We start from the raw sequence: 69,617 nt of genomic DNA on the forward strand, positions 1-69,617 counted from the left end.
TGGGGTGATCATGTGAAAAACCCGATTTATGTAATGGCCCTGGAAAGAAACTTGCTCACTGAGTTAGATGAACAGATGCAGTAAATACCATATGGCCAGGCAAGAGAATAAGTTCCTCTGAACATACAACCTATTATTTTTAGCACTGTAAGTGGAAATGGCACTGAATCAAAGAACAAGTAAGTCACAGATCACCTCAAATCTCTACTGCTCAGCTATATCTTAGACAATCACAGGAAATTTCTCATAGGGAAAATTAGTAGATCTCAGCCCAAAGCAGCTTCTCTCACAAGGTGAGCAACAAAGGTGGCTCCAAAGAGGTGGCCTTGATCATGAAGTAAGAACTAAAACTGGAGAAACATCAGCCTGGCAGGGATGAGACTTCAGCTGAACGTCGTGCTGGGCTGAGCAGTGGGTGCTGCCATGGAGCACCTCCAGCAGGCCTCACCTGGGGGCCAGCTGCATCAGAGCATCTGCAAGGGGAATTCTGCTCCTGTTGCCTTTTATAATCTCCCCGCCTGGGTAAAGTATGCCTTTGTGATGCCTTAAGCAGGGCCGGGCAGAGTGCAGATCTGAAACGGAGGGGGAGGTGGAAGATGACTGTGCAAGTGTGGCTTCTTCACCACTTCATGGGTGAAGTGGATGATGCCCCTGTGCCAGTGGAGGGGAGCGTGTGGCTGTGACTGTGTGCGGGTGGGGTGTTCACAGACTGCTTTGCCCCCACGGTAGGTTCCAGCCTCGCTTGGTGTCATCTAGCATTGTGAATACTTCGGTCTGTAAGAAAAGCCTATAAAACAGATTCTGTGTTTCAGAATTTATGGGTCTGCTAATGCATAATATGGCAATTATATTAATTGTGCTATGTAGTTACAACTTAATGGAGAGAACACGACCCTAAGTGTATCAGGTAATTACAGTCACAACACCAAATACCTCAGGACACATTTCTGTAGGCTGAAGCTGACATCTCAAAGGCCTAAGCCTGCAAAATACACCCAGATCTGCTGGATGTACAGCACTTTCCTTGACCCAGCGATCCTTGCATTTGGAATATCAGAAATCTGGCAAACATCACACAACCCGTCACTCCTTGGTGCCATTTGGCAAAGCCACCAAAGCCCATCTAAAGTTTGTGCGGCTACGAAGCAGGCAGCCTTGGCACCTCCCCAGCTCGCTGCAGGGACCAGCCATCCTCGGGGCAGCACCAGTGCTTGTGTAGGTGGCTGTGAGGTGCTGATCTGACTGGGAAAAAACCCACCACAATGACAGCACTTCCAGCCTACTGGTAGCTTTCTCCAGCATCCATGAGGCCACCGAGGTGGGTCAGCAGAATTCCCCAGAATGAAATTGGGGTGAGAGTGGGGCCACCCGCCTTAGCCACAGCCGCAGCTCTGGTAGGCTCGGGCTGGCCATCACAGGATGGCTGCACAGCCCCTCAGCACCCCAAACAGCGAGGGCTTGGGGCAGCCTGTGCATAACCACCCAGCAGCCGGATCTCTATCTGCAATTCTTCCACCTTGACTCAGTCAGCTGTGGAGTAGAAAATAATTTTACAGATGACCTCTGTTGATGTAATTTTGCTCAGTTAAACAACTCTTATATCAGCCCCCCAAAGCGCAGAAGCTGGTGTTGGTGTCCCTGACTGTCCTGCCTGCCTTAGAGCCCTGATGCGAGGTGGTCCCTCCGTTGGCGCTGGCTACTCTCATGCTGCCGTCTGCATGATGCAAGAGGGGCAGCAGCATTGCACTGCAGGCCAGTTGCATCAGACACAGACTGGTATGAGGCAAACTGCCGCATGTGAAAGATGAAGTCATCCTTATCCCCCCACAGAACAATTCCTATTGGGCTTTTTTTGCCTGTGGAGATTGCATCATTAACCTGGCTGAAGCACCGAGTTGTGAAAAATCAGAAGACTTAGTGAGAAAACAGTGAGACAGTTGACATTAATTGAATTTCCTACGAAAACCTTCCAGTTATTCCAATCTGAGAGTCTAGCTTCTCTAAGAGCCTTTTGATGGCAGGGAACTTACAGGACTTCTCAAAAGCATTTGCTGGGGAGAGATTGCTTGACTTCAGAAAGAAATTGAGACAAAGTCCAAAAACAATAGGTTTAAAACCAAACACGATTCAGGTACACATCCTCATGTAACAACTCTCACTGAGAGCTACTGCCCAAGGCACCGAAATGAGCAGCACTCACTGCCCACCCTCCGCCTCCTCAAGCCCGGGAAGGCGGGAAGGTTTTGCAGTGGGCCTGGCAGGTCGCAGCTGAGGGGCTAAGCAGTTTGGAGACACAATGAACTGAAGAGAGAGTGCCAAGAGCAGCACTACAGGAAAATAAATTCCCTCCCACACAGGAACATTAGATTCCACAGGGCAATTTGGTACATGCTGTGGTGGAGTATGACTTGTGCACAATAATCCTGGGACACTTCCAGGATGACTCCCCCAAACCACCCGAAGGACTGAAGCGGTGAGTCACACCAAAAGCACTGTCAGGAGTTTAATTCTGAGCGCGAGAAAAGCCCCTGGCCATGGCAGTCCTGCGCTGCCCCCCGCCACGGTGACGCTGCACTGCCCCGGTGCCGGCCCACGCAGCAGGTGTGTCTGGCGGGCACAGGCACAGCGCCACAGGGCACGCTGGCTCTCGGCGAGGGACAGCCGGGCAGGGGCGCTCCCAGAGGCCCAGACCCTCCAGCTGAGGGACCAAGCCAGCCCAGGTCCCCGGGGCCGCAGCATGAGGCTCCGGGCAGCGGGCCCCCTCCCGCCGCTCCTCCGCGCCGCCGCCGGGGGCTGCTCAGCCCCCAGGACACCAGTGGCCCGGGGCTTCGGTTTTACCACATCGCGGTCAGTAACACCGGGACGCCCCCTCGTTACTCTGCCCCTACGCCGTATAGCACAGCGCGGCTCCCCGGTCCTGGCCCGGGGTGGCCCCGGTCCTGGCCCCAGTCCTGCCACTGCCGGTCCCCACCCCGTACCGGTGCTCGGCGCTGCAGATCTGAGCCGCTCCCGAACGCTCCTGCAGGGGGCCTTCATTTGCATATCCCCGCCCAGGCGGCAGCGCCCGCCAATGGGAGGTTGGGGAGGCGGGCCGGGGGCGGGGCGCCGGACTTTCGCCGCTGCCTGGGACGCGCTGTGCTCCACGCGGGGTCCCGCGGAGCCCGGTCGGCCTCGGTACGCTCCGTCCTGCCGGTGCCGCCGCGCTGCGTCCTGCCCGCGCTGCCGCTCCCGGTGCGCTCCGTCCTGCCGGCACCGGGACGCAGGTAAGCTGCGGGGTCCGCGCACCTGCCCGCCCGCCCGCGGGGGCGGCTGTCCCGACCCTCCTGGTGCCGGTGTCACCGCCGGGCGGGGGCGGTGGAGGTGGCGGGGGGTCGGGATGGACTGCGGCGGGTCCCGCACCCGGGATACACGTGGGCTGCAGCCGGCTGCGGCGGGCACCCCCGAGGGGCACGGGGGGCCGGGGGCGGCGGAGACCGGGGCGGAGGGGTGCCGGGCAGAGGGCTGCAGGGCGGACGGGCCGCCGGGGGGCCGTGGAGCCCCTGGCCGAGACGTGCCCGGGCATATCCCGGCGCGCTGCCCGCCCTCCCGCGGCCGGGCGGCGGGGGGCGCCGTCGGGGCCGTGCGGCTCTCCGCAGCCGGTCCCGCGTGGCCTGGGCCGCGGCCGGGCTGGGCGCACGGGGCTGGTGGGCGGCGGGCGAGCCGGGGCCTGCCGGGGTGGGGGGGAGGCGGGCGGGGGCTCGGGCGGCAGCCGCTGCAGGCGTGGGGGCCGCTGCCACCGCCCCCGGGCGCGCCGGGCCGGCGCGGGGGCGCCCTCGCAGGGAGCTGCTCGCCGGGCCGGCTGCGGGACCCGCGCAGTGCGCGCCCCGTGGAAGCGTTCAGGGGTTTGGCCTGCGGACGGGTGCCAGAACCGTTCCAGGGGCACGTCTCGTTAGTGCGGGTAAGCACTCGTTGCGGTTGTGTTTGTGACGGTGGCCACTCAGATTACGCGATGCTTTTCACAGTGTAATCTCCGTGATGGTGTTTATGATGGTGTTGAAAACTGCAGAAGAAAACCCCAAAACTTTAACCCAGGCAGTCCAGACAGACTGAGTTGTTGTTGCAAGCAAGACCGTGACAGTTACTAAGAGGTAGATGTGGGGCAAAAGCCAGGTGGGAAGAAATCCAGAGTTTTCTGAAAACGGGTAGGAGTTCTGGAAGTCTTTCTTGGGATGTCTGGTAAGGCAGAGAGTGTGGATGCCTATGGTGGACAGCCAGAACTTGACAAAAGTCAGTAGGTATGGTCCCAGGCGATAATTACTTACCTCTATGTGGTCAATATAGGCATAGAGCCTTGTGGCTTTAACTCTGGGGCCCTGGGACTGAAGTCATTGGTGTCCTGCAGGGATGTTGTGGTCCTCCAGAACCCTGGATTCTCCCTTCTCAAGCCTCAGTTGTCCACCGTGGTTTGTAGCCTGGCTCCCCAGCTCTCTCCGAGGGCACGCAGCACCATCATTTAGGCCAGGATAAACCTGTGCCTGGGCAGATGCCTTGTGGGACTCCACGAAGCTGAATGGGAATAGCAGCAAAGCCAGGAGGGTTGTGCTCTGCCCTGTACTGGGGGAGCTGATGTTGTTTCTGATGCCCCTGGCTGCAGCTGGCATCGGCAAGCAGGAGCCAGAAGTGAGCGTTGCAACCTGGGGGCTCTTGCCATGTGATAAAGGGAGATGAGACCAGCTTGGGGTGCTTTCACCTTAAGCAAACAGAAGTTCCCAGCCTCTCCAAATTAAACAATTAGTGCACAATCTGCTGAGTAGGATTTCAAAGTATATTGAAGAACCTGCTGATTTCCAAGCCATGTGGAAAGATTCAGCCTTTCCCCACCCCCTATTTTTTACTTCTCTGAGCAGTCCTTTGTCTGCAAGGCATCTTCCAGGGTGGCAGAGTCACTCCCAGCATGGTTTATAGCATGGGGAGGTGCAGATAGATGCTGTCCAGACAAAATGAGTGCGGGCTAATGAGCAGGAGCAGAGGAATGACTGAGCAAGAGACTGGGACTAGACACTGCCAAATGCAAGGCATGCAGTAATATTTTCCAGATAACATTTCATTTTTCCCCCCTCCTTCCCACTTGCAGTACTTATTTAGGATTTCAACGCTCTAGTTTTATGTTCCAATGTATACAAGTCTCTCATCTGAGATGCGGTTACTGCCTGGCTGTGCTGGTCTGTGGTACCACAGAGCAGAAACCTGCTGTGATGGTGACGTGGAAGAGCTGCTGCCAGTGTGCAGGTGCCAGAGCCCCTGAAGGTGGGTCTCGGCACCCCCCTCCCTGTCCCCAGCGAGCAGAGACCCACAGCTCAAGGGGACAGGTCCCACGCCTGGGGCAGTGAGCAGCCCAGTCCATCTCCTGCTGCAGGTCCCATGCCACCCTGCCTGCCCCTGGGTACCTGCTGGCCTGTAGTCAGACAGGGAGAAACAGAAGTGCTAACACTTCCACTGATGATGCTTTTTGTATGCTTTTGATTTGAAGAATCACTTTACCAATATACGAGTGAGCGGAGGTTATCTTTATTCAGCAGCACTAGGTGCATGGGGGATCACTCCACCAAAGTCATGCACACCTAGGGGACTTTTCAGTCTCTTCTTTATACAAGTCACTCATGTCTATTCATTAACTTTCTGGGAAATCGTTTACATATTCATTACAATTCTGGGAACTCATTTACATATCTCACACCTGCACAATATCCTTGTGGAGTGGTCTTCTGGGGGTCTTCAGGATGAAGATTGTGAGTCTTCCTCCAGTGAACTTTTTACCTCTTTGTCTCTGCACAGACTCTGTTCCTCACTAAACTAGTGACCATGATTTCAAGTCCTTGTCTTTGCCACCTTGCATAGACAACAAGAACTTAGGACCAAAGGACCTTCTTAAAGATAACAAAAATCCAAGGGATTAGCAATTAGTACATCCTTTATGTCAACAATAAGGGTCTTTGGACATTTCCCAACTTTCAGATAAACATCTTCAGGTAAGTGGCACATCTTTCATCATTCACTTTCACTTACTGATTTCCTTGCCCTCTTTCTCCTACCAGAATCCATTACTGGACACAAAAGAAATAGTTTAGATTCCCATATAGTCTAATTTTTTTGAAAGTTGCGTTAATGGAGCTCCAGAACTGTCATGGAAGTGAATGAACTGCAACTTGCATTGTAGCTTTGTTGAAATGCTTTTTATCTCATGCAGTGAAACTCATTCAGCAACTCATGTTTTTGCTGCCTTGAACAACAACACAGCGGGTAACATGTTCTGCTTGCCTTGCTCAGACAAGATGTCTCTTTAAGACAATAAAAGAGTCCTTTAAGAAACAACAATGTCTTTAAGTTAGAAGATTTCATGCATCTTGAAACGATGGCAGTACGTTTTGCTTCCCTCCAACCTAGAAGCGCATTGATACTGTGTCATGTTTATGTTCCTCGCTTGCAAATAAAATCTGTTGCTCTGGCAGTCACCTTGGGATCCCGTGCAGTTTCCAAAGGGTTGGGTGGGTTTTGTTGTTTGTTTTTGCTTTTTACTTTTGGCTAATTAGGACCAGTTGTTTCAGTTGCTTATTAGACTATCAGAAATCGCTGCTTTACCAGAGCAGTGCTGTGTGGTTTGGACGTATGCTCCACTTAACAAATTAAATGTCTTGGTTCTGGTATTGTTAAAATAAGAAGTATAAAAATCCCACAGCTTTGAATTTCATGCCAGATATTCAACAAAGTGTTCATTCCATCTATCATTATATTGTGGCTTGAGAAACAGCAAGACTGCTCTACGCATAATGGTTCTGCTGGCATGGTTGCGGTCCCCCCCTGTCCCGGAGCGATACAGTCATGCTGGCAGATGGCCTTGCGCATGGAGCTGTACCGGCATGGGATACACTGTGTAACTTTCTGTATTGGGAGAAACTGGTTTAAGCTGTGCTCTTCCAGGGAGACAGTCTGCAAGGGGTGTACCCTTAGCCACAGGCCCTGCTGAAGTGCAGAAAAGTCTGTAAATGTATGGGAGAAAGTGGTTGTGTTGTGTTCGCAGGACAGTTTCACCGAAGAGACTGCTGGTTTGGGATTGTTTTTACTTCTTTATTGTGTTATAGCAGCACTTTGGAGAGCTGGTGAAAATTGGTCCCCTTGTTCTCCAGACTCTGGTGTCTTGGCTCATTTTCTGTTGCCTGCAGTCCTGTTTCACATGTCTTGTGCTCTTGGAACGAGTGAAAAGCCTAAATCAAGCTCCGTGCTCCGAGCCAGTGCATCAGCGGTGCTGAGCCCACTGCATGGGGCAGGGGTGAGCCAGGCTGTGACACTGAGCTCCCTGGGAGGGTGGGTTCAGGCTGGCAGCATGCTAGCCCTCCGAAGCAGTTGTCACCCATTTGGGACCTGTCTCCCCCCTTATTATTTTTCCTACTGGATTCAGCCTGTAGCCGAATGCCAGCGCTAAACCCTGTGCTTCTCCCAGGGCACTGGCACCGAGCTCCCTCCTCACCACCTTCTGAGATGGTGACGAATCTCCTTTATTTATTCAGTAGTGTCGGTAACCTTTACGCTATTTATAGGCTGTGACTGTGCCCCTCCCAAGATGTTTGCAAGATAAATTTAGCTCCCTTTAGCTTCTCATCGCCGGTCCTCACTGGCTTGCTCTGCCTTCCCTTGTATCGGCTGATGAGACCTGGCCGTGTACAGGAGCTACACTGAGGGGTGACTCACTTTCTATGCTCGTCCAGGGCAGGCTTCATCTCGAATGAATCTCAGTCGTTCAGAGCCTGGGGAGCCTGTCCAAGTGTCCACTTCCAAAAGGCAGCTGGGAGTGGTGGGAGATTAAGCTGAGGAGTGCAGAAAAAGCCTGCAGAGGAATGCTGCCATGGGATGTTGTGTTTGGTGCCTGGGAGGGGAAGGGGGCTGTGGCAGGAGGGGGTGCTCGGGGGCCTGCAGTCCGCTCCCCTCTCTGCTGCTAGAGCCTTGCAGGGGACGGGCATCCCGGCCAAGCCCTTCCTCCTCCCGAGGCTGCGGAGCAGGACAGCTCTGGTTGACATGCCAGGTTTGCCCAGGTGGTTCAGGGTGGTGATCTTCAAAAGAGCATTTTCAGGTGGTCCCTGTTCTTGGGGGGTGTTTAGAAGTTAACGAGTCTTGCTCCCCAGGCTGGTTGAACACTGTTTCTGTCCTGATTTGCTGCACGAGGTTATGAGGAAAGCAAAATGAAGATTGGTCTAGTGGGGGTGGATTTTATTTCATTTCTGTCATTGTGGAAGAACCCACCTGGAATATGCAGAAAGGAAGAGACAGCCCCAAAACTCCAAATAAATTGCTGGGGTTTGTCGCTTCAGTCAGAGTTGCTTGCTCTCGGCGAGGTGCCTGTCCCGTGTTCCCCTGTGAGCCGCCCTTGCTGATGGTGCACACTGCAGCTGGGGCGGTTCTGCCATTAGCTTCAGCTAAGCCACTGTTTCACCTTGGGAAGGCTCTGGTTGATGTTTTTGTGGGCAGGGGGTGCCTCTGTTCTGCTGGTCTTCAGAGATCTCTGCAAGCAAGCCCACACTGAGCTGCAAGTGGGCTTGCAGAGCAAGACCCTGAGCAGCCCACACAGCCCCAGGCCAGCACAGCAGGGCTGCAGGTATGTGTCCTGTTCTGCTGGGGATGCAGCTGGCCACCAGCATTTGGTCGTGTCAGACCAAATGCTGGATCCAAAAGCTGGTACTTTGCTGGGACTGAGCTCTCCTGATAATCTGGGATACCCAGACCTACAGCCAGGGCTGGCAAAGTCCACTGGCAAATCAGTGACCTGAGCAGTTGGTGCATCTACCTTAATACTGGAAGTTAAATTTAATTTGCTCCATTGTGAAGGCTGCAACGTGATAGCAGAAGCAGGTGGTTCATCACCAGCCTTGCTGGGAAGCCCTCCCTGAGCTGCTGGAGCTGCCTTCCATGCAGTGGGAACAGGCAGCCCCCTCCTGCCAGTGATGTCCGTGATGCACAAGAAATGCAGGCTGCCATCCCACCTGCCAGAGTGGAAACTTCTGCCCGGTGAAGGGCATGCTGCTGGTCTGAAAAGTGCTGGGGCTGGCTGTGACCTCTGTCTTCTCCTCTTCTCAGGCTCCCTGCCCCTCTCCAGCCCGGATGGACTGCCAAGAGAGCGAGTACCTGGATGAGCATAGGAAATGCATCCCCTGCAGAAAATGCATGCCCGGGCAGGAGCTTTCCAAGGTAAATCGGCTGCTCTGGAAGGACTGGGCATCATCTAGCACCAAGGCTTTCACAGTGCTAGGTGAATCCTCTGCCAGTCTTCCTTTGGAGGGGTAATGCTAGGTCCTGGCATGCTGGGAAGAGCTGGGACTTGGTGGGAAGGGACAGTGAATGGTCTCACCCTGGACGGAAGGGTGAGATGATGCAAGTAGGAGATGGGAAGGGATTTTGGGTTGCTGCTGCAGTTGCCTTCTTTTCTTTTGCTGATGGAAATCTGAATATCTGAAATCCCAGTCACAGCCCCAAGTGAAGTTGCGCTGCCCAGCCAGGCTGCACAGTGGATGGTCACGAGCAGGGCGCTTCTGCTGGGGGTTTGACCCAGCCTCGGAGGTGGGAGTTGCGGTTCCTACCCCAGGGCCCAGGGGTCCCCCCCGCTTCCAGCGCTGCTGGAGCTTTCCTCTTCCCTAAACACAGCTGGGGGAGCATGGCAGGGCAGCAGCTTCCCAGCATGTTTCCGTCAGAGCTGCTCTTTTGGCATCTGCTCTTGGCTGGGTTCTGAGGACCCTTTGCATGAGCAGTAACCCCTCCACCCTTTGCCCCCAAAGAAGGGGTGCTGTTTCCATCGGTACCACTTTGGGACCTGAAGTGGCTTCTCACTGCAGCTGTGCACCCAACCTTGTGTCTTGCAGGACTGTGCCGACAGCGGCGGGGGGGATGTGCAGTGTGTTGCCTGCCCTCCCAGGAAGTTTAAGGACAGCTGGGGGCATCACGGCTGCAAGCCATGCCTGTCCTGCGCCCTCATCAACCGCATCCAGAAATCCAACTGCACATCAACGACCAACGCGGTCTGTGGGGAGTGCCTGCCGGGGTGAGCGGAGCCTGGCTCCAGCAGAGCCGCAATGATCTCACCTGGGAGCATGCAAGGAGGGGATGGACAGAGGGGGCTTTATCTGAGGCCACCCAGAACATGGGACATAAGAGGAGCCCTGGTGAGCCAGGCCTGCCTCTTTGAGGACACTGCTAATGACATGCAGGTCAGACCCATCTGATGGCCCCCTTGTAGCTCCATAGAAGGGAACCTGAAGGCTCCCGTGAATGAGCAGTGGAAGAAAACTTCCAGGCCTGAGTTGTTCCTGTGGACACCAGAGTGGTTAAGCCCTGGAAGATGAATGGCTGTAGACCATTACAGTGGGTGGTTACCAAAGAGGACAGACCATGCCTTGGGTGGTGAGTGTAAGGGGTTGCTGAAATGAAGGCTGCTGCATACAACCAGTCTGAAATGCTGGAGGGCTGTGGACCACATGCCGGCACGCTGTGGGGCTTGGGACAGAGGAACAAGTCGGTGCTCTGGTTTATGAGACTCTCTCCCAGATGCGTTTGTAGGCTGGGGTGTTCCTGTGCCTTCATGGAGGTATCGTGCATTTTGACAGACCAGGACAGGGGTAGGCTGTTCAAGTGATGTCGCTCCTTGGCAAAAATGGCTGGCCATGAAAAAGTGGCTGCGGGTACGGCTTCAGCCAGCGATGGAGAGACCTGCTGCCTTGGATTGTCCCAGTGTGCCAGGGCAGGAGTGTGGGGGGTTGCTCACCATGGGGCCTGCACTGCTGAGACCCTCTGCTCTGTTGGCAGGTTTTACCGCAAGGCACGGATCAGTGGGCAGCTGGACTGGGAGTGCATCCCTTGCACCAAGCAGACACCCTCCTCCGAGCCCCAGTGTACGTGCCGTCCCTCACTGGTGGCGGGCAAGCTGCTGGGGTAGGGTGGGCACTGTGGGCGCGGTGGGGCAGGCTCATGGTGCACACAAAGTCCCTGTGACTGTGCCAAAGGTGTGCACTCGGATGTGCACCATCCTTTCACTGATCCTGCTGGCTGCTGCTGTCCTGCAGACCTGCTGGAGGAGGTGCAGTCATTGTGGGTGGAGAGGGATGGGCAGGGAGGGGTGGCCCAAGCCTTGGGATTAGGCTCCAGCATTGTGTGGCTGGTGTGTTTGCAGGTCGGTCCAGAACAAACCTGGTGAAGGTAGCTGTCCCCACCGTACCGCCGCAGGACACAGCCCTTCTTGCACTGACCAGCAGTGCCCTGGTCATCATCGTACTGGTGCTTCTGGCACTCTCCATCATCTACTGCAAACGGTTTTGGAAGAGCCAGTGCCAGCGAGGTGAGTCAGTGCCTGCAGCGCTTCCCCTTTGCTATTCACACGCGCTCGTGGCCCCCTCCCCACTCTCCAGAGCAGTGCCCCCAGCATTGCTGCTCGTGCAGCGACCCAAGCGTTCCTGTGCTCAGACAGGATAAACACCTCATCCTGTTTTTTACATCTGCAGGACCTCTCTTGTGCTTTGCCTGCTGAAAGATGCAGAGGAACCTCCCTCACCATTAGTACCATAATTAGGAAGAGAAAGCCCTTTGTCAGAACAGGCGATCCTCTCTTCCTGGGGTTTCTCGGGGGTGGGCTGAGGTTGAGTGACTCTTGGCAGGGCTGGAGGACTGGTAAGGGAAGGGGGCGGTGGGTTTGGTGGCTGGGGTTGGGGCAAGTTGGCATCCAGCAGCATGCCAGGCAGCTCCCAGCTCCTCACTGGCAGACATACCACACGGCTGAGGAGGTGCTGGGGAAGCAGGCCAAGCCTTTGCTCAGACTGGTTCTCCTGTATCCTCCAAGTCTTCCTCAGGACTCAGAACTTCTCAGGCCAGCGAGCAATGTTCCCGACCATGGCACAACCCAGCAGATTCCTGTGTGAGGAGCAGATGTCTGGTCCCTGCTGCCTGGGTGTGAAGAACCTGAGCCCCTGCTACAGGCAGGCAGAAGGTACCTGCTCCTGCTGCCGTCCCCTTCCTCTGGGGAGGGAGGGTGGTGCGGGGCTCCAGCTCCTGCAGTCCTAGGACTTACTGAGATGCCCTTAGGCAAGAAGGATGGAGCCAGATGATGTCTTGAGTCCCACCAACATGAAATCTGGGGCCTTTCTTAAAAAACGCTTGCAGACCTTGGAGCAGAAACAGTCCTGCACAGCCCTTGTGGCTCATGATCCTCTCAGCCCAGTTCCCGTGCAACTGGGGGAGGGATAGACCCCAGGCAAAACTTTGCAGAAGGGCGCAAAAGTGGGTTTGCTCAGTGGTGGTGCAGGGGATGAGGCTCTGACCCCTGACAGGGTGCTCCTGGCACTGCCCGCAGGCCCTGGGCCAGTGGGTTTAGCAGCAGGGCTGGCAGACCCCCTGTGGGGGCCAGGGCAGATCCCGGGCTGTGCTGAGCCACGCTGGTTTCTGCTTTCAGGCCCCGTGGAAGCAGTGCAGTTCATCTCAGATGGGGAAGCCGTGGGGCTCCAGCTCCCCTCTCTCCAGCTGGAGATGGACTTGCCGTTGGGTGTCACGGTCAGCGCTGCCTCCAAAGCCCAGCTGGGCAGGGGCCTCCTGGAAAGCCAGCCCCTCATTCGGGCCTCAGGCTGTGGCGACTGCCTGGCTGGGGTTCTGCTGCCCTCCGACCCCAGGCAGGGCCAGCTGGGCATGGCGGAGGCCCTGGCCCCCCTCTCCTCCTGTGCCTCTGAGATGCAGCACAAGTGGCCACACGCCCCAGTGGAGTGCACCGAGCTGGACCTCCAGAAGTTCTCCAGCCAGGCAGAGTTTGCAGGCAGCGAGCGGCCGGAGGAGGCAGCAAGCCAGGCAGCACAGAGGGTCCCGGCAGAGAGCAGTGGCGTGGGGCAGCAGGGGGCCCGGTGCCCACCCTCCACCTTTGCAAATCCCACCGCTGAAAGCGGGGAGCAGCCGGTAAGTTCCTCCAGCCTCATCGCTCCTCTAAACAGCTGCCAGAGACCCGGGCTGGGGCACAGCAGGTTAGGGATGTAGACTAAGGCTCATTAATATCTGGCACTAACCAGCACTTACAAAAAAGCAATTTGCCAGATGTTTAGTGCTGTGTCACTCAACAGGCCATCAGCCATGGAGTTGTGACCTGCGGGGGTGGTTTCGAACACCCAAAAGACCAGAGTCAATTTATTGAATGTACAAGCATATCTTTAATTGATGTGCTCTTGTGTGGCTCCTGTCCTCTTGCTCTCCAGAAAACTGACCTGGTACCAGGGGGGCTGGTTCCACCTCCTTCTCTGGTGAGCTCCTAATGAACCTGGTGACTAACATCTTTGAGGCTCAGAAAACGTCTGGCAGAGAGCTGCGTTTTACAGCCTAGCTCCAGGTGACCGTTTATGGAAGCAGTGTGCTGGGAGGCCCTGCAGCATCCCAAGGAGGTCATTGGCTCCGTGGGATGGTAGTGCTGGAAGGAGAAGTGCTGGTCTGAGCCTCAGGGATGCCCCTGTGATGGCCCTGGAGCAGTGGCTGGCAATGCTGTTCTCACCAGGCTGCCACCAACTCTGGGGTCTTTGTCTTGCCAGGTGGATGATGCCCAGAGCCTCGTGACCCAGATCAGCAGCACAGCAAAGGGTAAGTGTCTTTCCAGCCTCATCTTTGTTACTGGTGTAGTGGGGAGAGGCAAATCCTTGGAAGGAAGCTCCTCCAGAAGCCCACCATGGCTGTGTGGAGGTGCCAGTCATGACTGGGACTTGACTTGACTTTCATGGCCTTTGGTACTAGTTCACAGGGTAGGTTTTTTGTGATACTGCCTGAATGGTCTGTGTGTGGGTGGCAGATGGATGCCCAGTTGTTACCAGTTACCAGCCTCCCCAGGACTAAGCAAACTGAAGGTGATGCTGGAGGAGGTACCTGCCCTGGCAGGGTGGCATTTCACCTGTTCGGTAGGGACAGGGACTGGAGTCTGGCTGCTCAGTTTATCCTTATCCTAGCTGGATAGGTTGGTTTCTACCCCCACTTTGCTGTGTTGCTGTCCCCAGGTCTCCTGGTAGCAGAGCTGCCCCATTCTTTGGTGCAGTCACTTGCCTTCTTGTTGGACCCTTCCTTGAACAGCGTGAAGAACTTCAGCCACGTGGCGCTGGAGCTAGGGGTCGCACCCCAGTTGCTGGGGCGGATACCTGGATTTGAGCAGCTCGTCGCTCACTTTGCTTACTCGGGAGATGCAGTCACCATCCCACTCCTGGCCCAAGCTCTGCAGCGGCTCCAGCGGTTCGACGCCCTGCTCCTGCTCTGTGACCACTTCGTGCTCAGCCAGGCTCAGGGCCACCAGTGCTAGAGAGGACAGAGAAGGGACGAGGAAGCTCCAGGCACTGTGTGTACTGGTATGGGAGAGGATTTGGTAGCCCTGCGGACACATCATCTCTGGTGTGCACGTGGGGAGTACGTGGAGATGGTCTTTGCATTGGGGAACAGAAGGATGCGACGGGGAGCACCCCTCCTCGGGGTTGTGCTGGGAAGCTGCAGCCGTGCCTTCTCCCAGGCTCTGTGTGAGAGGGTTTGCTTGGGCCTCTCTGGAGCCCATTTTTCTCCAGCTGTTGACACCCTTGTCCAGCAGCAGAGTGCTGCCCGTTGCTGTGCCCTGGTGCTCTCACTCTGCAGCAAGCCCCATGCTGCTCCGCTGTTGGTGTGGGGTCCCTTGGCCATGGGGCTAAGGTCTTTGCAGGCAGCCATGCTCCTATGGGCACAGCCATTGCCTCTCCCATTCCAGCTTTCCTGTCCTTCATCTGGCCCATGCTCTGCTTTCCCAGGTGCTGGTCGCCACTTTCCCTGTTTACTTTTTCACTTGCTCCTCTCCTGTGTGCTGGAGACTGCCCTCACAGGGGACCTGGCTGTGGCTGCTGTGCAGGGCTCCAGCCTTTGGTCTCCCCGTGCCGCCCTGGCACCTTCCCCTTGGTGAAGCGGTGCAGATTCTGTGATTCTAAGTCTCTTACTGATCTCTGGGTTGGGCTGACATTTGTCCTTGTTACAGTGCTGTGGCTGCTAGCCTGGGGAGGGTGCTGGCCCACTCCCCTGGCTCCTGCCGTGCACCCCAGCCCCACAGACCTCTGCTGAGCACCGAGGCTTGGCAAACACCCCTGTGGTGGCATGGGTGGCTGGGGCAGGGCTGCTTCGGGGCCGGGTCCCGGGCAGAGCCAGTGCTGTGCCCGTGCTGGGCAGCAGCTGAAGCCATGACCGTGGCTGCACCACACTCAGTGGTGATGTCCCCATGCCAGTCATCACAGAGCTGGCTTGTTTTGAAATATTTTTTCCTCTTTTTGTTTGGTTTTTTTTTTTTCTTTTTCCCTGCCTAAAAATGGCCTGATTTTCTCATTTCTGGGAGTAGCTTCCAGGGAGGGGAGCACCCTTCTGCTTTTAACTTCTTCCTGGAGGACCTGTCAGGGCTTGAAGCAGTCCCGCCTGCGTCGGGCACCCCTGATTTCGGGTGCTGTGTCCCGGGGCTGGTGGCTGCAGGCATAGCCAGGCTGTTCTGAATCTGCCTCCAGCCCCTGAGACGCTCCACAGGATTTTGCTGGCGGCCCGACAGACGGGGCTGGGGGATGCAGTGGGATCCCGCCTGGCGTGTGCGCGGGGGTGAGGCGGGGGCGGCCAGGCACGCGGGAGCTGCCCGGGGCGGGGGCAGCGCGTTGCTGCCAGCCCGGCCGCGGATGCCGATCCCGTTGAGCTCATGGGTTGCGGCGGGCGCCCTTGGCCCGAAGCTCCCTGCGACCCGCGGATCTACGCTGGGCACCTTTAGGTGGCGGATGCCAAGCGCCGCCCTGGGTTGTCCTGGGGCCCCGGGTGGCATCGCCGGGGCCGAGCCAGCGGTGCTCGCTCCGCGCTTTGTTCCTCAGCGCCACGGCTGGCGCCGGCCTTCTGCCATCCCCCGTTCCGGGTCCCGGCCGAGCAGAGTTTGCCAGCAAGCGGCACTGTTACCCTTGCCGCCCGCCCGGGCACCCGCCAGCCTTCCCGCCGAGCTCTCAAGTTTTGCCTTTTATCTGACCACGGTGCTTGGAAAAAAGCAGGCGACCTTCTGGGAAGGCAGCCCTTCCCTCAGAGCTGGCCCGACGCGGGTATTAATAGCTGCTGGTTGGTTTTTTTTTTCTTTTCCCCGTTCAATGCTGTTAAGACTTGAACACACTCAGGATGCGGTTAGATAAGGAGAGGCATGGCCAGTTTCAGCTGGATATGACACTTTCTCTCCCCTGCTGTTTGTTGCTTCCAAGGTCAAGGTCATTTTATTGCTCTCTGCTCTGCAAGACCCAAAAGTATTAGACCTTGTACCTGTTTTAGGCTAGGGTTAGCCAGGCTCTTGTTACATGCTTGGTCTGTTACGGAGCAGTCAGGAAAAGTATTGCTAAAGCAAACACAGCCTGGGGTCAGGGTATTTTCATTTGAGGTTTATCTGCAGCAGGGAGAGAGTGTTTGGATTAATCATGTAACAAAATCAAATAAATATTTAATCCCTCTGTGGACACGCTTAGTCACTTCCAGCGGGAATTAAGATAAATTTACCTACAGCTGCCTGAGTAAGCATTCCTGTAGCTCAACTCACCAGCTCTGGCTTTGAAGTTGAAACTAGTCAGGGTGGCTTGTCCTGCGTGTCCCTGTGTGGGTGTCACTGGTGCCACCAGTGGGTTGTCCCTTGGGGTGCCCAGAGCTGTGGCCATGGGGCAGGGCGGCAGAGCTGGGCTGCCTCCTGTCCCACCACAGCCTCAGGAGCAAGGGATGGGTGGGAGTGGGTGTTAAATTAAAAACGGTGAATAACGAGGACATCGTCACACATGTGTGCTGCAGGTCCTCACGTTCATCCCTCCCATGCGTGCTGAGCAGTTCTGCTGGCATGCCAGAGGGTGGGCTCTGGACCCATTGGATGGATTACTTCTCAAATTACTATTTTTTTCCTCCCTTTAAAGAAATCAGCCTCACTCCCTTTGTAGTTTTTAAGGTAAACTATTTTTCAACTGTTTGATGTCTAAGCAATATTATTCACGGCCAAAACTTAACCTCTGCCTTGAGGCTGATGTGGCAGCGTGTAGGGTGGGTTTGCACCGTGCTGTATACAATGTGTAGGGCAGGTTTGTGCCATGCTGTACACGGTGCATGGGGTGGGTTTGTGCTGTGCTGCAGCTCCTGCCCTGCCAGGCGATGCTGGGTGCGCTGCCTGCGGTGCTGGGCTGGCAGCACGAGGCAGGGGTGCTTTTAAGTGTGTTTTAAGTGTTTTCAGCCCTACCCAGAGCCCCCACACTTGGTGTGAGTTGCTGTGGTTGGTGCTCCAGGGAGGCTTGACCCTGCACAAGGGCATTTTGGGGGGGTGCTTTTCAGCCATTCAGCCCCTCCAGCTCCTGCCAGCTCACTGGTGTTTGTGGTGGGCACCCTCCTTCCAGCTGTGGTGGCAAAATCAGCTGTGTTTACAGGGGCAGAATTACTACAGGTGGCCTTTAACGCACCCCCGTGGGGGGACCCCTTTGGCCAGACTGCCAGGAGCCCAGCCGAAGCCCTCAGGAGACTGGAACTACCAGAGCCTGAAAAGCAGGACATAACACTGTGAGGTGGACATGGAAAGAGCGACTGTCCCTGGGTGATGAATTTCTTTAGCTGGGAGCCAATGGACTTGACACTTGACTCTTGCTTTTTAATAGTATTTTCAGCACAATACATGGAATGTAAGCAAAGGAAATTCCCATAGCGCTGAATCTCACGTTGCAGCGTCAGGAAGCTGTTTGTGCCAAGCTGGCATGACTCAACAAGAGCTGAAAGGAATCAAATAGTTCAGCATATGTGCAAAATTTGGCTAGGGCTGAACGTTGGAAATACTCTCGTGTGGCAGGATTATTTTATTTTTTTTTACAAGCGATTGTTTTTGACACCACTCTTGTCTGGAAGTCTGATTTGCAGAGGAATTTATATGATAATTTTAAATCCAGCCCTGTTGTGGAAAGCTCTTAAGCATAGACTTAAACTAAGCACATGTTTAAATCCTGTTAAAGTGGTCATTAAAACAAACAAATAGTACATCCTTGGGTGCTTTTCTCAATCAGGGTTCTTTTAAGAATTGTACCTTGAATATATTTTTACAGAAGCAGGCAATACTGAAGAAAACTTGGTTTTAATGATCTGGGCACACTTCCTAGAAAAGTCTGCAAGTGGTAGGGGGAAATGCCCCATTTGTTTTGGATTACTTAATAATGCAGACTCTGGTGCTTTTCTTATTAAAAAAAAATATAAAAATTGAATAAATTTCTGTAGCCATAGCTTACCTGGGGCAATACACGGTGTGTTTTATGGTGGATGTTACTTTTCTTTAAGGTTACAAATAGGTTATTTATATTTTTGTAAATTCTGTGTAATTACCATTGTAATTTTGAAGTAGTTGTTCCTGTTGTTTTCTGGGGTGATGTTTGTATTCAAATAAAGCAGAAGCCGAGGCTCCTGCCCTTTTTGTTAAACAAGGGGTGTGTGCGTGCCCCACATTCCTCCCAGACCCGGTGCTCTCAAATGCTGTGTGTTTGTGGTTAAATAAATTTTGGAGCTGGAGGTGGTGATGCTCAGAGTTTTGATTCTTCTCCTCTCCAGCCTGTGGGTCTGTGTTGGGCAGCAGCATACAGGCAAGGGTGACTGCGAGCCCCCTGCCTGCCCACGGATCTGACAGAGGGGGACGTCTGGGAGGGGCAGGCATCTCGGAGAGAGATGCTGTTGCAGCTGAGTCAGTCAGCCTCATGGCACTGGTGTGGGAACGGGGCAGCAAAGGCTTAATCGGGTGCTGCTAGAGAGGAGCGGCCGTGGCCTGTGACCCCTTCCCCACAAGCTGCCTATTTCTTCTGCAGGCTTAATCTTCAGAAGGGTCAAATCCCAGGGTGGGGGGTTGTTGCGTGGTCTGGGTAGGAGGCAGAGACCCCGTAAATGGTGCCCAGGGACCTCCGGTTCCTGGAGCTTTGCTGTGGAACAGTTGTTGAAGCTTGGTAATTATAGTGCTTATTAAGTCTGTTCATGCCCTTACATTTGGTCTGTTCTTTAAAATAATTATTAGAATGAAGGATGTGATGATTATTTTTTTTTTCTAATTAAAGTTGTTATACTTGTCCAAACTCTTGCAGGCTTTATAGGTGCTTGTAGTGCTATAGCTCGTTGCTAGTGTGAAGAACACCCACACGTGATGCTGTTGCGGGCAGTCCTGCATCGCTCGCTAGCTGTGCCTCCTGCTAAGGCAATACAATAGGTATGCATAAAGAAGCCTCTGAAATAAAGCCCAGAAGAACCAGACATTCATCACTGAATGCAAAACCATAGTATCCGTCAAGGTGCTGAGTATGCATGGTTTCCAAAGAAGACTTTTCCATGGAGCTCCTTGGGTGCATGAAGCCTCTGTTTCCACAGATGCTAGAAATAAAGCACTCCAGGTTAATAGTGCAATGAACTTGCTGCTGTACCAAGGGCAACCAGCCTTACTGAAGGTCTGCAAGGGGGAAGTGATCCTGATGCCTCTGCCTGTACCAAGCCCCAAATGAAACCACAGGTGGATGGTGCAGGCAGAGGTGCTGGAGGCTGGGGAGCACCCCAGCCCTCCCGCAGGCGAGGCTGGGCCTGGGGCTGTGAGCCCAGCCCATGCCCAGCAGCTTGCCTGAGGCTGCTGGCAGGCTGCAGGAAGGCTGCCTTTGGGTGAGAGTACTGGAGGCATCTTTGTTGGGAGAGCAGCCTCTCGCGTGCTGTTGGGATGGGAATTTGGAGTATGCCTTGCCTTATCTTCCAGTGACTACTGGTTATAGGGCTGTAAGCATCTAGGACTTTGCGTTCTCTGGTGTCTGAGGGCTGGACACACTGCAGTAGGTAAGGTGTGGGTGGGTTTGGCCCTACCTCAAGGGTTTGCTCTTCTGGAGAAGTCCTTGGGGTGACCACTCCCATGCAAAGCAGATGCTTCCACCCAAACCAGGAGCTCCCTGTGAACAAGAGGTTTACACCCTGCACTGCTCCTTGCCTCAGAGCATTTGTGTTGTCTGGTCTCGCCTCAGTTTTGGCTGATGCACGAGGAGAGATGACAAACCGTGTTCCCCTCAAAGTACTTGCGACTGCTGTTCCTAGCGCTGTGATAAGAGGCAGACGTATGTGGGCAGAGCTGGCAGAAGGAACGTGTGTGCTCCATGCAAGTAGAGAAGTGTGGGGTTGAAACGAGCTGCCAGGCGCTCAGAGCAAGGCTGACTCCTGCCTCTCCAGCTCCTGGTGCCTCAGTAGCCACAGCCTGCAGAGGATGGCAGCGTGTTAAGATGCTGGGGTATACATGGTCCTCACCTCAACTGCCTCCGGGAGGAACGTCTCCAGCTGGGATGCAAAGCTGTACAAAGGCATGCAGAGCACACGGGCCGACTGCCTGACAAGCCTCCGGTTCCAGAGGAGGATGCCAGTAAATGCTGTTTGGCCCACATGAGGCACATGCACTGGGTGTTCTTAGGAGCTGGTCTCTGGAGCAGGAATGCAGATGTCTGTCCTGCCGTTCCCAGCAGCCACAGCTTGTAGCCAGTGGTCCTGCCAAGCCAGATATCCCTGACCAATGGGTTTTTGCTTTAAAGAACTTGGCTGAAACAGGGCAGGTGTTGAGATACATCACTTGCATCCCCTGATGAAGTAACTGCAAAGGTGGAGACCAGTGACCCTGTGTCCTTGTGCAGACCAGTAAACCCTGAGCAGACCTTAAGTCCTGCTGAGGTGCTATTGCAAGTCAAGTGGGCTCTTTGCATCCTTCTCATCAGGAGCTGCCATCTGAGGGCACATCCTTTGGCCTGGTGAGCACTGCGTCGCTAAGGGGAGCTGGTGGGGGGGTCTGGCCAGGCTGAAGGAGATGTTCCCACTAATGAAATGCTCTGGGTCGGATCCCGCTTGGCAGCCTACAGCAAGCACCAGGCTAATTAATGAGCCCTGCACTAACAAGGACTGTGTGATCTGTGAACAGTTATGTCAGACAAGCTTTCTAAGGTTTCCCTTGTGCAGATTCTGGAGGCACAGAGCAAGTGCTTTCACAGACCTTTTTCCTGAAACCCTGTGTTTGTTTGTCCGTCTTTGGTCTGGGTGGGGTGATCTGGATTAAAAACAATGTGGTGTTAAAATACAGACCAAAAAATTCCACTTACAGGGCAGGAAGAGGCCCCATATGAGCAGAGGAAGGCTGCTCATTCCTCTGCAGGAAAGGGTCAGAAGAGGGGAGGTTGTGCTCCTCGGGGGAAGTTGGCTGAGCTGCCAAGCTGGGGTCAGCACATGGCAGAAGTGAAAGGTGCTCAGTGACACCTTGGGAAGGGCAGCTTTCCTGCTCTTGCATTTCGTTTTCTTCCATACCCTATAGAAAGCTATGATGTTTAAACGTAGGCCAACAGGCTCTGAGGAAAGGTGATCCACCACAAATACGAGAGGCAGCAAACCCACTGGCAGCAAGCGGAGCGAACCCTGCGGAGGTTTAACCTGGCACAGCTGCTTCGTTAGCACACACAGATGCCTGATTGCATTCCATTACGTGACACAAGACTCTCACTAACGTTCGGAGTGCATTTCAGGTGGGTTGAAAACCATTCCATCAATTTTTTGTCAGTAGAAGGTACCTTAAGCCAGGTCATTAACATCTGCTTGCCCAGCATGAATAGTCTGGCAGAATTTAGGTGGGCAGCCGGGCACCAAACCACATCTGGACTTAGAGGCTCACCAGCAAGGAAACTACATTCCTCCAAGGTTTTCCTTCAAACACCTGTGACAGGCTGTCCTTGGACGCAAGCGTGGGACAGCCATGGAGAAGGGGAAGGAGAGGAGGAAGGTACTGCTGGTCCCTCCTCTCAGCCTGGTGCCCCATCATGCCAGGTTGTTGCAGCCGTGCAGACCCTGGCCGGGGGAGCAGAGCCAGGGCTGTGCTGAGAGCATCGCCCGTGTCTCTGCACACAGCAGCGGTGGCAGCCAGCTGCTGCAGTGGCTTTTAGGTAAGGGGTGGCAGTGGCAATGCAGCAGCTGCTCGCAGTGGAGAGTCCAGCTCTGCTCTCCAGCCTCCCCATGCACATCTGCTACAAGGAAGAAAGAGGAGAAACCTCAGGGGAACAATGTCAGGGAGAGAAGGGGATTCACAGGAGTGAACTCAAGGAGAAAGCGGGTAATTAAGTTTCAGCTCATTTTCACATCATTAGGGACAGGCCCAGGTGATGCCCAGCTCCCCTGTGCTCTGCTGCTGTTCCTCACATGGGCATTACTCATCCCTGTAGGCATCGGCACTTAGTGCCGTAATAAACCACTTCTACCGCTTGGCTCGTCTTGCTCAGCCGCACCTCCGTGCTCTCTTTGACAGAGTAATTGCAGCACTGAACCTTTAAATCCACTCTGCACAAATTTCTGTGTGCTCCTGTCTCCTCTGCATAAGCAGCTAGAGGGTAGTTAATTAAATTTTGGTTGTTAAAACTGAAGACTTAAATCCATTTCAGAGAACTGTCTTTCCAGTCCCAAATTTCTTTCCTTCTCCACTTTCCTCTTCTTCTCCACACATGACTTTTTTTATGGTTTGTTCTCTGCTTTTCACATTTTGTATTTTCCACAAGCTTTCCCCTGCATGCACAGTTCTTGTATTGCTGCTTCTCTGCAGGACACAAGGGCAATTAAAGTGAATGAAAACACATTTTACAGCATGTTATTGAATTATTGAATGTGTTTGCCAGGAGACAGAAATTTCTTTTTCTTCTACCTTCCAAACTCACCTTTCAAACCGGTGGGCTGACCCACAGGGACTCTTCAAAAAGCAGCTAAAAAGCTCCATGGTGCATGTATCCGGGGCATCAGCATCTCTGGTGGCTTTCCATCACCTGCGCAGCATGGGCAAACATCACCCCACGGCTTTGCTGGGCAGACGAAGCAGCACCCGCGCCCTGGGTCTGCCTCTGCTGTCACCTGCCCGCCCAGCCCGAAGGAGTCGACCCCCGCCTCAGGTCACGCTGCCCTGGCTGCGTGGGTGGTGGGCTGGGAAACTGGGCATTGTGTTTAGAGGATTAGGAGGATATTAATGGCAGCAAATGCTCTTAACTGGAACTGAACTGGAAGCAACAAGCAGAAGTTCATTTTTTAAGGCAAAACTTTGCAGCTCCAATCATAAAGCCTTGCTGATGAAAACAAGCACTCACTCTGTCTTCAGGGACAGTCTGATGCCAATAACTATTATTATCCATGAAAAATACATTATTATCCCAGTGAAATTCCTGTATTCCTTCCCTGACTCTTGGTGGTAAATGAGGCTTTTTGAGACTGGCCAGCCCATTTCTGTGTGACAATTATTATGCTAACAGGTAATGGGCTGATTTTGGATTCAAATGTAGCTGCGCTGGGGAACAGAGTTTTAGCAAAAGAATAAAGTGTTTTTGCAACCCATTCAATACCTCTTCAAACTCCGCCTCACATACTCCTTTGAACTGGTTTTAAGGAGTTATTGGATTACAAATAAATGCCTCAATCAAATCCAACAACAATAGGGCCAGTTTTCATCATTTCTTGCTGCCTACAGTTAATTTAACACAAGTAGGAGCAACAAGCACACGATGCCTTGGGATATTTGCCCCAGCCACCTCCAAAGGCTGGACGAGTCGGACACAACCCCGAGCCGGGGGGCTCTGTCCTGCGTCGCCCTGATGCTGCTTGGTGGGTGCCACAGGACCCGGGGCACGCAGCAAGGACCATGGTGGGGGCTGCTCCACCGGCAGAGCTCCACCGGGGGTAGGGCTGGTCGTGAGCTGCTCTGTGTCCTCGATGAGTTCTCACCCTGGTTGTGTCCAAGAGGGTCCTCCCAAAGCATGTGGCCCCTTACCCCAGGCACTAACGGGGGTGCACTCCTGTCCCACGTGCCACAGAAGGGTATCTGAGATTGCACCCTAGCACCCGCAGTGTGTGTATGTATACATACATACATATATATAAACATAACTTAAATGAAGTGGAGGAAAGGCTCATAACCTCCACTTTGTATAGGGAGGGAGAGAATATATTAGCAATGCTTAAAACAACAAATAGGAAAATACTGCAGTTCCTCCCACCTTCACCCTCACTCTCTCCTTCCTTTGCAATGACCAGGAGAAATGCAAAAGCGAAACAAAAAATTCTGACAACCCAGCTTTGGAAAGGGTAGGTAAATTGGTTCAGGCTTGGCCACTAGGCTGTTACTAGCCCGGCATAAGCCGAGCCCAGCTCAGGCAGACAGCAGTGGCTGCCTGACCGAGCTGAGCAGGGAGAAGAGGCTGAGGGAGGTAGGATGCAGGACAGGCAAAATGGGGTGCAAAGCTCACGTTGCCAGTGGGACTGCAAGGGGAGAAAGCAGGAGGCATCTGTGGGAGAGCAGTGAGCACTGTGGGTCCACACCGTCCTTTGACCATCACCCACCATTGCTCCAGCCAGCGCTGCAAGCACTGCATTCCAGCAAAGAGCTCTGGTTTTCGTGGTGGTTAACTTTGCCTCATGGAAGTAACTTCCATGGATTTTTACCACACTCTGACTGCCTCACCCACATCAAGTTCTTATTGGAAAACTCCAAATGGAAGAATTATGCTTTCCCCAAGAATGAGGTTAGTGGAAAACGTGTTTCATACACATATAAGATCTCATTAATCTGGCTGACATTTAGCTGAAAATGGCAATACCTGTAACAGAACGCATAGGCACAAGAATGCCAGTTTTCATGGGAAGCTTTAATTTCCTGCTTTTTTACTGTTTGATTCTCCCACACTCATGTCCTTTACAGCTGTCTTGTGAAGGTTTTGGAGTAGAATATGTTGGTCAAACCCGACATAACATCCCCAAACACTTTGCTGTCGCTTGCTGGCCAAGGCAGATGCAGGCTCTCACCTCCTGGCAGCAGGTTCCCCGGAGGTACCAGCAGCCCGTGCCGGTGAGCACACAACCTGCAGCAACGATTGCTCCATTTTTGCTGGTATGAGACACTGTGTCCACACCGCACACACACACTGTGCACCTCCCTGCCCACCACCACCCCCACCCACACCACCACCACCCCCCACACACAGAGGAGCTCTAAGAAGATCTCAGCATCTTTCACAAGCAGGCACCAGGCTGCCATTAAATGGTGTGACCGTTGTAGTTTCCACACGCTTGGTGCCAAACCTGGAGTCACCATGGAGGGGCCGGCACAAGATGATGAACAAAATGCTGCCAGGGCTACCTTTGCCTCTGGCGAAAGCAGCTGCCTGCACAGATGAACAGGTCTCTGTTGGGGTCCAGCTGCCCACACAATGTGCTCCTGTGAATGACACCTTAGTATAAAGCCTCCCTTCCCTCTCCCTTCCCTCCTTTTAGCTCCCCAGCTTGTTTTTTATTTCCTATTCTATTCATTTGCTGTCATGCCAACATCCTAAGATAATGAAAAGACAATCGGTGCTCTTCACTTACCAGACATTGTGCCTTGCCATGGTAAGTGCTCAAAGGAACAACCAGATAAAAGCTTGTAAATCAGAACTCTTAAAGTTTCCAAAAGAGCTTTAGTGTTTCCAAGAATATGTAGAATAAAAATCATGGAAAACTACACGATATTTGGGCTTTCTGTGCTATTTTAAGCTTCTGTAACAAGGGGTATTAGGCAGGCTGGTGTTGCCAGTGTCGTCCCTTTGCGCTTTTTTTTTTTTTTTCTTACCCTTTTTATACCAGTCTGCAAGTGCCCAGCTGTTCTGTGGGCCAGACCCTTTCTGGGCACATGTGACATGGTGCCTCTCCCAAAGGCATGCTCTGAGTGCATGTCCCCGTTGATGAGGACACTCCCTATAATTGTCCCTTATGGTGTTCCATAAAGCAGTTGGTTTTGTCATTAGCAGACAAATTAGATGGTCCATCAATCTGATTTTATAAAGCAATTTGTCTGTTCTTATCTGTCAAGGCAAGGAGATTTTTATCAGGTCTGACATGGAAAAGTCTCTTCAAGTAACAGACTTGTGCTGTAAAAGCAGACACATGGCTTCTGCTGGACTCAGCCTGTTGTTTTGGGAGGGGGGTTTATTACTATTTTTTTTTCCTCTCTCTTCTGATAAGTGACAGCTGATCTTAATTGCCAGCTCATTGCAGAGGGCAGCATCCTCATGTGATTTGGCATTGCTGAACAAGGCATTATTAGCCAGTATGGGCTCATGGGAGAACAAAACCTTGTTACAAGTGCCAAATGTGTTACTTCAACCCTTATTACTGGGGCAAAGTTAAAAATAGGGGGCAAGGGGGTAGCCAGGCAAGCAGTGCTCTTGCTTTGCTGTCTGGGGAGACTTCCAGCAGCCTCCTAAGGAAGGTTTGCTCTCTTGCAGCACACCAGACACAGCTGACTGCAGACCTCCCTGCTCCGGCAGTGCCGCCTGGCTCCTCTCCTCGCCACTGTTACCTGGCCTCTCCAGCACAACCCAGAGCATCGCTCAGGCCCTCACCAGAGCTGCAGCAGTGTTTGGCAAGCTGCTCCTATGCTCCTGCCTCGTGCCATCAGCCAGTGACCCAAATGGCTTCAGTCCTGTTCCAACATAGACATCCGAAACGCGGCATTGCCAACACATCCTGGCAATGAGTTTGCCACTGGCATGCCTGCTCGGCACTGAGCTGAGTGGTGCAGGCATCCGTTGAAAAGGTATGTGCACTGGCAGTGCTCAGGCATCAAGCTCAGGGGAGCAGTTTAGGAATATATACTGGAATTTGGGTAGGGATTACTGCTGAGCACTGGTGGGACAGGGCAGCTTGGTGAGAAGCTCTGAAACCTTACACTGAGCTGACTCCAGCATTGTGCTTGGTGCAACAAACCTGCCTGTGCGCTGTCAGTACTCCTGCTTGGGCTTCATCCAAAGTCTGGGGAGATCAGAAGCATTTTTCTCCCTACCGCAGTGCAGGAGTGATAGCTCGAGGGAGGCAGGCATGTTTGCTCCTCAGTCGGTGAGAGGGTAGAGCCATCTGCCCTGACTTGAGAGAGCAGCTCTCCTTTGCTGCCCATGGCAGAGGGTGTCTGCTCATCATCTTCCAAGTGTTAATTCTGGGTGTGCCCTTTGCATCCAAGCCTCCTGGGAGAGGTTCAGGCTTTTTCCTCCCTGGTCTGGGAGTGACCCAATCTACTGAGTTATATCTCAGCGCAAGAGGATGGTCTCTGACACAGACCCACCTATATTCCCCCTTACCAGGGCTTGATCTGCATTTCAATGAGGACATTTATTCCTTCAGCATGCTTTGGACAACCCCTCAGTACTGTTTTCCACTTGAAGAGCTAACTGATGATAATTGTATACTGTTTCTTCTTCCTGAGCTAATTTTCTGACTCATTGTGGGTATTTTTCTGCTTGCTTTTTGTTAATCTAGTTGGCATTTTGTGGTTTCTTTGTTCATTATGTGATGGGGCTATATAAGGGGATTTGTCTCTGGAATTCAGGTATCCCCTGCGCTGTGTTCTCTGTTATCGTCTTCATCAGCAGCTATGCTGAAGGCAGTTAGATGCATTTGGCATGAGCTAACCTTAATAAATCTGAGCTGTTAATCACTGAGACATGTCTCTGTTGAATCTTCACATACTGATTTGTGTGTGCTGAAATAGTTTGGAGTAGACTTCTGGTAACTCAGTGTTTTAATAATCTGCCCCCCAAATTCACCCTCGGGGTCTTGCCTCCTGGGGCTTTGCCTGCCTGGGACAGATCCAAGTCATCTGCCTGCCAGGGAGAGCCGTGCCGCAGCTGCCAAAGACAGGGGGTAACGGCTCGGTCTGCAGCACGGGAGCAGGACCAGGGCTCTCTGGATGGCACCGGCTTCCAGGGGGACTCTTTCACCCCACGCTTCTGTCCAGCCCTCCAGCCTCAGGACTGCCATGCCATGGGGCTGCCATGCCATGGGGCTGCAGAGAGCCGAGCATGCTGTTTCTGCTGCCCACACACCGCTGCCTGCTGCCCTGGCCAGGGCAGGACTCTGGGCACAAAACCCGCAGCAGCCCATGGGCACAGCCCCTGGGAACAGGGAGGAAAACACCCACTGGGAAGCAGTGGTCCCATTTTTGGAAGCTCTCCCTTGGTCTCATTGGTCTTGGTCACTGGGCTGCCTCTGGCACCACTCAGGAAGCCATTCCCACAAGTGAGCAGCATGTCTGAAGACAAATTAATGAATGTTTAAGAATCTGTTTACCTGCTGAGCTGGCTCAGGCCTTGGCCAGTTTCAGCAAAAGCAGACTTTCTTAGGTTCTCTGTTCCCAACCTCGGCTGGCTAAGCCCATTGGCTGCGGCAGCAAGCCTTGCGCCTGCAGTTCAGCAGAGGTGCAATCCCTTGCCCCTCAGTCACTGTGCCTTGCTCAAATCAAACAACATAGCTCAGTTTATTATTTTTTTTTTTTCTTCATGCTGTACATCCTATAGTTTGCCTGAGTGCCACTGTGTTAGTCAGGGCATCCTCAAGTGATACAAGAGCCTCGAGGCAATGGGCAAAGCGTGCAAGGCTTTCAGGCTCATCCAGGCATTGATAATTACCAGCCTAGATAGCTAAGCCATTACGAAGATGCAATACAGTCAGCTCTTACATCATGCCCATTTAGGGGAGAAAAATTTAGCAATGAGGAGATGTTACAATTGACAGATCCAAAGAAAACCAGCTAGGTTATTCTTCACAGCAAGATACAGCTAATGACATAGATCAGCAGAAGATCAAGGGGTATGGAGAGAGACCCACTTCTTTGGAATGAGGTCTTTGATTCCTCCAAAAAAAGATTATGAAGCCGTTGAAAGAAAGAAAGAAAGAAAGAAAGAAAGAAAGAAAGAAAGAAAGAAAGAAAGAAAGAAAGAAAGAAAGAAAGAAAGAAAGGGAAAAAGACCAACCTAAGAGGTATTAAAGATGGACTCAACACAAGGTTAAGAGACTTCTACCCCACCCATAGCCATTAGATGTGATGGGGGCTCCCAGAACAGCTCTCCTGTTGAAGGGATGATGGGCAGGTATGACCCCAAGGTTTGCTGGTTGCTCCCCACAAATTTGGCTGTTTCTGAGGAAACTAGCAACCAGTGTGTACCAGTATTCTTGGAGAAACACCTCAAGAAACTACTGAAAATTTCTGTCTATCCATCTTGCACTGTAAACCAGCCCTGGGGATGGGAATATAATCCCTGGCTTGGCTCATCGCCCAGAATTTGCCAACGGTGAGGTAGATTTCATTTCAGAATCACAGTGAGAGCCATAGCTTTGTATTTCTTGTGGAAGATAGCAGTGTTAGTGTTGTTGCTATGGTTATTTCATAGAAGCCCAAGACATAATATGTACATTGAAATAAAACATAGGAACAGCTCTTTAGAAACTGTGTGAGTTTTGTGTGCCCAGTGCACCATGCACCTGTGGACAGGCACACAGGGAGCACTGTGGGGCTGTGCCTGGGGCTGTGCGTCTGTGCCAGCGATGCTGCTTGGCTCTGGCCTCACGCACAGCTACCTGAGCCATTGCAGAGAGCTCAGCAGGGGCATGATGCCATCTTCCATCTTCTCTTGTTTCTCTGTGAAGTGTTTGCTTTGTGGGTGTTCGTCAAATAGCCCTGGAAAATTTTGTCCGGGGCAATAAAACATGGCAAATAAAGAATATGCTCGTCCAGGATGAAATTTCAGGTGAGTGTTTTTGTTAAACTCTGCATGGTTTTCGGGTGACACCAGTGGTGTTTATCATAAGTATCTGTCTGAATCAGTTGAATAACTGTGAACAGCAAATAAGCCCATGAATCACAGCTAGCCAAGCTCTGCGTCTGCCTTATTAATTGATGGATGATTTGGATTCTCATACTCAAATAATTGTTTGTTTCCAAGCGAAGTGCCCCAGGGATCACATATTCACCCACTGCTGCTGCCACTCATGGTGCTCTGCTGTCTTTTCATGCAGATGGTGCAACATACACCCAAGGTGCAGGGGTGCGGTGGAGTGGGGTCAAGCGGCCTGGAAGTGAGGACCTCCCCACCTTTCTCTCCTGTTCCTTCTCACTGTGCAAATGGGGGAGGGAAGGGGGCTGGTGAAATCAATGCTTAGTTTCCCTTCTTTGGTCTGTCTTATCCTCCCCCAGGAAGCTGGTGGGAGCATGTCCTTGTCCCCACCAGCAACCCAAGTGGCCCCCACTTCTGTCCAGGCAGAAGCTCAGTCCAGGGTAGACCCAGAGCATCCCTGACCCTAAGCAGCCATGCTACCTTTAAATGCTGAAAACCATCACTTGGTTTGCACCAATTTGACAGGCTCAAAGCCCTCAGCTGCTCCTCACAGGACATGCCTTCCAACCCTGCCACCAGCTCAGTTGCTCTCCTCTGGACACATTCAAAGGCCTTCACATCCTTCTTAAATGGTGGGGCCAGCACTATGCACAGCACTCAAGGTGAGGCTGCATCAACGCTGGTTATTTTTTTATTCCAAGCAGTTTGTTTGGGGTTTTTTTTGCTATGAGTACAGTGTTTCCCTAGGACTTTCAGGTCTGAAGAACAGAGAAGAACCCCCTTGGCTGGTCTGTACCAGAGCCCCTCTGTCACCACCGCAGCACATACTAGTCGCCAGCACCAAGCATTGAAGGATCACCCAGGAGTGGTCAGGACTCAAAACACACGTAGCTTTATTCCTGCAAAAGACTTACGACTACTCAACCCAAAGCCTGGATGGGTAAGTAAGTAATAAATATTTTCCTGTCTTTTGTGTGTCTTCTCCAAGTAACAGAAGTCCCCTGCTCAGTCTCAGCCAGGGAAGCTGTTAGGCGAAGTCTGGCTTCTCTGGTCTTGGTGCTAATTTTAAGAGGGACGGTATGATGGAGAGAAAGGGACACGCCAGGCCAGGAGGTCCTTCCGGTGCCTGCCCCCCAGTGCCCAGCCACTGCTCCACACTACTTGTGAAATCACGTAGCAATTCTGGTTTCTTTCTGCCTTTAATCTCTCTTTTCCTTGTCTTTCCCCACATACCGCCCCCCCTTCTCTCTCATGTGCTAAATCTTTCCTTTGTTCTGCACCCCTTTTTTCACCTGCCTCCTAAGCATTGCTAAATTAAATGGTATTTTTCCCAGAACCACAAACAAAGCTTTCCCTCTTGAAATCAATTCTGTTGTTGACCTGAAAGTCTTTTACAGCAATTAGTAATTATGCACAGTGATTTCATTCTTCAGTTAGTGAATGCTACAGCCCTGATGAAATATTTTGTGGCCTTTTGTTTAGTGCCGGTATAGGTTTATTTCCTGAATTAATATATTTATAATAAAACTCCAAAGAAAATCTCCGTGGACTAAACTGGCCTGCCTGTGTGCTGTCTGAGGCTGCTGCAGCTGCTGCCCCGCACGCAGCCATGCTTGCCCCCCGGCCGGGGCTGGCTGGCTGCTGGCAGAGGTGGGGCAGAGCTGGGGCAGAAGGGACGGCACAAGCTGTGATGGAGAGATGGGTCCCACAGCCTCTGACAGCAGTAAGATGGGAAACTCTGAAGGCAAATCAACCCATCTGTGGGCCTCGAGTCTCCTGCATATATAGCTGCCCCTTGGGTCAGGGCGGCTGTGAGCTGTCAGGGAGGGTGCCGGAGAGGCTGTGCCCACTGCATTCCATAAAGGGGGTGCTGCTATGACACAAGTCAAAAATCGGTAGTAGAACACCAGAGCAGCAACATTCAGTTCCTGAGGGTAAGTGGGGAGGTGCCCTTTGATGCCCACTGCATCCAGCCCACCCGCCTCGGCCCTGCGGCTCACAGCTCTGTGCTGGCTGTCTGGGCGTTCCTGGTGGAGCATAGGGTCTGCGAGGCAGGTCCCTTCCTGTGCCTGGCCTGCTCCATCCATGCCTCGTGGCAGGACGTGACTGCAGGCGGCAGCACATCATCCTGAGCCCGGGGCATCCTCTGGCACATGCAGAGCAGCGCCCTGAGCTCCGAGCGGAAGCTCTCGTTCAGCCAGCAGTAGATGAAAGGGTTGTAGCAGGTGCTGCTCATGGCGAACCAGTGCAGGGCAAAATAGAGGGAGTTCTTTGTCTTGATGCCGAGACTGGAGATGAGCACCACGTAGCAGTTGAGGGGGAACCAGCAGACAGCAAAGACCACCACCACCAGCATCAGCATCTTGATGCTCTTCTTCTTGTTCTTGTGGTGGGTGATATACTGCTGCATGGTGATATCTCCAATGGCATTGCGGAGCCACAGCTTCTTGGCCAGGCGTGTGTACGTGACAGTGATGATTAGCAGAGGCAGGAGGTAAAGAAGGAGAAAGGTAGACAGGTCCAGATACTTCCAGACCAGCTCTGCAGGCTCAGGAAAATCAGGGAGGCACAAACTCCGGACAGTAGCTTCCCTTGAAAACAAAGAAACACATACATGGCATGTGGCCACTGCCGTGCAAACGGGTGCTGCCAGTTTGGCAAACCACAGGGGAGCTTCCACACCACCCACAATCACCTCCTCAGATGTGTTGTACAGGCAGAGGGAGGCAGATAATGCCCAGCTCAACAAAACAAAGCTCAGTCAAACCGCTGCTTCCCAGAGAGTGGTCTGACGATCTTCTCTGTGTCGGTCTCACCGAGGATAGGACTGGCCACTGTGTATTGTTATCTCTTTTTCCTTAGACTGTTGTGTTGTCTGATAGAAGAATTCCTTAGAAAGACAAACTGAAGTTTCCTCTTAGAAACTGCAGCAGATTTTAACCGAATGAGTCCCTCGTGTCCCCTTAATGTGGCAAAAGTCACCTCTGATGGCCCACTCTTACAAAAAGGGCCACTGTGAAAGCAGCACTGACCCGGCTGCATCTGCCCCTTCCCTGAGCACATGGGCACAGCAGTGGCAGCCTTCTCCTCCCCAGAACAACCCCCGTGCACAGACAGCACTTCTTCCTCCCCATACCGACCATCCCGTGTCCGTCAGCTTTTCAGGAGAGCGGCTGTTAAAACCTTATTGCCACCTCTTATAACAGGCGTGATTATTAGAAAACCTGGTGCTTAACTCAAGTTTAACTTAAGCCTGACAGTTTAACTGTTGATGGCAAATTAACAAAAGAATGGAGTTTAACTACATGTGATAACTTATTTTAACAGCACGTCTGAAGTCCATTATGTTCAACCCAGTGGATCCAGGCTCTGTTCACACTTTCTGGCCAGCAGCAGCTCTCAGCTGATGCAGCCCAGCACCCTCCACAAAACACCCTCCGTCCCCTCTGCATCCTGCAGCAAGTGACTGGAAGTGATGAAACATTAGGAGAAAGCAGCACTCATACATTTATTTCCAGTGGAAGTTTTCTCCTTTTCTTTCCTTTTTCTACCTCTTACACCACTTTGCCCTTCTCTCTTCAACCCTTGCCTTCCGCTTACTTGTATTCAGCACAGACTTTAGTCCTCATCCAGCTGCGTTATTCATTGCAGTATTGATTAATATCTTTAATATCCTGTTTCCAACCTCTGGAGCTGGCTTTTCTGCCACAGATAGAAGAGTGCCTGCAGACAGATGGCTGTGAGCAGGGCCTGAATGCGCTGCTGGAGGGATGACAACAAGCACGGGAGCAAGGTTCTGCTGAGCACTGCCATGGAGGTCCCTGGAGACACTGTTCAAGAGGGGAACTGACACAGAAGGGAAAAAAATCATCTTTTCTGAACTGAGCTCCTGATCTTTTCCTCCCCAGGACCTGGCTCACTGCTGGCATGGGTGAAGCCAGCCCCTGCCTGCAGGCAGCTCTGCCCGTCTGCCAGCTCTGCCCGTCTGCCTGCCAAAGGGCACCTGCCAAAGCAGCCGCAGATCTGGCAGGGGAAGGAAGCGCCATGCCCAAGGTGACACCACAGTGTGGGGTCGAACCTGCCACAGATGAAGAGCAAAGCCATAGGTAAAGAGCAGAAGTGCCGGGGTGAGAGTAGGGTGGACATCCCTCACCACCCCGAATTGGCTGTTTGGGGAATGCCTGGATGGTGTCTGGGCTGTGGCCATTGGTGCTGGAGTGCAGCTGAGACCTAGAGTGATGCTTTGGTGCTTGCGGAGCTTAAAAACATATTTGAACAGAGCAGGCAGTAGCGTGAGCCCGCAGGTAATCACAACCCATCTGCTGCCCTCACTGCCCCCTGTCCTCCCACCCACTAAAGAGAGGGGCACAGAGCTGTAGAAGAGGCTTATGATTATTTCAGGGAAGAGGCTGGTTGAGAGCAAAACCAGGCAGGATGCTGTGTTTTGGTAAGCTGTGGTAGGGCCATGGACTTGGCTGCACTGCTGTGCCCTGCAGGCAGGGCGGTTTGGTGCTGGTGGAGCCCATGTCCTCCCATCCCCAGAACTCCAACAGCTCCCTGGTGGGACTGCTGCAAGCACTGGGGCAGGCTGACCAGGGATGGGGTGGAATTGCCATCCCTGGAGGCGTTTAAAAAACATACAGATGAGATGCTTAGGGACAAGGTTTAGTGATGCATTTGGCAGTGCTGGGTTAATGTCTGGACCTGATGATCTCAAAGGCCTTTTCCAACTTAAATGATTCTGTGATTTGATTCTATGCTCAGGAGCCCCTGGCCCTACAAGAGCTATTACAAGCCATATTACAACTACAATTTTTATTCAATGGAAAGCAGGGATGAGAATAGCATGTCCTGGAAGTCCTTATATTGCTGAGCTGCCTCATGCCGATGTGAGGCTCGGTTTCCTCCGGCCATGCTAAAGGATGAACAGAGACAGATGCCGTGAAACAGATAGTGGTGTTTGTTCATTCATAAGCAATTTGTTCAATAATACCCCGAACACAGCTGCAAAGCAATGCAAGTAGAGGAGTAATCCAGCACTTTGTTTACAAAGTCTAAGCAGTTGAAGATGTTATATCCCCCCCAGAGGCATCTCTCAGTCAAATCAATCACAAGCACAAGGAAAAGCTGCAAAGCCCCAGACTGCACTCCAGATTAGTGTAACCCCTTGCACACAAACAGCGATAAAAAAGCCTGTGCAGGCAGTCACACGCTCCCCTGGCCATGCTGATGGGAGGGAAGTGGCTGTGCTGTAGGAGCAAAGGTGTTTGTCCTCAATACAGAAGCTCAATATCTACAACAGGAATTTTTCTCCTGCTGCCTATGGCTGCCTCCTTACCCTGCTCCCTGGGACGCTGCTCGCCAGCTGAAAACACGGTTCACTGTAAGATTATCCTTTCAGCATCGAGCTCGGCATTCCTGTGAAATGCAGGCATCAGCGGTGTAACACACCACCACAAAAAGCACTGGTTTGTGTAGCATGGGCTGTTTTCTAGCCAGGAGAAGTCACAGCAGTCCACAGGCTGGTGGGGACAAGGGGACCAGAACAGGCCGGAGGAACAGAAGACTGCAAGGGTAAACCAACCCAAACCTTCTGCTTCTTTATTTCTCCCTGGTAGAGAGGGTGACTTCCCAGCAATGAATGCCATCATTAGATCAGCTGGAAGTGGGGGAGATAGTCTTTTTCTTTTTTTTCCCCTTTTCTTTTTTTCCCCTCTAGATCAGAACCTTTGCTTCCTTCTGATACTTCAGCAGTCTTCCCATGGATGTGAAATTGCACTTCATCTCCGTTTAATAGCTTCTGTTGTGCTCAGCCAAGCAAAGAGCTCCTGTCCCTGCCGGGCATGGCAAGGAGGCACACTGAGATGGCTTCGTTTCCCTGCCAAAGCACTGCTCCTCTCACCAGCCCTTTGCTGCAGAGGAAGAGGCGGAGGTTTCCATTTTGCTTTTCTTGGTTTTGAGGCAGAGGAGCCTCAAGCTTTAAGGAAGGCTGATCCTGTTTTGTAAATCCAGATGGATGAAATGCAAGGAAGGTAAAATGGATGAACCAGTGTATGAAGCCTTGGAGTCCTGGGGTACACAGCCCTGCTGACTCACAAAGGCAGCCCTCTCCTCCCTGTTCTTTCTGTACGGTCTTGCTAATGTCAGTACCAGATGTTTACACTATGAGTTTTATTTTCTTCCTTTTTCAAACTTCAGCTTTGGCTCTCTCCTTCCTCCTTGTCTGAGCAAGCTGGCTAGATGTGGTCTTCTCAAGTGTAAGGAGCTGAGTGAGCACGAGGAGGGAAGAGGAAATTGCCTCTTGGCCCTCAGGAGAAAACAGACTTTTGGGGAGAAAGCCCCTCCTGATGGTACCGTGACACCGGCGGTCGGTCCCTCGGCCCTGCCATGCCCCAGCCCGAAGCCTGTCACTGGCGTGTGGCTGGGCGCAGAGACTCACCCCCTCGGCTGGCCGCTGGGGAGGTGGCACAAGCAAACCCATGTCCTGAGGACGTGCATGCCCTGCAGTGAGCCAGGCAGCTCCGCCAGCTGGCCACGCCTCTGCTGCGGGAAGATGAGGTTTCACCCAGGCACAAACTCCCACCGACCCCATGAAGTCCCTCCCCAAGCCTGGGAGCTCTTCCAGCAGCTCTCACCATGACAGCCATGGCTGCAGAGGGCTGCCGCACTGCCTCATGCTCACTTGGAGGGGGAAATAACTCACCTGTAGTTGTACTGGAAAAGCTTTTGATAGATGGCGTGGGGTAGGGAGAAACACGTTGCCATCAGCCAGATAACGGAGATGCTCAGTGCTCCCTTCGTTAGTGACATCCTCTGCTTCAGCGGGTTCAGGATGACCTGCAACAGAGACTTCAGCATGACTCCTACGCGTGGGAAAGCAAAGTCCCTCACTAATGCACACAGCAGAGGCATTTTTTGACATAGTTTAATGCTGTTAAGAAAATGACAGTCATGATTAGGAAAATGTCCTGCTTATTAGAGTGAAATTGGGAACGCTGAACTTTTCAGTCTGCTCAGAAGTGCTTTCACATAAACTTTTTCCTCTATTTTGTTCTGCGAGGACCGTTTTCCTTAAATTGTGGGTTACATTAGATAGGAATAAAAGAAGATACCTAACACAAGTCTCTTCACTTACAGGTATGTTTGTTTAATCTATATGAATTATGTAAAGAAATGTCTCATGTTCTAGCTGAACCTATGAAGCTGACCCCTTCTCCCCTCTTTTGAGGCATTAACTCACCTGTTACAAAATTTTCTTTGTTGGATGAAAAGGTGAAGAGCCTATAAAACCTGAGAGTCTGGAAGACAATATCGGACTGACTGCTAGAGATCAGCGCGTGGCCTGGGCCGCCTGCTCTCTCCTGTACGGGCAGTGCAGGGTGCGTCCATGGCAGCAGGCAGCTGAGGCAGCCTGGCTGTGGGCAGATGGTGGGTACAGGCTGAAATCTCCTCCCAACAGAGATTTCCCACTCTGCCGCCCTGCTTTATGCTGGTCCAGCACTGGTCCCATAGTTACACCATGGGACATTAGTCTCAGAATTTCTTTTTACTCCAGCTGTCCTGCAACTTGACGATACAGCAAATGCCCAATGGGAAAATAAATGCAAAAAGAACAAACAGGCAACTAAATTAGAACTTAAGCTGAAGACGCTACAGGCTAGTGTTCTATGGGGTTTGGGTATCAAAGTCAAAGCCTGGAAAAGTTCCCTGTACAGCTGAAGCAAAACTTTGCGCTCAGCGTCGGCTCTGCTGTCTTTCAAGATGCTCCATGTTAAACAAAGCCTCTTGAGCCAACATGCCCTGCCGCACCCACCAGCTCGGTTGGGCCTGGCTCTTTTCAAACTGCATGAAGGAGGCATCCTCATGCTTTTCACTGAAAGTCTGGAGTGTCCTGTGAAACCTGCGATGCCACTCGGTTCTTCCCTCCCTGCCCTGTACCTGGGAGCCTACAGGAGTCCATCAAGCCTTCCTACCCCAGACACGAGGGGCGTCCTTGAATTTAGCTCTGGAGCATTCTCACTGGATGTGGGTTTAATCCCCAAGATTCAGCCTCCCTGAACCCACGGCTCGCCAGAGACTGACAAGGGCTTGGGGAGAGCCATGCAAGGGACCGGCGGATGGGCAGCATTTCACCTGGTGCCTGTCCAGGGCGATGGCTGTCAGGGTCAGCGTGGAGACGTGGAGGGAGCAGTACTGCACGAAGCGGCTAATGTGGCACATGGCCTTTCCAAAGATCCACGTGCTGTTCACAAACCGAACCTGAGAGGAAAACAACAGGTCAACAGCCAGCAAGTGTACTGAAAACAAATCCATGGGGAAACTGTTTGGGTTGCACCTGAGCTGGCACTTGGCTGGGCAGCTCCACCTGAAACCCAAAGAAAGATTACCCATGCTGGATTTTGAAAAACCATTACATAAGAGTTTACAAGCTCAAAACCCACAGATTAAACAGCGGTGCTGTCACGGCCCTCCTGGTCTATTCATATAAACACCATTTGTGAACAGCGGTAATAACTTTCTGATTATACCAACTACTACATTTCGAAAAACTGGACCATGGTTTGGCCACAAAATCCCCCTTCAGGTCCAGAGAGCTTTCACTGAAGACCTTACTAAGTCTTAAGTGTGACTCTCTAGTCCTTTCCTGCATGTACATTAAAAGTACATGCTCAACCAGGCACTTAATTCTGCATTCCCCAGGAATCTCTTGCTGGGGTTTGGTGGCATGCCTGGAGAGACTTTAGAGCCTTTCAGGAGACACAGTCCGACAGAGCAAAGGGAGCCCACAGGCTGCTGAACGGTGTTTTACTTGCCTGGCAGAGCTGTCTATTAGACTTGGTTGTGTTGGGTTCACACCTCAGCCCTAGAAGAGTGTGCACCGAGGGCGTGACCACCCAGCAGAGCGCTCTTGTGAGAGACTCCCCTGAAAGCTGAAGGGACAGCACAGCCGGCCACTTACCAGGGTAAAAGGCGTGTTGAGCAGCGTGATCATAATGTCAGACACTGCCAGGTTGACAATGAAAAGGCTAGTGGCTGAGTGCATCCTCTTGTTCTTCAGCACCACATGGCACACCAGCATGTTCCCAAAGAGAGACATGATGATAATGACTGAGTACGCCACAATCAGGAGAGCTTTCACTATTGGTTTCTGGGATTCTGGCTCGTATTTAGCCAGCTCAGCAAATTTCTCCCACTCAATAATGCTGCTGTCTGTCCAGTTGAAGGTGGTCTTGTTGGTTGCTTGGGAGATTGACATGAGTTTGGCCAAGGAAGAGTAATGGTCAGACTCCTCAAGAAACCCCATCATCTGTGACCTGTATGACTGAAGCAGCAAGCGAGGCATGGCGGGTTAACCTGAGTCTTCACCCAGCTCGAGGCTGCTAGGATCACAGCTCCAGCTGATGTAGCAAGTGATCCATCACCTCCAGCTACTTGACTTTCTAGGAAGCTGGTGAAGGCACAGCTGCCATTACAAACACCACGTTAAAGCAGAAACCTGGAGGGAGCTTGGAAGGTGTGATGGGTTCCCCAGGGGCAAAGGCGTCACTGGGGAGCAGATCCAACCGGCACCTTGGAAACGGGCTGGTCTGGGACTGCATGGCTCTCAACTCCTTCGTAGATCAAGAAGGGCAATAGCTCCACAGGCAGGCTGGAAAGAAGAACTAGTTATTACATGTAGCAAACGTAGGAAAACCTCAGGCAGGATCTGAAGTTGTTTTAATTCCACATCAGCTTTTTCTTCTTTGTTCTCACCATTTTTCCTCCAAGTTCCACAGGAGGCTGCGCTGTTGGTGCTTCCATCCTTTGCTTCAAAACACCCAGTTCTTTTCTGTTGAAAGGTAAAGGCAGAGCCATTTAGGGGATCATTTTTAAGAGGAGAGGTAGAATTTGTCTGCATATAACCCGTGCAATTATCCTAAAGCAATTCAGAACCTGGAAATCACATCAGAAGTTGACGTTAGTCTATCTCATAGTTTCTTCTCCATATAACAACTGAATTCTGCTTCCAGTGTTTCAGTTTCAGCGAGAGAACAGTCTTCCCTGCAAAAGGTGAGACTTAGCAGCAGGGACATGCAGCTCACAGAGGAGCCACTTACACCCTATACAAACAAACCAACACACAGCAGTAGATACACAAAACAACTCCCTAGAGACAAAATCTCTGCTTCCTCACCTTTACTGACATCCATTTTTAGATACTTCTGCTGAGTTTAGATTGCATTGATCTACTGCTGTTAGGTGGAACCTATTAACTAGGCATGCCGGCATTTACAGATATGCTACGCAAGGCAGGAGAAAGTCATTTAGAAGCTCTGTTGGTTCTCGAGAGGGTGGCTTTTTGTTTGGCGCATGCCATTGCCATCAAGCCCCAAGGCCATGTGCACAAATCAATGGGCTTCGAACAGCATAAAGGATTAATTAGTGGAGCTTTCAGAGTGCTAAAAGGCCCCCCCATACCCTCCCACACAGCAGACCAGCAGGCTGCCCAGGGCAGCCACCTCTCCTCGTGGCAGGCAGTGGCCCAAAGCAGACCACCAGCAGACCCCAAACCAACCCACCACTCAGTCATGCTGGCAGTGCAAACACCAAGAGTCAGAGATCAGCTGTCCTCTGACCAAAATAAGATGCAGGGGACCGTTTTTACCCACACGTTTTGGCTTGCCTGCTTCCTCTGGGGAGTGTCGCAAGTACCAGAAGCCCTGCAAGAGAGTGTCTCCTAAAGCAAGTGGATGTTAAAGCAGCTGGGTGGGGTGGAAGGAAGAGGGAATCATTCAGGAGACGGAGAGAAGAACCAGTCTTGCAAAGAGGCTACGGCTGTTTTCTGGGGAATTTTATGAGTGAAAGAAGCCTAGGTAGGACAGTGTGACAAATGGTCATGGATGCTGTTAGAGCAAAGCAGCTGCAATGCAGCAGGCAGTTGACCTTCTTGTTGTCCCAACGCTGGTGGCGTGGGGAGCACCAGGACCAGCCCCAGTCCCAGTGTGACTCATAATCCTTACCCCGGGGAGCTGCCATGAAACTGGGAGCAGAACTGAAATCAGGGAAAGAGATGAACATTTGTTTGAAAAAGGCGGTTGGCACACAGGACTCATTGTAGCAAAACATCTCTGAGAACAGGAGCTCGGCACAAGTCAGAAAGGAGTTAATGCTTACACAGGTAATGAGAGAATCCAGAACTACATCCCTCTGGACTTGTGGTGCAGGAGAGCAGAGGGGCTCTCCATCACACTGAGGGCCTAAGGAGACCTGCGAGGTTTATCCCATACCTGGGTATGGCACACAGGGCTCCACACCTCTTTATTGTCCACTGTGGTATATACCAAGGATGTGGTTCTTTACAGTGCATGACAGCTCACAGTGGGCAGTGAGAGGAGCCTAAGGGTCACGCAGCATGTGTGTAACAAAAAAGTGTTATTTTAGTCAGCTCCAGCTGAGCGGTTTTGATCTTTCAATAGGCACAGCTGGGATGTTCATGCTACACTGAAATGCCATCACTGAGCTTGAGAGAGGATGCTGCAGAGTGACAGGTGAAACCACCTATTCCCTTCCCTGCATCAATTTACATTAGGTTCTCATGTGGAAACTTGTCTTTGCTGGCATGAGATCAGGCCGAGTTTCAAGAAACCGCTATAATGCATGGGTCAAATCAGATTTACAGTCCGTATGCTTCAGACTGGTGGACAGCAAGAAGAAACCTTGTACAGATTATTCAATTTTAAAAAGCCAAACAGGTTTTCTTAAGTGCCTGTGTGCTTGAGAAGCCCACTTCTCAAGGACTACCTGTAGGACCTGCACTCCCGAGTGGCTCACAGTGACCAGGGCACCATGGCCTTCAGTGTGGATGATGAATAGGGATGTTCCTTCCTACATATAGTCACTTCTCTTGTGCCTATGTCCAGGTCCCTGTACAACTAAATAAAAATTCTGATCCATCTGAAAATTAAATAAACATTGTTTTCAGCTGGATTGGTCTGCTCTCCTGACCTGACCCATGGCACAGCTGAATCTTGTCCTTTCCAGGTAAGGAACAAGGAGCAAATGCCTGAGGAGGATGGAAGACCTTGACATGATGGAGCTGAAACCTGATTTTCTAACACAGAATTTCTCCTCAGGTCTTTCTATACCCAGTAAAACATCACTTTCAGTAGCTGGTGAGGTTCTTGGTATTGGCTGTTGCCCTGGGTGAGACCACACGCACAGCAGAGACAACTCCCCTGGTTTCCTGAGGAAGCGTGTGCTTAAACGCGGGTTACCGCGACGGCCGCTCACCAGGGTCCCGCGGTGCAGGACAGCCTGCCTGGCGGGCCCCATATCGCGACATGGCCTGAAGGGCTGCAGGGGCAAAGGCTGCCCCGGTGCAACTTCCCCGGCTACCGGCGCCTGGGTCAGAGACTGCCTGCGGGCCCCCGCCGCTGCACCCATCACCTCTTCCCGACGCAGACACGCAAACCCTCCGCTCCCGCAAACCCAAAGTAACGACCTGCGCACCCCGGCAGCCGCCCACCGGGCGCCCCGTCCCCGGGCGCCCCCGCACCCTGCACCGCGCTCCCCGCACCGCTCACCCCGCCGCTGCCGCCGGCCCCGCCGCTGCTGCGCCCGCCCCGCGCCGCACGTGCTGCAGGGCGGGGCCGGGGCGGGGCCGCTGCTCCATTCATGAAAAGGCCCCGGGCACACACCCCCCACCCCCCTTTCCCTTAGGGGAGTCGCAGCCCGCGGGAACACGCGTGGGGCGCCGCTCCACGCGCGACAGTGCGGCTCCGCGGCCGCTGTGCCCCTGCGGGCAGCGCTGGGGCCGCCCCGCTGCCTCCGCCCGTCCCGCCGAGGAGCGCGGTCCGGCTCCAGGCGCGTGCGCCAGGTCACTGGAAAGCAGCACCGTGCGCTGCTGGCCGTGGCTCGACCTCTTGCTGTGCCGCGGGTTTGCATATGCTTTGCAGTACATTTGCATACGCTACAAGAGAGTCTGCACAAAGCAGTTCGCAGCGTGGAGAACTCTGCAGGAATCCTGACTTGTGTGTTCCTCTGTGGCATTTAGCAAAGAGCTGCTTACAAGTTGCATGTTACTCTCTTTTTAAAAGTATAGGAAACAGCAGATAGGGTGCTCGATGCGTGTAGTGGAAATTGTCACTGTTCCTTTTGAAGTCGAGTTGCTCTTAAGGTCTTGTGAAAGGGAACAAGATTCTTTTCTTCTAAGAGATTTGGCTGGTCTCAAAAGCCATTAACGGCAGTTAGAGTAATGCCTCAGTTTTTTCTTCTGTCTGGGTCACCAGAACACATACATGCTGATGCTGAGGATGAAAGTCTGATCTCCTCCCCGTGTTAATTCTCAGGCCAGCTGGTACAGAAAGTTAGTGCCTGTGCCACCTTTCTGAAACGGGATTCTTCAAAAGCCCGATTTGAAGCCTGCTGAGCCCAATGGAGGTCTTTGCACTGACCCTCTGGGCTCCGATCGAGCCCTCGGGCAGGGGTGGCCAGAGCTGCAGTGCCCGTGGCCGCCTGGTGGGGATGCAGCGACGGCCCAAGAGCAGAGCCTGCTGCAGGCACAAACCTGGGCTGGGTGGGCTTCAAGCGTGGGTCCTGCAACACCTGATCTGGTACGGAGCATCTGTGCATGCAGAGACACTGGCAGCTTAAGTAATGGGAGAAAGGGGGGGGGACGGGGACGGGGGTGGGGAATCTGCACAAAACTCTCCAAGCCTGAATTTCTGAGATGAGGCCCTTAGTAGATTTTCAGCCTTGATGGATTGTTCTCAGATAAGTGTTTTTCCCATATCTAGATTCCTCTTGACAGATGCTGACACAAAAATGTGAGAAAAAAGACAGTTTGGGTTTCAGACAAAGATTTTAAACAACATATTTTTAAACTAGATATTATTGTCTTTCTTATCTTGTACGCTGTGTGTGTTAACCACATCTTATTGAAAAAGCAAGAAAGAAGGTTTTGTTTTCTGCTTCCTTCCAGTCACCTGTGAGATCTGCTGAGGCCCATGGCTCTCCATGCCCATAGCACCTCTCCCAGTGTCCGTTTCTTGCTGGCAGCACCACAGCCATGTCACGCCAAGTTGAAGGCTGGGCTGGCTCCTGGAGCACATGTCGTCAGCAGGGGAGCAGCTGTGGGATGGGGAGCACACAGGAGGGACATGGGACACAGAGAACATCCCTCCTGCTAGACTGAGAATTCTGTTTACAGGTTGAAAGGTCACACACTGATGTGTGGAACCAATATTTCAAATTTATCATGAGTCTAAGGTTTGAACAGTCCAGTCCAATTCAACAAGAAGATGTTGGCAGTCCCGTTTGTTACAGCGATAACAACACTTTTCCAAATGATCTACTTATTGCTAATTCCAATTAATAATGCATTTAAAATTGCTATACACAAGCTTCCTAACATCTGTCCTGTTCTCTGGCAGGAAGGTTGCCTTTTCTGCCTGCTGTGAGAGTGAGCAGTTGGTGTCCTCAGTTCTTCTCTAGAAAGATGGACTAGTCTCCAGTAGCTGTTGCTACCAAGAAATTAAAAACCAGTAATCCAGAAGCATCCTCAGCCTCAGTTTCATGATCCTGGAAAGCTGAGGTGGTGCTGGCAAGAGGTAGCTCAGTGCATGCCCTCCCCTGTGCTGCCCAAAGCTGGAGCTGCTGGCGGCTGTGGAGCCATGAGCAATTGGTCCGTGTGCTCCTGGCTGCTTGCTGAGCTTTGCTGGGATCATTTGTCCCGGCTCTAGCACACACCCTAGTCTCCAGCCACACTTGCAACCTCTGTCAAGGCAAGTAAACAGTCACGACAATTTCAAGATTTTTTTTTTTCCTCCAGATTGGGTATATGTTTGCTGTGAAGCAGACTGAGCATCCCAGCTTGCACCACAACAGCTAGAGGCTTTTTGAGAAAGCAGTGAAGATCTTCCTAGTAAATAGGAGAAAAAACAGAGCCTAATAGAGATAGGAATTCCTTCTGTGGGAGAAAAAATAATATGTATTTGATATGTGTTTGTTTCCAGTAAACCAGTTCTTTGCTCAGAATTTTGTATTTATTGCTTCCCAGGGTCTCAAAGCTGCTTCAGTTCAAGGCTGTGGCAAAACTCCAATTGCTTTCAGCAGAAGCAGAATGAAGTCTTGTATTTACTATATGGAGTTCCTTGCTCCAGGGCTGTAGGAAGGACACGCTGTATGCTTATTATCACTACAACAAGATGATCTGGTAGGCTTCTGCTTTTTCCCCCCCTGAAGTCATTCTCGTCATGACTGTGAGATTCCTATGCATCTAAAGAGTCATTTCATTATCATCTCATGTTTTTCTTGCCTGGCACATATTATTACTGGCTTTATAACTGCAAGCATGTTCAAAGAGGAAAGCTACAAATTAAGTCTAATCAAATTTCCAGCAAAATCCCAGACACGTTATATTTCTCCAGGTGCAAGTTACTCAATTACAGATATGTGCTAGAACCTCTTGAAACACTCAAGCACTCATTGGTTGAAGAATGAAGACTTGATTCATTACAATTGCTGCACCTAGCCTTCCTTTGTACAACAAGAATCCTTATTAACCCTCCTAACGGGGGACAGAGACTCTTCCCTTTGCAGCTGGTCCCACTACTGCCCACTTACGCCTTATTGCTTGCTTGGTTCCCAGATTGAGGATAGGTGAGGAGTCATATGCCTGCTACCGCTCCTGGCTTTTCCTCTTGTCCCAGGTTACAGCCCCCCTGCTTGGTGCAAGGGGAAGAGGAAGGGACTGACCAGGAGCTGCTCCCCTTACCCACCCCACTGGCTCTGTCCACTTCTGTGATGGCCAGCACTGACCTGTGCCCAGCTGGCCTGCTCCCAGCCCCAGCAGGTCCCCCAGCACGCGTGGGGGGATTCAGCAGAGCACCATACATGGCCCGGTGCTGAGGCAGCTGGATCAGCTGCTGCACTCATGTCCACACGTGTGCCTCCATGTCTGGGTGAGCTGAACATCTCAGAGGATAGCCTGCAACCTGAAACCCAAGCAGGGACTGGAATCATTGTCAGCCACGTTCCCAAAGGCATGGTTCAAAGCGTTCGATTGAAATCAAGCTATTTTAAAAGTACTCACAGCAATGAAATAAATGAGTCTTCCCTTGCTTTAAGGCTCCTCTGACACTGACACTGTGCACTTGTGCCTTTGCTCCACGCCAGCCACCTCCTGTCCCACGAATGCTCAATGGAGCTGCCAGTCCTTTGTTTTCCATGTCATTAGACAAGTGTCTGACTCCTGACTGCGTTTTTACCTATCAGAAAATATTTCAGAAGCAGGAATTGTGAAATAAAATGGCTTAGACTTTTTTGCCTGTTTTCTTGGGCAAAATTCAAGCTACCTGCCTGTCTCTGCAGAGACTTTGCAGGCTGGAGATATTAAAGACATTCAGCATCTTTTTCTGTCTTACTTTTAAATGTCAGAGGGTCTTCTTCTTTCCCGGAGGGCTAGATGCCCTCTAGACAGATGAATTAATAATAACGCGGATAGATACTCAGGCACCAGATGTATTGTAACTTATGAGCTGCAAGAACTCCTCCTTTTGCTCTCAAATATTGGCGTCTACTGTGTTATCACCATCAGATTTTAAGGCACAAAATGTATAGCTGAGCCCTTGAAATATTTATTACAAAGTCTTACGCCTGCATGCACTATTTCATGTGCACAGCTGAGTGACGTATAGGTCACTCATCCCTTCTCACTCCCGAAACACACGTTTAAAAAGCAAGCTCGAGTTCACCTCGGGTGTGAGCAGCACAGCCAGGGGTTGAATTAATAACTTCTTGTTGTGGTTTAACCCCAGCTGGCCATGAAGCCCCAAGCAGCCGCTTGCTCACTCCCCCCACAGTGGGATGGGGGAGAGAACTGGAACGGTAAAAGTGAGAAAACTTGTGGGTTGTTATAAAGACAGTTTAATAAGGAAAGCGAAAGTCATGCACACAGGCAAAGCAAAACAAGGAATTCATTCACCACTTCCCATCGCAGGTAGGTGCTCAGCCATCCCCAGGACAGCCGGGCTCCATCATGCATAACAGGGACTTGGGAAGACAAACGCCACAATGCTAAACATCCCCACCTTCCTTCTTCTTCCCCCAGTTTATACAGTGAGCATGATGCCATATGGTATGGAATATCCCCTTGGCCAGCCTGGGTTAGCTGTGCTGGCTGTGTGTCCCCCCAGCCCCCCAGCCCTCTTGCTGGCAGGGCCTGAGAAACTGAAAAGTCCTTGATTTAACATAAACTTTATGAAGCAAAAACTAAAGCATCAGTGTGTTCTCAACACCTTTATCATGCCACATCCAAAACACAGCACTGCACCAGATACTAAGAAGAAAACCAACACCATCCCAGCCAAAACTAGTACACTTCTGAACTGTGGGGCAAGATCTGCACCAGACTGCTTCCCTTCATATTCCTGTTTCATCCAAGCTTGGCTCACTCAGGGTGGACTACAAACCTCCACCTGGACAGAGCTACTCAGCAGCAGCCATGCAGAAGTTTTCCTAACCTGGGGTAAACATGCCAGATTTCTAAACAACTGATATTTAACATTTAAAACAGAAACTACAATGAAATTTTAAATTCATCTGCTACCTTAAGTCAAATTAAAATTCAGGTGGCAGGAACTGGGAAGTACAAACTAATCTTCCAGTGATATTCAGTCACAGTTCCCCAGGGTCAGAGTATGAGCTAGCATTAGCTTCCCACCTAAATTCGAACAGTGCCTTCAAACACATTATTTCAATTTTAGAGTGTGCCATTAGCATATATTCTAAATAGCACTTACATTCATCACAAGCGACTGAGCAGAGGGGTTTTACAAAATGGGCCTCAATAGGAGAAATAAGAAAAGAGCAACAATGCAATAGCAATTGCATTTGATTTTCTATGGACAGTTACAATTTAGACTTTATTATTCAAAATACAAATGGCAAGTATGTAATAGCTACTAATGATGGAACTTTGGAGCAGTTGGAAAAGAAAGGCTTTAAAATGGGTTTGATAGTTCTTGAATCTTCAGCTGAAAGCCTTGGGTGACAAAACAAAGGAAACCAACACGACATTTTAAATCAGCCCTCTCCCTGAGCTGATGGGTATTGTATAGTGACTCCACTGGGATCTGGAGCTTCAGCCTTGATTTTTTTTTTTTTTTCCTTTTTTACTCCTTCAAATCACACAGAATACCACTGATGGCACATTCAGTTCCTGCCTGACAGCTGGCCCCATGATTTCTGTCATGGCATGAAAAACCAGCAGGTAACAGTGACAGACAGCCAGTGCCTCCAAGCGCTCCAGCCTGGCTCATGCGCGGGTTGGCAACCTTCTGTCCTTCAGATCGGAAAGCCCGTATGGGTGGGAAGACCAACCCCTCCGACAGTCTCTGAAGAACTGAATCTTTCTTCGCTGTGGCAGACTCTTGGCTCCAGAAGCCTCCAAGCCTTTAACACCCCACAGTGTGTGTTTTCTTCATAGGAGATTCTTCTTTAGTTCTCCTTCATGCTCTATGTAGGAGTACAGGACAGAGAAAAACCCAAGCAAACCAACCAATAAACCAAGTTTTTTGCTTAACAGAAAACTCATTGCTAATAAAAGTGACTTGGCAATGAGTAGAAGGGGCAAGTCATTTTTTGTGCATGCTGTACATACAATTGCTACTGTGCACGTTTATTTCTCCATCTCTGGCTGCAGCTTGCTCTCGGTGCACCATCCAGCACGTGTTGCTTTTAGCCTGCCTGTGAAGATACAGAAACAGCAAACAGGGACACTCCCAAGTTCAGGTGAGACCCTGCAAAAACTACATTTAAAAACGCCCTTCACTGAGTTCACAGGGGCCCCTGTGGCTTTTGCTGAAATGTTCAAAGCTCCTTCACTTTTCACAGGCTTAAAACTAAGCCTGTCTTGTGGGTGCATGGATGATTTGAGGCCAGAGAGCTGAAACTCTGCAAGGCAGCACCTTGCCACAGGAAACCGCTGCCACCTTGAACCCTTCTGAAGGTGTCTGAGGCCGGGAGGCAAGAGTGCCGGCAGATATCACAGAGACCTCTCATTTGCAGCTTGCCTGTCACGAGCTAAGGAGGCAAAGCCTGAGATTTGGATGCATTTGACAAGGTGAAGAAAACTCAGGTAGCACCTTGGCATTTGCTGTACATTTTCCTGGCTTTTAAATAATGGCATCCTGTAATGGCTCATCCTCTTTGTCCCCTTTAAGGGCCTGATTAATTTAAAGGCATGATTGGTTTGCTGGGACAACTCACATACCAAAGGAAGGGAGGAAGGAAGGAAGAAGAGTCACCAAAAGTAGTGGTAAAATACACATTTACTTCAAAACTCTGTCCCTTTGTGCAGCTCTGACCAAAGGAAGAGAGGTGACAGGGCCCAGCGTTGCAGAAGCCAGCAAAGGACAGTTGTGTCAAGAAACTGACAGCAGCTGCAGCATCCTCCCAAGCTCCAGCTGGGTCCAAGTCACCCACCAAGCCCCTGGTTTGGGGACCGTAACGTGGTGGCAAGTGTGTCTGTGGGCAGCTTTTAGCAGATGTGCCAGGTCAGAAAACCTCTGAGCTGGGGATCTCTGGTGAAAACTCACTTGGTCATCTGGGAAGGCTCTCCCTGCATTTTCCCCATCTTCTGGGTGAGGTAGAAAAGGTAACAGAGCATCAGTGACAGGTATCTTCCTGCATCGCCCCTTGGCCTGCCAGCATTTTGCCTTGACCCTCTTCCTGCAGGGCAGGTGCAGAGGCAGGCTTGGGCCAGGGTTGCAGCTCTGCCCATGCAGCCCAGGGTGGCCAGGCCTGGGGCACCAGCACCGGCACCAGTACGGGCACTGGACAAAAGGTGCTGAGGCTCTCGCAGGTTTCTGAACAGCAAAAAAGCCAAGTGTAGCAGTGGCATGCTTGCAGGGAGCACGGGGGAGCAAAAGCCTTCATAAAGCTGAGATTCAGTGGGTGACGGGAGGGCTTGGAGTGGTATTTGCAAACAAACATCAGCAGAAACAAAAACAATCAGGAAAGGAGGGAGGTTCTGACAGTAACTTGCTCTGAAGTATTTAATATTTAGTTTTCAGCTAATTGAGGCTAAAGGGGTTATGAAATTATTGTAATGGAATCTGAAGAGCATACTCCAAATGGCACTTCCTCAGGAGGTCTAAATACAAAATTACTGATTATTATGTTTTTTGTTTTAGAAGGTAAACCTGCCTTACCACCAAGGGAATGGAAAATGGCAAACGTGGCATCCTTTTTAAAATGGGCTCTGGCAGCAGTCCTGGTTACTTTACTTCGCTTCCAAGCAGCCTGAAATACAGGATTAATATGCACGTGGAGAAATGTAATTGACTGGAGGAGAAGTACAGACACCTTTGCTTTGGAGAAAGATCTCCTTGCTTGCAGGAGGCAACATGGATAAGGAGGGCCCCCAAATACGGCCAGTTCAGGTCCCCGGGAAGGTTTCAGCTGGGTTTCTCCACAAAGGCTCTTGAAGAAACTGAGCTGCTGCAGGACCGTCAGCATGCCTGCGCCAGATACACGGAAAACCACAGGGCTGAGGCTCAGAGAAATTCTTCAGGGGAAACAATGCAGCAGAAGAGGAATGACTTAACTGATCTGAAATGAAGAGGGGCATTTTTCAGGGTTGTGCAAAGCCTTGGGTTTGCTGAGCAGTGCTGGGACTTTCCTGAAGGGCTGGCCTCCAGGTGCTGGAAAAATACTGCAGTTCAGACATGTAGTTATGCAGCACCACACTTGCACCTCTACGCCTTTAAGCAAACAAACAGTTCAGGGGCTCGAGAGTCTTATCAAAATGCAGCACTTAAGAAAATTGGAGCCTCAAAATCTCAGGTCTAAGGAGCATAATAAGAGCACTGAGGGGTGATCTCTGGACCTGGCATCAAACAATAGAGGAAGGTTTCCAGAGCTGCTTGGAGACTTAGATTTCTGTAACAATTGTGGGCAAGGTAGTAATTTTCCATTTTTTTCCTTACTGGTACAGAATCCTAAACAACCCAGGCAAGAAACAAGTAAGCAAAACACCCAGCTAGCATATGGCTGTAGACTGCAGCCAGCCAGCAGCCTCTGTGAAGGCGGCTCCTAGTTTCAATTATTGGGAAAACATATTACAAGTACAAACCTTGGCTGTTTTATCTGCAATATTTTGTACAACTTAAACAGAAACAGTCGCACAGTGCAAAGTTGACGCCCATCAGTACAGGTGAAGTCGGGGCAGATTTTTTCCTCTTCACGATTATCCTCTTCACAATATTCACGGTATATTGCTTTCTATGAAAAAAATAAAAAAGCATAAATACACGTTTTCAAAAGGCAGTTTTTTCTATTGCAGTTTGTTTCTTCTAAGATCGGCTATCCAAAAGAAACCAGAGAGCTTAAACTGGGAATGAAGTCAGGCACTGGCCAGTCCCCTCTTCTCCCCGAGGAGCCAGCCGGAGCTTGGTGCTCAGAGCGCTGTGGGCACGAACACCGTCTGCCACCTTTCCCCGGCAGCCTGGCTGTGGCGGGTTTTGCACTGCTGCTGCTCTGGATTTTAAACTTAAACCTTCCAGGACTGGGGAACAAGCGCAGGCGTCAGCAAAACCAGGAAGAAAATACATTAAGGCATACCCCCTCTTGTCGGTTCATGGGTCTCTGGTCTCCAGACAGCAGCCTCACCGTGCCGCCGGCGCTGGAGCCTGCTCCCGCAGAGCGATCCAGCCGCGCAGCGATGTGTGTGCATCCTGGGTGTGCATCCGCAGGGAGCCAGCGCAGCCCCCTGACCCCCGGGGCATTCACCTGCACACTCATTCTCTGGGTTTGTTAGCTCCAGGGGAATACCAAGCATTTGCCAGCTTCTGCTACATTCCCGCTTAACTTAGCTTAAGGAAAACCCACAGAATGTTATTAAACTAGATTAGCTTCTCACCGAAAAGAGAAAAAACACCTATCATTAGCGAGCACAGCTAGTAAAGCCACCGGAGCCGTCGCTGCGGCAGTGGGGTCACATCTCAGCTGCTGGGGCTGAGCGCTGCGTCCCAGCTAGTGCCCTTCACATTGTGGGATTTCTGCAGGGGTGGGTGGCCCTCTCCGGCCGAGGTGGAAAATGTTTTCCTTGCCACCGGGTTCAAATGAAGCTTCAAAATACTTTAGAAACTCTCTGGTTTCCCTCCAGATTTAGGGGAGTTTTGCTGAGCTGTTGGGTACTGGTCAGAACAGATGAGAGGCTGTGAGCCCTGTCCCAAGCTAAGGTACTTCTGGCACAAGGAGAGGATTCAGGAATGCTGATTTCCTGCTTCTGTTCAACTTTCTTGCTCGAGGGACTGATCTAAATCACAGTCCTGTGTGGTTCCTCCCTTTCCAGATGTGAGAGCAAAAATTAGGAACCCCCTTCTGGCTTTTGTACTGTTTAGCCAGCAGCTAACAGGAGGCAGCGCTAACTGTCCAACAGGTCTGCTGCTGCTTATGGCACCGCCAGGCTTTTCCAAGAAACCACCTTGGATAGGGGGGAAAGGAGCAGGGTTTGGGGAGAGGATGCCCACAGGCCCCCCCCTGCTCCCTCGCTGCCTGCCCTCCCCGCCTCATGCCCCAAACCCTGAGACACGTCATGTGGGGCTGTGAAGCATCCCATGTCAACTAGGAAGAGACCTGCATGTGTTGCAGGAGTCTCCCTGTGGGCAAAAACACAAATGCTGAGCAAAATGCTGCTGACGAAGGCTTTTCCCAGGAGAAAATGCAGAACAGGATTTTGAAGCCTTTGGTTGGCTTAACACTGTCCTCCTTGGTGCTGAGGCCAGCGCTGGGGCCTCTGGAAAGACTGCCCAAATTGCCTGTTCATCAGCCTCCCTGGCAACTGGCTGCTCATGTCAGGGATGCTTAATTACAATGGGTGATGGATTAATTTGTGTATTTGGGGCTTATACAATCTGGAACTCAGGTCCTATTCATTTTTCTTCCAGGTTTTTTTCCTGTCCTAGCTGATATCTCTGTCAGGAAACTTCAAATTGAAGAAGTCCCTTCTGATTCTCTCTCCTGAGACCAAGTACTTACTGTTGAGTGGCTGTGGGGATCAGGTGGATGTATCTTTCAAATGTTTTTTCTTCTTTTGTGACTATAGAGTGCCTGGGATTTAAACACATGTTAATGTTCTGTGTTTTCTGTTTCACTGATTAGCTTGGCAAGCACAGCAGCCAAACCTTTCCCAGAGGCAAATGAATGGCTGAAGAGGAGGAATACTAGGAACCTCTCTTTGTTAAGTTAAGAATATGAACACTTAAAACTGAAGAGACAGGCGTTTCCTTTTTATATAGAAAATCTATTGCAAAGTGCTGGTCCTGGAGAGCAATTTTCCTTTTTCTATTCAGTTCATTTGTGCTAATCAACAGGGTATAATCTATGTGAAAGACAGTGCAGGTCAGTGACCATGGTTTGCTGGGCCAGAGGGATGGCTGTCTTAGACCAGCCTAAACTTTTTGCAGTTTAGGCTGCAGTTTAGATTTGCAGACCTGAACCCTAAAATCTTTCTGTGATGAAAACAGCTATCCGTTGTCAACATTGGAGACCTCATATGAGAGCAGACATACACTGCAGGGCAGGTGCCATCTGCTTATTTTTGCAGTCTAAGCCCTCCTGTTCCAATTCAGGAAACAATATTTGTTCACCTCTGAAGAGGAGAAGGTACCAAAATGGCCATTTTTCAGGTTGCACAGGAGCTGTGAACACAGACAGGCCGATGTTCTGCTTTGCTTGCTGTTCAGGTGATAATAAATTGACGGTTTCCCCATGTGCGAGGAGCTTATTGTCAGAAAAGATCTGCTGAAGCTAGGGGCAGCTTTCCAAGCGGCTGTGTCTCCACATCTCCTGATCACACCAGCCAGTGTTTTCTGCTCCAGTTAATCAGGAATACTAGGAACCTCTAGTCCAGTCAATCAGGACTGCAATGAAGCGATGGAAATGACTTGCAAAGCCACCTGAGTACCTTCATTGCTGCGATGAGGAGGATGAAGACTTCAAGCAGTGAGATTCTTCTGCCATGCTGCCCAGCAAACAATTTCCCTCTTCTCTCTTTAGTACACGATTGGGATCATACAAGCTGGCAGCACATTTGAACAGAAGACTTAAAGAAAGAAAGAAAAAAAGCGTTGTGTCTATGTATGGGGAAATAGGAACAGCAGAAAAATAGCATCCTATAACTTACACCTTGCCACAGGTCTTCTGGTGGCTTCTGCTCCATGGCACGGGCTGTGCTCCAGCCGTGGCTGTTGGTCAAGAGCTGGACTAGCGGCAGCTGGCAGGTTCCTGCAGCCAAGCAGCCGAGTACCACAGCCTCAGAGCACAGCATCCTCCCTGAGCTCAGAATTATTTCTGACCCATCTGCAGTTACAGCCCTAGGAAGGTGCCTTGGTTCAGCACTTGCAAAGGCTGCAAAGCCAAAGATGCAGCAGACATATGCCAGAGTGAAGATTTCTTGTGCAATATGAATCCTTGCTGCTTTTGTATCTGTTTTATGACAGTCTTCATTTACATAGTCCAGTACTATTTCTCCATCAGGACTTCTGTTTCCTCCCCACCAGGACTGGATAATATTTATTTAATGAGTTATCAACAGGCAGTTGCTCTCTGGAGACAAGCTGTCCAGGCATGACGGAGTCTTTCTGCTGGATGACATTCAGACTTCTTACATAGACACTTTTATTCAAAAATAAATAAAAAAAAGCTTTGAACAATCTGTAGCTCTCACTACCGGATGCTATGCTGGAGATGCTAGTCTGGTCTGGAGATAATGAATATTCAAAACTTCAAATCTGGATGAAGCAGTGGTTTTTCTCCATCTTAGCTCATGCATCCTTTCTGGAAGTCAATGCATTGCAATGAAAAGCAGTTTAATGTAACAGCACTTCAAAGTACTTGAAAATCATGTCAAGAAAATGCCAGCTCCGGTCCTTGGCAAGCATTTGCCCATACCCCCTTGCATGGGGTGCAGATGCTGGGCCGAACCAGCTCACGCTCCCTGGCCCCGGTGTGGTCCCTCTCCATGCCTATCCCTGCCTGTTGGGCTGCTGGAGCTGATCCAAATTATCCACAAGCTTGAGTTTGGGGTATGTGACCAGCTCTTGGAGCTCAGAAATACTGAGTGGGTTTGCATTCTCCTCCAGAAACATGACTATCTCACGAAATTAATTTCTTCTACCAAAGGCTGGACATTAACCAGAAGAATATAATGTTGGCTTTGATGCTGTTATTGGTGTTTGTTTGCCTGTTTCTCAAACACTTTGAAGTATGTGAATTCTCCTTTTACAGGCTGCATCAAAACACTCCCTTTTCTACAGGGCTCAGCAATTAACACTAATCCAAACTCTCTGACAAGTACCAAACATATAAGGCAACCAGAAGACACAGGGCAGCTCTCCACAGGCTGTGAAACTGCTTTCGGAGTTGCTGCAAGTAAAGTCTTCCTGGATGCTCAGGCAACTTACCACTGGGGTAGAAAAGAGATTTCCTGGGAACGTCTCCAGATAGCCTGAGGATTTGTTTCATTAAAATGCCAGAAAAACACCATCCCCATTCTTACACTCTTCCACCTTGAGCTGTATAGAAGGGCTGTTCATTTCTTTCCAAACCAGGAAAGACAGAAACAAACTTTCTTGAAGAATTTATAAAACTGTATGAGAAGTTTGCAAGGATGACCAAATGGGGATGGGATGCGGGGAGGGAGAAGGAACCCTCGCTGGGGATGGGGTGTACTGCTGCTCCTTTGGTCCTTTCCTTCAAGCTCAGCCTCCTTTCCTTCATGCCTCTAACATAACCCAGTCCCCACGTTTTTATTTTTCCACATCTGAGCACATGATTTGCTCTTAATTCTCTCTTCAGCATTTAAAACTGCACACAGAAATTGATGACCATAACATCAAAAAAAAAAAGTAAAGATAACTGCAGATGAGCTAATATGTGTATTCATCAAGATGCTTTTTGAGGTTGCAGTCTATATATTATTTCCTTTAAAGGGTGTGGAAAGAAGGGTATTTTCTGATAATTAATTGTCTTTTAGGGCTGCAGGCAGGGGATTGCAACAAACTGTTAAAGATGTACCTCTGTTTGCAGGCTATTTCACTACTGATGTGAGATCATCATAGAAACAAGGAAAGAAATACCAACGGGCAATCATACTGATTATTTTTTTTTTTAACACAGATCAACATTTTTAATATTGAGTTACTCAATTAGAGAGCAGATGTCTTTCATTTTGCTCTTTTGGTGATGTCTAAATAACTCCTCTCCCCTCCAATAGTTCTCTGCCGTCCCGCCCTGCGTTATCTCCTGTCATCTGACCAAACCACAATGTTCCGCTGCCCTCCGCTCAAAATAGTGTGGTCCTGACGCAGGAGAAATCAAGAAATGGATGATCTAACTCAGTGCATCACCGCTGCCGGCCACGCAGCAGCCCGGAGAAAGAATAATGAGTACAGATGAAGGGCAAAAAGACAGTTGGAAGCTGTTAAGCAAACAAGCAGTTTACAGTCTACTTAATTCTGAGAGAAAGCAAAATTGCACTCTCTGGTTAGAGAACCTTCTGTCTTTTTTCTCCTGAACTGAACAGGCTTATGTGAGTGGCTGCTGTGCAAAGCCTGAAGGAGAGGCTCAAGGCAAAGCACAGGTCCCAGAAGCTGGGGAGCTTCTTCCTTGCCACAGGGAACCTGGGGTAAACCATGAAGCGCTGAATTTGTATGAGGTCTGAGTCAGCATTTCCAAGCATCACGAAATAGCACCTTTCTGGGCATTGCAGATCATTTACTGGCCAAACGAGTGAGGCTAGCAAAGGCAAAAAGGTCAGTTTCAGTGGCCACAGGATGATCTGATGCCCTTGAATTCTCACAGGTCTATGGCTGTGCTCAGAGAGGCGAGAGTTGCGAAACAGCCTTACCGACAGTGGAGGAGAGAGGTATTATGGCAAGATTCACAGGAGGGAGAAAGTCACTTCATGACTTTGAAAAGTAGGCAGGAACAGGCAATTATACCACTGTGGGTAGCAAATAAGGCTCGTCGTTGCAAAGGGAAATCTAAACTCCTGCTGAAACTCTTAAGTGCTTCGTGATCTGGGAACTGAAACTTTGGCTGCATCTCTGCGAAAAGCAGAGCTGCTTGCAAGGTGCGGATGCTGACCAGGAGGAATCCAGAAACACCTGCCAAGCACAGCCAGCCCTCACGCTGCCACCCCACGGGGAAGGTTTATTAAACACCCAACAGCTCAAGCACAAACCCCAGCATTGCCGGGAGCACCATGGGGATCTGCCTCCCTTCATATACCATTTTCCAGTGATGTACATTAGACTCCTGAGCTCCAGGCTGCTTTATTTATGCTCCTCCTGGTATTGAAGCTTACTAAAGGCAATGATTAATCTCTTTATTCCACCCCATATTGTGCAGCATAAACCTGTTCACAGATTTTAAGGCTGTGAAGGAATTATCAGACACCCAGGAAACACTGGATAATCTGTACCTATTCTCATGTCCTGTGGCCCTCTGGCAAATCACCCTGCAGTTTCCTGCTGGTATGGTGCTATAAAATAGAAGGGAAATTGTTTCCTTATGAATCAGAACGATGAGTATCTCTTGCTTGTTTTATCTGGCTGAGCAATTTGTTCTAGTGGGGGAGAAAATTGTGCCCATGATCCCACGAAACATCCACAGCCAAACACCCATAGACCCAAAGGAAGGCAAAGTGACTCTGGACTTGGGAGCCAAATATCGAGACAAATTTCTAATTATTCATTCAGTCTACCAGCTTTTGATTAGACCTTGCAGGCTCTGCTGAGGTGCACAGGCAGCATCTCCGGCAGCCTCAGAGGAGCAAAGCATGGAGGATCGCCTGGAAGCCACCGTGTCAGGTTATCGTGCGCTGCTGTCCCATACGCTCCCGTTCCTGGAACGGGGCCTGCTGGGTGCTGCCGGTGCAGAGCCGGGATGGTGAACAGAGATCATTTATGGCAGAGACACTGTCGCTGCTCTGCTCTGTGTTTAGAAAGTTAAGAGTTGCTGTGGAAGCACAAAGAGCAGGATGTGACATGACAACTCCTCTGCCTGTGACCTTAAAAAAAAGACATTTTTATTAACAGCGAATGAACGCTGACAAGTGTTTCTTTTCTGCTGGCAGCCCTCTGTGGTTTTGCAGGCCTTGCATGCGTAGGCCAGGCGGATTTCTGCCCAGCTCCCTGGGAAGCAGGAAGGCGAGGGGAGATGGACAGACCCCTGCAGAGCTCACGGCACGAAAGCTCTCGCCCTCTGCTCCAGCCAGGGCTGCCCAAGGGCTGGGCAGAGCCACAGCGGGCAGGGAGCCCCAAGGGAGGTGCCTCCTCCACGGGAGCTGGGTGCTCTCCTGCACCCAGTGTAGAAGGCCCGCATGGATCCCTGCTTGAGGCAAAGGTGGGGCTTCCCCCTCTGCCTCCATGGATTATCTCACAGTGACTGGGTGTGAGAGGCTGTGTGTCTTATATTAGCGATGGAGTGAAAGCAAGCATTTCCCTGTAGTGCAAGGGGTAAGGTCAGCAGCTCAGTGATTAGGAAGCCTCGGTTTTGTTCCCAGTTTGCTGCAGCCCCAGGAGCAGAGCTCACCGCATCGCCCTGAGCTGTGAGACCTGTGTCCCATGGGTGCTTGCAGGGAAGGCACAGCAGGGTCCCCCAGCACACACCCCTGCCCACTCCCACAGCGATACCAGGCATGGAGCAAAACCAGGGGTAAAGGAGAGGTACAAGTTTGAGTCAAATGCGGGCTGAGAGTTGAGCTTAGGTTACACCTTTGCTTGCTGAGGAGCAGGTGACTCTGTGCTCCCTTACGGCCTGAGCTGTAAACTGATCTGGTTTGTTCTGACTTCAGTGGAAGTCTGGATCCAGAGCCAAAATTCGGAAGAAACCCACACTGGCACTGACAGCACTTTGTTCCTATCAGTTGTGTCTCTTGCCTTGGCATGTTTCTGCTACACATCCCTGGACACAGGGCAGCCCATGGCACTGGGGAAGGATGCACTGGGGAAGGGGCAGAGCCCTCCTGCCACCCAGGCAGGTCTTGCCCTGCAAAGCTGGGGACAAGCGCTCCTAAGTGACAAACCAGCCATGCATTAGAGGCCTGTCTCCCAGCCATACCCCACAGCAGGATCCCCGGCCGCTCGGCCAGGTCCTGCTCTCAACATCCCTGGACTTTGTCCACTGCTGGCATTCTTGGGGCATGGACAAGTGTGCTGCTCCACATATGGGGGCACCGGGGCAACACGGGGCACCAGTGGCTCCCAATATACAGGGGTGCAGGGGCAGCACAGGGCACCGGTGGCTCCCAAGCTTGTCCCAAGGCACAGAAGCAGCTTGGCATTTCAAAACCCACGACACAGAGCCTATCCCCCAGCCCTGCAGGAGTATCCAAGCCAGCTTTTGAGTCTCATAGCAAGTCTGACAGCAGGCACTTTTCTTTGAAATTGTACCTCTTGCAGTCATATCATTTCACAAAGAATTGTGGATTTTGTAAGCAGTGAGTTTATAGTAGTCCTCTTTCCTGAGCAAATGTGACTTTACGGAAGCTTAAAGGGTTTTAAAAATGCTAATCAAGAGGAAGCTGGAATTTGTTACTGTTTATAATCACATTAGCCAGGGGACACATGTTTTTTACAAGCAGCTCCTCAGGAGTACTGCCATGTAAAACAGTGAAGCTCAGTGTGGGGCAACCCTTTCCCTTAGGAATACCACAGAAGACACACACATCTGAATTTCCTCATGCCCTTTAGACGTTGATGTTCCCCTGGGACATTTCCAGTTTCCTCCCATTAAAAGCTGGCCATGCTGAGCTGTCCTGCTACTCTCACCTGGATCACTGGGATCCTGTCCACATGAGCTCAGTCTCGTTGGTGCTTATTTGGAAGGTCAGGATCTGACTCATGACTCTAGTATGGTGATATTTTTGGCTCCGTTTTAATCATTTTCTCCTGCATGTCTCATGTGCTGCCTGCCAGAAGTTCTTGTCTTCCCAATTATGGTGAAAATAGATTATTAGTAATAGACTAATTCAGGAACTATGTTGGCATTATTGACGAATGTGGACTCTAGTCCAACAGTACAAATTCCTTTCATATTCCTTGTTCTGGCAGTGGTACGGGGATAAACGTTGGACCAGGCTTTCCATGTTAGCTGGAGGGTAGAAAGCAAGGGAGATCACTTTGGACTGCTGCTATGAACATGTATCTTAAAATCCTGATGCTTAATGTTAACTTGCCAATACAAAAAGGAAGACAAAACCCCCCCTTGCTAAGGTCCTTGGTGTTAACCTGGGGTCTCCCCTTCATTTCCGGGGACAGATGCAGCACTTTGTACTCTGCAGAAAACCAGTGCCCTGCTCCTTAAACCCCACAATCCCATGACATCAGCCACAGGCATTCCAGTCCAGATCACATGAACTCCCAAGTCTTTTTGACATTAACTCGTATTTCCTCAGTCTAGACCCACCGTGCCCAGCTATTTCAGTCCTGAGATCCCAACAGTTTTAAAACTGCATTTCCTCTGCAGCAATTTCATTCCGCATTAACACCATGTCTTTTATATCTCATTATTTGGCAAATATTAATTCATACTCAGCCCTCCTGTGAAGTACAGAAATTGCTACCATTAAGCTCATTTTGTGGAAAGGAGAGAGTGGAGAAATCAAGTGATTTGCTGAGGGCATGAGGGAGAATTAGCATTCACATGGGAGTAAGAGCTCAAAGGTCCATCTCTAAAGCATCCCTCTCAGCATCCCGAATGCCAGGCATCCTTTTTTGGGTAGTCAGTACAGAGGCATGAGGGAGAATTAGCATTCACATGGGAGTAAGAGCTCAAAGGTCCCACCTCTGAAGCATCCCTCTCAGCATCCCGAATGCCAGGCATCCTTTTTTGTGTAGCCAGTACAGAGACCTACATCACGCTTTGCTTACATATTCTCTTCTGGTTTAGTCCACAAACTTTTTAATAAATACCAGGGTTGCCCAGGCATTAGAACAACATGGACAGTCTACCTTCCCTCCTCTTCTATCCAGCAGACCAGCAACAATGTGCCTTCAAAGTTCCTGCATTCAGTGCCCCTTTTCTTCAGCCTGAAGATGATGCCATGCCCCTTCATGGCAAGAACGTGGTCCTTCCATCCCCCGAAGCAGCACTGGACAGCCCGGCCACTGCTGCCACTGCGCAGCTCTGCCGTGCCAGTGGGAGCACATGGTACAAACCCCATGCATCACACCAAGGTGAAGAGGTAATGCTGCTCCCTGACACAGTCACAGCTCAGACATGCAAGACAGTCTCTCCGGTTTCCCAGAAGGCAGGGCTTTCTCAGCTGTTTTTTATTTTTGCCGGGTGACACATTTGACACACAGGAGCAGTTAGCTGGTTCCCAGCTGTCACAGGGCTGAGCCACAGCAAATGTGCCAACAATACTTGACACTGGAACAAAACAAGTGCTCTCCTCAGCAGTCGCTGGGCATCCTTTTTTAAGGCTACATGTCCTGGAAACTCATATCTCAGCTGGCAGAAACACAGATTGCCAAAAACTACATCTCAGCTTGGGGAGGCGTCAGGAAAAATATTTTTGAAGTCCTGGATAAGCTCAATCAGTGAATTGTAATTACTATGAAAAACTATTTGTAAAGAAAATTGTTGCTCACACACAGAGACGATTATGTACTCCTCAAATGTAGCCAAAAGATAAAGCAGAGCACTCAGAACAGTTTAGGGGACACACTTTTCTGTTAAAAATGCCTCAGATATTTGGGACTTGAGAGAAGGGAAAGTTATCTGTCTGTACACCTAATTTTCCTTTTCTGTTTCTCTCTTGTTTTATTTTGGAGGGGATTATATTTCTTGTCTGCATTTTTCCTGGTCTTTTGGGTACGTGTTAAGCTTTCCAAGAAATGCGTCCATTAAAAAAAAGTCTTTTATAGCCCAAGATATATGACTTTACCACCAAAAAAACCACCCCTCTACCATAACACCCATGTTAGTTGATTGAGTGCTGAAGGCTGAGCACAATTAACAAGACTTCTCCACAAGGCTGCTCATGGGGCCACAAATGTCCGCTCAGCCCCACCAGCTTGCAGCTGGTACATCTCTTCCTACTTAGGTGATCATGGTGAAAAAAAGGAGTTGATTAGTTCTCTAATCAACTGCAGAGTAACTAGTGGTTTTTTGGTTTTTTTTAGAAGATTTTTAACTTCCATACAGATATGAAGTAGAACAGCTTCCCAGAACAAGGCCTGTTTCAAACAGTCTTCCCATGTGGGTGTCTGCTGGAGGCAAGGGTGTTCTCCAAGGAGGGGAGGCATGCTGGCGAAAGCCACCTCCAGCCCTGGAGGCTTTCCCATGGAGGAAGAAGGCTTCCCCCTTGCTGGGCAAGTGGTTTAATTGCACAGTTTCAGGACAAGCATAGCTCTGAGGATCACTCCAATTCTGCCTGTGTCTGGCATGCCCTGTGAGAGCTTGCCTGACCAAGCCCCTCAGAAGATACAGGTGGGAAGAATCTCTTTTGTGTCCTACCCGAATTACCAGCCTCCTAAGCATACTGCCTCTTTGCAAAACATTGGCTTCTATGGGAAAACAGAGTTATTAGGAGCAACCAGAGGGGCACCTTCAATGGCTAGAGCTTTTTGGGGGATTGCTCCTGCTGCTGCACTATTCCTCAAGATGGATGGTGACACACACAGAAGGGTGTGAGCCAGTTGTGCTTCTGGCCCTTTAAGCCTTGATCTGAAATGTAATACTTCAGGAATACCATAGTTTAAACAATTTTAGTCAATGAGTCAGTTCCGGATTATCAGCCTACAGAGGGAGGGTAGTGACTCTCCCTCATAAATTAGCAACCAACAAGCTCTTCCCTTTGATGAATGTTATTTTAAAGAGTCATCTCACTTTCCAGCTCCAAGTACGCTGCCCATTACTCACTGCAAAGGAACACTGCACCCTCCTCCCCCTGGTGGCTTCATTCCTGGGGTGACTAGTTCAGAATCATCAGAAAAGAAGAAAGAGGGATAAGGAAACAGAAAAGATATAGTCCCACTAGACACATGGGGAAGTACGTGTTGTTATGGGAAAGTTACCTCAAGTGATGGGAAGGACTGGAAAAAGCACACAAGCACCTGTGAGACTTCTAGACCTAAAAATATTAGAAAACAACTTAACCTGTGCCAGTCTTCAAAGTTTTGCCTGGCTGGGGGGCGGGGGGGGGAACGGGGACGGGACACCAACCACAAAACAGGTGGGAAAGGTCCTGTGCCAAAACACAAGCAGTTCAGAGCCTGGGCTCAGGAGGGTCTTGTTGCCTCATCTGAAAGTATCTTACCAATTGCCACACACCCTCCAAGTTTTCATACGAGTTATGCTTGTCTGTATTGACTGTTGCGGTCTCACAAGTATTTAACTCTTCCACTACTTCAGTGAGCTCCTCAGTTTGGCCGTGGGTCTGTACCTCTCTCATTCCCAACAAGCTGCGATTTACTGAGAGGCAATACCAGTTAAACAGATCATAACAGCAGCTGAAGCTGCTGAGGAACAAGTTCCTTGCACATAGTTTGGATTTCATATTTCTAGAAACTGAGAGAATCTGTGATTATCCCTGAAGAAAACTCAGTGATACTGGTGAAGAGCCTCTGGATATGGCTGAGCAGAAAAAAAATCCCAGAAGTATCTGTTCAGCGCATATTTATTCTGACTCGCAAGGCATCATGGAAGGGTGGTAACTGCAACAGCTGCCAAGATGTGATCCAATCCTCTAAGATCTCAGATCAAATTTATTTGTGGTCTAATTCCAGTAGTTTCTGTGAAGATGGAAAAGGTCAGCCCTTCACATTCAGTATGGGTGAGAGGGATTATATTTCAAGTGAGCCTTGTATAGTTATATAGACATACATATATACGTATGTGTACACACTCACATTTTCAAGGGCAAAGATCGGGAAAGCTTACTCTCTGACACTGTGGGACAGAAGACTGATGTTGCTTCATACTTGATTCAGATCATGGGGAGGGGCTCACCCCTAGTTTAACTGGGCTTACAAAGCAATGGTCTGGTAGATGCTAGGCGTTTCCAAGAATGACACTATCCAGATGCTCTGCTCTCGGTGTGATGTGGTAGCAGAGGAATGCTGATGGCTTGTAGCTGATTACATGCTCACAGCATCATTTCTATTTATTCCTCACAGGCTCCCTGCCACCCTAATGCCACCTTAGCTCAGACAAGCTAAAGCATATGCTTATTTGGAACAGTGTTTGAAACTAACTCTTCCAGGTGAAACCCATCTTTCCAGAAACCCCTTTTTCTGCCTTCCCAGGAGTCTCTACAAACTTCTTGAACACATTCTTCTCTACTGAGATCCCTTCCTATACTGGAATCTTGTTTGGACATTGGTTATTTGAGGAGCTACACAAGATTTAAGAGAGTCATAGTCAGTGCTGGTCTTGTAGGCTTGCCCATTTGCTCAGAAGTTTGAGGACCCCATGGACAACAGTGGCCCTGGCACCACTTACTGTCCTTCAAACTATTAACTTCTTCAGATTAGAATTTAACCATCAGTAAAACATGCTGACAAGAGAAGGTAAATCTCCACCTGGCTTATCTTCCACCACCGATTATCAGCAGTAAAAAGATTTCTGTTCTAAATTTTACATGGTGGTGAGATACTGCTGCAGCATCTCTCCCTGGAAAGGGCCCAAAGCATGTTCACCGAGGGAATTACTTTAGCACGCCTTGGTCAAAGTGAAGCACATGATGCCTACCAACCCTCACGTCATGAGAAGGCGAATCCTCTTCCCTGATCACAGAGGCCCAGGAAAAGTTTCATAAGGATTTTTAAAGCCCTGATCAGACCTGATTGAAATTTGTTCAACACGCTTTAAAAATCAAGTAATAAGAGGCCATGGGGATCCTCCCATGAGCTTCACCAGACCTAGCACACCACCACCATTAGTTTTACAATTCTTCCTTCCCATTGTTTCTGCATTTTTTTTCTGTGGCTTACATTACCAAGTGCTCCCGAAAGGAGATGATCACACTGTTGTCAGGCTCATTAGCAAAGGCATTAAAATCAAGTCTGAATGCTTTAAAATTAATAAAGCCAAGTCATGGTGCGGAAAGCGGGGAAGTGCCTGCCTGGTTGTGCAGGCAGCCCTGAAGGAAGCAATTTTCCAGCTGAAGAGGATTGCTGAGCAGGAACAAGGCCCACCTGAAGCGGAGGGAAGAGTTTCTTTCATCATGGACTTGCTAACTTAGTGAGGAAGCCTTTAAACTAAGATTGATGAGGTCGGTGACATGAGCCTACAGGTGGGTCCAAACCACAGAGACCTGGAAGGAAGCCTAAGTGCAGATAATCAGGCTGAGGACAAGGAGGAAAATAATGGCTCCTTTTTGTTCACCCTCTTTGATGTCTGTGTCCTAGTGAAAGAAATACACAAATAAGTTTTTGCCAAGAACAGCAGAAAATTCCCATACAAAGAAATAATTCATAAGCATAAGTGAGTTGTCTGCAATATGAAAATATTCTAAAATAGTATTATTTTTTAAAGTTGCTGTTGGAAAATATTTTTCACCCAGGATTTTTTCAGTTGAAGATTAATAGTGTAGTTTGTATTTTAAGCTAAAAAAATAAATCTGGTTTTCCCATGGCAATTGGCAACTCCTTTTGCTGGCTGAATCTCCTGTGAAACTAGCATGTTTCATAAAATATTTTGGAAGCAGTGTGACCAACAGATGTCATACTGGCTACATGTACTCTTATCTCTTTCATCTGCTTCCTTAACTCACAGTATCTCAGAATTATCCCAGGGATTTTTGGGAAACTGGCAAAAAGCCTCCAGCAGTGGACCAGCAGAAGCCCCTGGGATGCCTCCTTTTGCCCACACAGTGGTTACAGGTGACAATCAGCTCCAGCCCAGCAGGACACAGCCAAGGACACCCTGCTGCCCTGTGCCCCGCTCCCTGCAGCACCTCCTGGCCCATCCTCATGCACCCAACAGCCCCTCAGTTCCCAGACAGCAGGTGAATTAATAACCCAAAGGGGACCATTAAAGGCTTTCTTTTAAAAACAGTGTCCTGGTGGGCTGGTTTTTTTTTTTTTTCTGTTGTGACTTCTTTGCCTATCTTAGAATCAAGCAAACAAAAAAATTTTACAGTTAGAATTTTTCTTTACCTAGAAGCAGAAGTTTGTTTTTCACTTATTTCTAGAAATAGCAGAAACAGTTGCTTGAGAAAACTGTTTTCAGAAGAAAGAGGAAAGCTTTCATGCTTCAGATTTGAAGCAATTTACCCTTTCTTTAAAAATAAATGCTAAAGTTTAACACTGTTTTTAAAAAAAAAAAAAAACAAAAACAAAACCAAAAACCAATACATCTTCACACAGGGAAGAAAACCAGAGCTTTCTGCATTTTAAATGCCAGATTTTCAAGCAGCCGACAGCCCAGGATGAAGCCCGCCAGCTGGACGGTAGCAACAGCCCCAAGCAAGAGGATGATAGCATCGGTGCAAGCTCCTCCAGCCACCTGATGTATGGCAGAGCTATCGGATGCCCCCCAGGTCAGGGTCGCCCCCCTGCCCCCCAGAGCTGCCCGGAGCCCTGGGCAGGGTACAGCTCTAGGTGTCTGCCCTGCACATCCGCGGGCGGCAGCACAGCTAGCACAGCTGTGTGAGGGCTGGGCAAGCAGTGGTACTGGAGCCCGACACAAACGTGATGGGGCTTTACTGGGAAGGGGGAACCTCCTGCTGTGCAGGACCTGGAAAGGCCAAAAAGACACAAGGGGTGATTGTCTCTTCAGCTAGACACAAAGGCAGCATGGTAACAAGGACAAAAAGCATTTTAATAGACAGACATTTGTTATCATAGGAAAGAACAAGATTATTTAGTTCATCTAAAAATCTCAGATCACAAAGAAAATTGAATCAACATTTATACACACACACACTAATTACCAGGAACATTAGCATTTCATGAGAGCTTCCTAGACTGAAAATACCACAAAATGCATGTTGTTAGGTACCTTGCTTTGGTAACTGCTGCCCGAAAGCTCAGTCAGCTCCAGCAAATTAAAGAAAGGCAAAACTGTAATCACAATGGTGACAGAGCTCACTGTCTAGAACCAAAACAGTGGAAGCTAAAATATAGGTTGAAAATATCTTCCAGGAGACAACAGGTATTCTGGGGCAAGATTTAAGGGTTTTTTTCTGTTCAAAATAGGAACCACAAGTGAAGCAGAGTTTTGTCAGCTTCCAGCCCTAGCAGTAATCCCTGGGGGAAGCCAGCAATTCTCTGCAGAGAGCAAGAAACTAAAGCACACCTCTGATCCTAAGAGGAGGTCCCCCAAATACATCTGAAACCTCTTCTTGGACACGTGGGGGAATGCAAACAGCCCTTGAATTTCTGTACCTGGATTTACACTTCACAGTGCCCAGCTCCTTCTAAATCAAGGACATTTCCCCAAAATACCTTTTGGTATGTACATACCCTTACTATGTATCGTGACAAGACACAGAGGAATCTCACTAAACATCTTAGTATCTATTCTCTTAAGTTTCTTAAGGCAAGCCCATCAGTATCCATCCTACAGGGCAAGAGACCTACTCAGGAAATTGGAGAATAGACAAAAACATGACAAAACTCAACAGAATAAGCCACTTTGTGGCAATGAGCTTACCCTTCTCTGGGAGCTGGATGCAATGGATCCAGCTATCTGACTAGAACAGCAGGAAAAGAGCAGTCTGCTGAGGAACCAGAGCCAAAGGAGCTGTGGGGAGCAAGGTCCTAGAAATCAGCCCTGGGTGATGAGGTGATGAGCTGCAGCTTGCTCAGGGGACGCAACAGCCAACATCTGACAGGGATGGCCTGACACCTGACAACACCTGACAGGGTCATTGTCTTCCATAAACTTTGATTCCTTTTAAAACTCACATTACTTAACAGCATCCACAATCTCTGGTGACACCCCCATCCACTGCCAGCATTTGTAACCTAAATGCGTGTTTATACTGTCCTAATTTTTTAAAGCAATGAGCCCTCTCATCCATTGCATTAGCCATCTCATCCATTGTCATCCATCCTGACAGTAACAGTGCTCTGCTTTCTCCAGGATAGATGCACAGTTAAGCCTACTAAATCCCAGGAGGAGTTTCTATACATTTCTATACATTATATGATACAGAATCACAGAATCATGTAGGTTGGAAAAGACCTTTGAGATCATCAGGTCCAACCATTAACCCAGCATTGCCAAGACCATCATTAAACTGTGTCCCTAAGCACCACATCTGTGTATTTTTTAAATACTTCTAGGAACAGTGATTCCACCACCTCCAAAGAGGAGCCATATAGGGCACTCTCGCCAGCTTCAACTAATACAGAACAAAAATCTTCAGGGGCGACCTCTCACCAGAACTCCACTTAAACTCCTCAGAGTGTAGGAGAGAGGAGAAGAGCAATGATTCTGGGATTTGTGTGAATTTGTTCCTTCCTGCAAAGCCCTGGCTTTAGCCTTCGAGCATCTCTCCAAACACAAGGAGTACAGCCTGGGTAAGTGGCTGTGAATAATCTCGTCTGGCTGATATTTTCCTGAATTTATCAACTTCTAACTTCTTTATGACCTTCCTGAGTAAGTACAAACATTGTAAATTATATAATTCTTGAAAGCAGGAGCTGGCAATGTGCGGTAAAGCAGCTGTCAGGAGTGTCATTCCAACTTGAGATGATGGTGGGATTCAAAGCATTTTTAATAATGCTTCTGATTTTTATTTCTATCTAAAAGAAAAAAAGGAGAAAAACAGAAGAAATACATAATGAGAATGTGTGTTTTGCTTTTACAGTGCACTTTAGTTGAAAGCTTTGTAGCTTTTCAATCAAAATGAAATGATGAAGCCTTTTTCCCACTTGTGTTCATGGAACAAGAGGGAAGCACTCTCCCAAAAGATTAGCAGAAAGGCCTGATTCCACATCTGGAAACTCAAAAAATACACTGGAGGTGCCTAAAATAGGGCACTATGGTGTAGGTGGTAATGCAGCCACCAGCTGTGGGTATTCACTGCATGATGTGCTGCGCAGTCAGCACGGCAGGTGTGGGCTGCTGGGCGGCCAGCAGCGAGGCGATGCCCCGGGGCAGGTGGGCTCTGCCCGCTCCCACCGGGCTCACCTGCCGTGCCGCAGCGCACGTACAGCTCCAGAAAACCCTGCTGTGGCCTGGGCTTAGCTGCCGTGCAAGAGGCTACAGCTGTGAATTCAGCCTCACAGCCACGGAGATGTTTTGTTCCTTTCCTGAAACGGTGGAAGCAAGTGATGATTTACAGTAATTTATTTATGGTCTGATTCTGCCACCTTTCCGCAGGCACCGGGCCGTGCCTTGCTCCGCACAGGCTGCTGTGCCGAGGCGCTAACGCCCCGGGACGAGCCTCCTTGCTAAACACAGCAGATGATTAAGGCAGAAGAAAGAGGAGAGAGAGAAGTTCATGGCAAGTAATAGCAATGTTCATCACTTAGAGCATTCACAGAACTCCTGGAAATATTAATTACTCACAGTACCAAAGGTGAGTAGGTGTTAGTGAGGAGCGGGTCTGAGCTCTGCCCTGCTCCTTCAGAAAAGCTTTACCAAAGCACTCGATAGAAAGAGCTGGCTGAATTTTCTGTCTTCAGCTTTCAGATGCTGGAACAGGGATGAGAAACGGAATTTGGATGGATGTGGTAGGGAGGTGAGGAAGCGAGCAAAGTTTTTGCGTGGGAGCTGGCACAGCTCCCTGTGTGGTGTGCCCAGCAGTGGCTGGGTCCTGTGCCTCAGTTTCCCTCTCTCTGCTGTGGCCTGTGCAGAGACTTATGGCAGCTCTTGTCTTCAGTTCTTTCCCCCATCCTGCACTCATACTTTTTTTCTAAAATAAATCTGCACAAGCGGCAGGCTGGCTGTGCCCAGGCAGCC

At 50.3% G+C, this 69,617-nt stretch overlaps 2 protein-coding genes across 7 annotated transcripts; one reads left to right on the forward strand and one right to left on the reverse strand.

Moving 5' to 3' along the window:
- Nucleotides 1-3,144: 3,144 nt before the first annotated feature.
- EDA2R (ectodysplasin A2 receptor) lies at nucleotides 3,145-27,475 on the forward strand. Of its 3 annotated transcripts, XR_008749717.1 has the most exons (10): nucleotides 3,145-3,263; nucleotides 9,106-9,216; nucleotides 9,885-10,063; nucleotides 10,825-10,910; nucleotides 11,189-11,353; nucleotides 11,852-11,998; nucleotides 12,461-12,951; nucleotides 13,245-13,375; nucleotides 13,572-13,620; nucleotides 14,028-14,114. XR_008749717.1 is itself a non-coding variant. In XM_055818269.1 (9 exons), exons 2-9 carry the CDS (start codon nucleotides 9,130-9,132, stop codon nucleotides 26,573-26,575), a joined length of 1,455 nt encoding a protein of 484 aa, XP_055674244.1. In that variant the 5' UTR covers nucleotides 3,145-3,263; nucleotides 9,106-9,129; the 3' UTR covers nucleotides 26,576-27,475. The 3 variants fall into 3 exon arrangements, 2 of the variants coding, with proteins under 2 accessions (XP_055674244.1, XP_055674243.1); XM_055818269.1 differs by lacking the exons at nucleotides 13,245-13,375; nucleotides 14,028-14,114 and adding an exon at nucleotides 26,325-27,475; XM_055818268.1 differs by lacking the exon at nucleotides 13,245-13,375 and having other exon boundaries at nucleotides 14,028-18,569.
- A 2,650-nt stretch (nucleotides 27,476-30,125) lies between these two features.
- On the reverse strand, nucleotides 30,126-42,327 carry LOC101917438 (G-protein coupled receptor 83-like). 4 transcript variants are annotated; one of them, XM_055818334.1, is made up of 6 exons: nucleotides 42,269-42,327; nucleotides 39,459-39,534; nucleotides 38,665-39,354; nucleotides 37,839-37,964; nucleotides 36,409-36,542; nucleotides 30,126-32,296 (listed from the first exon to the last, which is right to left on the reverse strand). In XM_055818334.1, exons 3-6 carry the CDS (start codon nucleotides 39,046-39,048, stop codon nucleotides 31,702-31,704), a joined length of 1,239 nt encoding a protein of 412 aa, XP_055674309.1. In that variant the 5' UTR covers nucleotides 39,049-39,354; nucleotides 39,459-39,534; nucleotides 42,269-42,327; the 3' UTR covers nucleotides 30,126-31,701. The 4 variants fall into 4 exon arrangements, with proteins under 4 accessions (XP_055674309.1, XP_055674310.1, XP_055674308.1 ...); XM_055818335.1 differs by lacking the exon at nucleotides 42,269-42,327 and adding an exon at nucleotides 40,706-40,738; XM_055818333.1 differs by lacking the exon at nucleotides 42,269-42,327 and adding an exon at nucleotides 40,629-40,738.
- Between the last annotated feature and the right edge of the window lie 27,290 nt (nucleotides 42,328-69,617).

This window comes from Falco peregrinus, chromosome 13 (assembly GCF_023634155.1).
Source record: "Falco peregrinus isolate bFalPer1 chromosome 13, bFalPer1.pri, whole genome shotgun sequence".
Classification (NCBI taxonomy): domain Eukaryota; kingdom Metazoa; phylum Chordata; class Aves; order Falconiformes; family Falconidae; genus Falco; species Falco peregrinus.

Coding starts and splice junctions, on each gene's coding strand:
- LOC101917438 (XM_055818334.1), bottom strand. CDS start 39,048: ATGCCTCGCTTGCTGCTTCAGTCATACAGGTCACAGATGATGGGGTTT. Junction 36,543..37,838: donor TCGCCCTGGACAGGCACCAG/GTGAAATGCTGC, acceptor TCTCTGTTGCAG/GTCATCCTGAACCCGCTGAA. Junction 32,297..36,408: donor CTTTTCCAGTACAACTACAG/GTGAGTTATTTC, acceptor TTTGTTTTCAAG/GGAAGCTACTGTCCGGAGTT.
- EDA2R (XM_055818268.1), top strand. CDS start 9,130: ATGGACTGCCAAGAGAGCGAGTACCTGGATGAGCATAGGAAATGCATC. Junction 10,064..10,824: donor TGTGGGGAGTGCCTGCCGGG/GTGAGCGGAGCC, acceptor CTCTGTTGGCAG/GTTTTACCGCAAGGCACGGA. Junction 11,354..11,851: donor GAAGAGCCAGTGCCAGCGAG/GTGAGTCAGTGC, acceptor GTATCCTCCAAG/TCTTCCTCAGGACTCAGAAC.